Below are 72,089 nucleotides of genomic sequence, written 5' to 3'. Positions count from 1 at the left end.
ATACAAAATATTAAGACTAGCTCAACTCGGCTTCAAAATCACAGTTCCAAAAGGTGATTTCCTGTAAGGAAAACAAAGGCAACGGAGTGAGCTTTCGCCCAATGAGGTACCATCAGGCAAATCAGCAAAGTTCACATAAGTACAAAGTTACTCAATCCAAATACATTCAACAAGTAAGCCGAACTAACACCACATTTCAATAACAATAAAAGGATACGGACGGCTCTCAAGAGCCATTTTCCTCACTTGCCGTACTTGATCTCGCCTCGTTGACTTTCCGTCAACGCTTAAAGAGGAACCACAACCGTAGACCCCACTTTTCTCCACTTTCCATCCACCTCACATACCCCTACCGGGACCGAACTCCATCCAGTTCAGAAATGGTAATACTCGAGTATACTGGAATTAAGAGTCTCATACCCAATGATTCCACAAAACAGTCCCCATGGCTTGTCAATTTCCCCGATCATGCCCTTACTGGCTCGATTCAATTGACCACCAAAGGGTGTTAAGCTCATAATTAACAGTAAAAAGTCGTTGGATGCACGTCCAAATGACATCAGTTCAAGTATAATCAAGAGAGTTTCAAATGATTACAGTAAATAGTCATAAAACCGTAGAGTACGAGATTGATAAAGTACACCCTCGTCTCAACCAAGATCATCAGTAAAGTACAAGCATTTCAATCATAGATTTCAAGTATAACAAAGCCATGAAGTAACAATCATGTGAGTAGTACACTCACCAATCAAACAAAGAGAGTTTTCACAAAGTTCCACCCAACAAGCGCCTTAAGTCACCGGCACGCCCTAAAACATTCAAGAAAATTAATGAGACTCGAATACGAGTCATAAACCCAAACCACATATCACTAATGTACAGCCAAAATAACTTGAAAGTAATATAAGGAACACTTGGTGCTAAAGGTTTAGATAACCCCAAAGTCACTAACTAACACTCTAAGCAACCCAATTCCAAGAAAACACGTGGACCTAAAATTTGGACAGCATTTCCCCTTAAAATTTCAGATTTCCATCCTACAATTCATCCTTCATTTTCAACCAACACAACCACAACTACAAGTACAAGTTCTATGCCATTCAATACACCTTATTAGGGTTACAATACCCTTTAAACAAAGCCAATTCAAGGGTTCCATAATAACCCTAGAAAAGCCCCAATTCAAAATCCTAAATCTGAAATTTTCCGCACAAACCAGAAATTTTCCGCAAACGATCGTATCCAACATATACAAGCTACATTTTACACTATAACAAGCCATCAATTCATGAGTAACCAATGTTTATCATATAAAATAGAAAAGTCATGAATAAAATCAGAAATTTATCAATCTCTACTAAAAGTCATGAAATCTTCCACCAAATCACCTCTTTAACTATCACAAGTCACTAATTTAACATTATCAAGAACAAAGGAAGAATTTCTTGGCCACTCACCTTGTAAATTCAAGAAAAGAAGAAACTTAGCACCTCCTCTTTCCAAACCACTCCTCCAACTACCTTAATCCTACCTTACAAATGATTTTTATGGAGAAAGTTGGAGTTTTATCGGTTAGATTATAAGATTGAGCAAGATTGGGATGAAGAAAGTTGAAGGTTTTTCCTCTCTTTTCTTGCTATGGAGCTCGGCCAAATGGATGAAGAAAGTGATGAATTTTGGGTCAATTTTTGGTATTTAGTAAAGTTGGGTAAGATGGTCAAAGTTCAAGATCTAATTACAAAGTGACACTTGTCACCATTTTGGTTTAAAGCTATCCCTTTGTCTCTCCAACATCAATCCATTTAAATAACTTCTAATTACCTCTTAACACCTAGTAAATTAGTCCATGTATACAAAACTTAACCTAATTGGCCGAATTTTATCGCACTTACCGCACTAGCGGGTCCCACGTCCAATATCTACTCCTAAAATCTCAAGAACTAACTTGTACTAGAAAAATGATTTTAAAACTATATTTACTCATAAAAATTATCTAAAAAATTTTCCTAATAAAGAAAATATAAAAAAAACGTGCAATTAAATAAAATAAAGCCTAGAAAATAAGAAAATTTTCGGGTTCTCACAAATTGACACATTTCTGGGCATCACCCGACATAAGTGGCAGCAATGAAGTGAAACGCACTCCATACGAATCGCATGAATTTGTGTAAGTTGGAGTTGGTAAAGTAAGCTCGTGGTGATTAGTTTTTGGACATGTAAAGAAGCACGAACATGCACCACTTTTAGCAGGAATAAGCACGAAATCGGGTTGCAAGTCTTTAATCATAGTTGGGAAATTTTGGACAGCATTACAACCTACAAAAACAAAATAACCTTTAACTCGGAACAATTCAGAAATCAGGTAAAGAACTAATGGGACATTATTAGCTAGATGGTAAGAAGGTGTAGAACAAGATTTAAATGAGAAAACTCCATTTGACACTTCAATATTCCTTCCACCAATTGATTCAACTTGAGATTCCAGTGCTAGTCCTTTACACTTCTCATCAACACCTATACGAGAGCAACAAGAGTTAGTGCTAGTAACATGCTCAAAATAAGGCAAAGGCGAGGAATGAACCATAGGTAGAGAACAAGCAGTAGAATCTCGAATTTCCCTTTTAAGATGAGCTCGAATCAATCCTCCAATGGTGTGGACAGGTTTCAGTTGACATGGTTCCGTGAATTGAGGCCAAAGAGATTTAGCTCCTAGAAGACGAACTCCATGGAAACTCGCAAAGTGTCCAAGTGACTTGGGAATGGAACATGCCATGACCAACTCTACTTGACTTTATTTAATCTGCACAAAAGAAGAGGTACTAAACAAAACACATGTTAGCTTGTTAGCAAACAGAGCGTCCACACTTTCAACTTTTGCGAACATGGCCAACTCCTCCTCTTTACTCATCAATAAGGCCAAATTATTCTTGCCTTTTCCCACTTCATTTTTCTTGGACATTTGTTCATTCATTGCACTTGAGTTCGGATTTTCATTGTCTAACTCATGTGCATGGTGCGGCTGCAACTCATTCATATATGGCTCTTCAATCAACGAGGGACTAGGATGAATTTTCCCTTTATTACCACCGGTCGACACATGATTAAATTGCTCCAAGTGGGAATCCCACACTTGGCTAAGTCTTTCCATCATAGAATCAACCAATGCTTTAGTCCAACTTCGGAATTCATCCTTTGCTTCACGAAGCTTTGACTCAATTCGAGAATTCTCGAACTTCTTGTCTTGATTGTCAAGGTACTTCTTTGATGAATCTCGTTTGCTTGAGGTTGACCTCGATTTAGATGTTCTGCGCAAACTTCTTTGCTTCTTCTCATACTCATCACAATCTCGTTTATACCTTTCATATACACACGAAGCACGGTAACGTTCCATCTCCTCCCGGAGTGAACGAAACTCATGTTGTGAACTAGATTCCATGGAACTAGAGTGCTTGGGAGTAGGCCGCTTGGAACCCCTCCTCTTGAGAGGCTCATTCTCTAAGAATTCTTGGTTGTATGAGTAAGAGGCAACTTCCCTAGGCATGATTACGTGACCTGCCAAAATGGTTAGCAAAGAAAAAGAGATTCCTCACGACACACAAGCTCACGTGTATGTGCTCATCACTCGTGTATCACTCAAAGCACTCAAATAAGCTTACCAAAATTCCTTACCTTGCCGATTTGAGTAGTTGAGAAATGCCGCGCAAAAATCCAAAAATTGTTCACCCAACTTCAGCACAAGAGTAACCGAGAACAAAGACACAATTTGGAAACAATTCGGACACGACGGTGTAAGGTTTTGGCAATTTCCTAAGGCGGACAAATTTGGAATACGCGAGAATGGAAAAGGAAATAAGCAAATGCGGGATTTGGAAGTTTCCTAATTTAAATGGACTTAGTCAAGTGGAAATTGGAGAGTTATCCAAGCTGTCCACTTAGTTTCCTAATTGAATTTGGAAACAAGTTAGTTTTTGGTAACCCTTTGGAAAACCTTTTCTTCTTGTAACAACGTTTAGAAACTTCCAAATTCTACTCAAAGAAGGATTGCACAAATCAAATTTGGTTTAGGAAACCTTTTGGGAAACCCCTTTCCTTCTCGTAACAACTTTAGAAGGTTCCAAATTCTACTCCAAGAAGGATTGCACAAATCAGAAATTTCCTTCCCACAATTCGGTTGCCTTCCCTTTTTTTTCTCTCTCTTGTTGTGTTTTTCCAACCGATCCTTCCTTCTCTCTTTTTTTTTTCGTTTCTGTTTTGTTCCCTTTTTTTTTACTTGTAACAAACCAACACAACACAAAGATTTGACCGAATGGACTATTGTTTTTCCAGATTTGTGTTCGGCCAATTCAATCACACAAGAAACCTTCAAGATCCTTAAGATCCTTCAAGAACTCCCAAGTAAGTTATCAAGAACTTCAAGATTGTGGTCAAGAAATTCAAGAAACTCAAGATTCTTGTAGGTTCACTTCAAGATTCACAAATACCAACAAGTTTTACCAAAATTCAGATTTGAAAAATAAGTAAACAACTTGGATGAAGCAAGCAATACTTGGACAGATTTGAAACAAAGAAACAAAGAAACCCTAGCCGCCGCCCCACTTGTTTTCTTGTTGCTCAAGTGATGACTAACAACCAAGAACCTTACGGCAAATTTTGGACAGAAATTATCAACAAACTAGACACAAACACAAAAGAGATAACACACCAACAGATTTTGTGTTCGGATGAACAGTAACGTAAACAGTATCGGTGAACAATACGGTGAACAGTAATGATGAACAGTGACATTTTTTTTTTAAAACAAGGCAGCGGACAAAACACAAAAACCTACGACACAACTACAAAAAATAAGGATATAACGAAAGATACCTCTACTAAACCTCTGAAGCCAACTGATACGGTTCTCGATCAACACGTTTCGAGACACGTAGCACGTTTGCCCAAGGATCTAGCGAAGTTGTCCAACGCTTGGATTGCGGAACCTAGAACCAACACGAACGACACGAATTGGTAGAATGCGGTAGAACGACGACTCCAATCGAGGTGACTACTCAAGTGGATAGGTCGGTAGAACAATCAAGGACAACACGAGATTGCTCAAGAACCCTTGCCAAAAGCAAGTAAAGGAACGAAATTCTCACAAGAAGAAAATCGAAAGAAGACAACTTTTATTAATCATTCGAATCTACCCTTAATGCTTACAAACCAAGCCTTTATATAGGCAAACTAACGAAACCCTAATGCTAGTAAAAAGGAAATAAAGGTTCGGCCAGGCTTTGGACAAGCCCTACAACTAGTAACTAATCCAAACAATAACTTGACGGCTCAAGACTAAAAAGGCCCAATAGTTGGCCAACTCCCTTTAATTGGAAAAACTACAAAGACTAACTTGTGGGCTAGAGCCCAAACTAACAACCATCACTTGGCTCCTCGTGGGTTTGGATCAATGTGTAGGTAACCTGATTAACATCCCTCAAGCCTAAAGTTTTGAGTCAAGGCCGCCATCCATCTCGCCATCCGTGCATACATCAGTCACATTTTACATTTACAGGGAATTCAAAATCAAGATCCTTTATAATAGAATTTGTAAAATTTAGGGGATAGTAAGGGTAAAAATTTAATTTCACTAGCTATCATTGAGCCCAATACCCACCACTTGTCATTCAACCTGACTAATCACACCTGCTCCAATATGGCTCAACCACACTTCCCTTTCTTCTCCTCTTCTTAGGCTTGTAGTCTTAGTCTTGGTCATCTTTAACGTATATATATATATAAAGGGGAATGCAATGCCTCAAGGGAGTGCTCGTGTTGCTGACGTGGCAACATGTGATTGGTTGGAGAGTGTTCGTCCAAGCCTTTCTTATATTCCCATTTCATTTCCTTTCTCATTTTTTTTAAATATAGACGTGATTGATTGAAGAAGGTTACCTGCTCTCTCAACTTTTCAGTGCTAGAGAAATATTGGAAGTGTTTGCTGTGACAGCCCCACCTCACCCTAAGGCGAACCAAAGGGTTCGGCGGACCACCTGCCCAACTCTCGCTAGGACTACGGAGTCGAATCACGCAAACCCGATACAGCGCACAAACGAATCCCCAAAAGAACAATCAATCGAAAACTACTAAGTTGAGAAGCATGAGTTCTACACCGTAAGGTACCATCTCAAATGAGTACACTTAATGTACATGATAAAACACTTATATACATACATCAAAAGCTTTATAATTAAAAGTGGGATACTTCATTAAAAGATAATTAGGGTTTTGATTACACAAGCGCTAACAAAAGAACGTTTATACCAACTCAACCCTTTTCTCAAAATCACGGTTCAAAGTGTGGTTCCCTGTAAGGAAAACAAAGATAACGGGAAGGGGGTGAGCTTACGCTCAATGAGGTACCAAAATAATAGCAAGTAAGAATTATGGAACTTCATATTCAATTAGTCACATATGCAAATCAAATAAAGAAATGAACAACACCATAAATAGGAAGGATACAGGTGGCTCTCAGGAGCCAAATTCCCATTTGCTTCACCGAAACTTGATCAAATAATAGTTGACACTCCGTCAATTTCCAAATAAAGTAACCAGTCCAGTCCAGTAGAGCACCACTTTACACTAAAATCCCATTCACTACACATACCCCTTACCGGCCCCGAACACCTCAACAAAAATAGAAGTGGTAATACCGAGTATACCGAAATCAAGGGTCTCAATACCCAAAGATTCCTAAAACAGACTACTGTGGTTCGTTATCTAATCGACCAGGCCCTTGTCGACTCAACTCGAGTAATTTAGCCACAGGATTTGAGTTCAGAGGTCACAGAAAGGTCGTTGGATACAAGCTTCCAAATGACGTCAGAATAGATACAGATACAGATAACAGATTCAAATTCGCACAGTAAATAGGCATACAGACAGACAAAAGAACGAGTGCGATGAAGTACACCCTCGTCTCAAATAGAATAAATAGATAATACAGTCATTCATATCACGGATTGCATGTACAGAAACCAAGTTAAGCAAAAATGAAGGAAGTGGTACACTCACCAGTTCAAGTAAAACAAATTCAAACGTTCCCCCCCGAAGTACTTCCTGGATCACCAGCACGTCTTAAAATGATCAAAGTAAAACAATTATGGTTCCTATGGGAACGACATTCACAAATGAAACTCAACTATGAGTCGTACGCCTAACCAAACGAACTACAAATGCAAGGGTGCAAAAGCGTGATTTTGGAACGAAAAGGTAACGAGAGGGCCTAGGGCTTGAACGACCCAAAAGTCCTTCATTTCTACCAAAAAGGCAACTCAAACTTAAAGGGACCAAACGGCTTATAAAATTGGACAGCATCTCCCCTAAATTTGTTTACTTTTACATCCTACAATCAAAACCAATTCATCTCAAATCAACCACATACAAGTCATAGACTATAAAAACACCTTTCGGTACAATAACCACAACTGAAGCCACACTTATCGGATTGAAATGAATCTTATGGCGTTTTGAAACCAAGACATATACCTACATTTATTATGAAGACCTCCAAAGCCAAATCATGCATTTTCATGGTCAAAAATGGAAATCTCCACGAAACAGAAATCTGTCTGCGAAACAGGGTTCATGGGCAGTCAAGGGTATTTCGGTCATTTCATGGGCTACAGTACTCCGATTGGTTGAAATTTTTTCAGGCCGCTAGTTAACAGCATTTGCTACAACTTTCATGTTTTAACCTAAACCTGATTCAGCCTCTAACATGCACTAATAAAGCCGGTCAGAACAGGGCAAATTGGAACCCTAAAACTGAAATTTTCCGCACAAGCTGAAATTTTTTGCAAATAACCGCAATTGAAGCACAAGGGATCCATTTAACACAATTTAGTGCCATCAATCCAAGGCCAACCATAATCATCATATGAAAACAGAAAAATCCCCAAATAAATCAGAAATTTAGCTAACTTCACTTTAATCCATGAAATCTTCCATAAAATAACCTATTTAGCCACCATAAATCACGAATTTACCATGATTAGAAACAAAGAGTGAGTTTCCAAGCAAAATACCTTAACTCCTCAAGAAAGGTAGTAGCTTAGGGGTTTCTCCCCCAAAACAACTCCACCAAGACCTTCAATCTTCCTTAGCAAGTCACTTTTGTGGGCAAATTCAAGATTTAATCGGTTGGATTTCAAGATATAAGCAAGAATTGGAAGCCAAAAGTTGAAGCTCACTCTCTTTACTTTCCTTGAGAGGTTCGGCCAAGAGGGGTACAAAATGAAGATGATTTGGGTCAAAATTGATCTATTACTAAAGGTAAGAAAATTAGGCAAGTCAACCATCCAATCGGGTCGCGACACATGGCACTGTTAATGGTTCAAGCTTATCCTTTTGTCTCTCCAAGATTAAACCATCTAAGTAACCTCTAATTATCTCTTAACACCTAGTAAATTAATCCCGGTATACAAAACGTAACCTAATTGGTCGAATTTATCGCACTTAACGCCACTAGCGAGTCCCACGTCCAATATACACTCTTTATTTCTTATGAACTAATTTATACTAGAAAAATATTTTGAAAAACTAGATTCACTTATAAAATCTCTGGAAAATCAATATAATAGGGTTAATGAAGAAAAATACACGTGAGGAAATGAAATAAATAATATAAAATGAGGAAAATTTACGGGTCCTCACATTTGCTTTCTAACATAGCTGGTAAGGATGGAACTAGCGCATGGCTTAATACATCACAATTCAGAAGGGTTCTCTTTCTCCCTTGTTCATCACCATTCTCCTCTCTCTCTAAGCCCATCTCTCTGTTTTCTTCTTCATTAGCCTCAACACCCCCAAAGCCCTTCTATCTCTCTTCTTCTCCATGACCGGCAACATCAGGACCAAAATAGATCGTATTTTTTTTCTTTCCCTCCCTAATTTTCTCTAGCCTTTGGTTTTTCTCTTTAGGTTTAGTTGTCTAATCTAATCTAATCTAATTGGTATATACTTGTGATATTACAGGGGAAAATTTTGAATCTCTTCCAGCATTCTTGTGAGACTCTGTGAGATTTTTTTCCTTTTGTATTAAATTGGGTTCTAAAAGATGTGGTTAGTTTTACTCTTTTTTCCCCTTTCTTTTGCCTCATATTCTTCCTTTTCTTGCAATATTTGTATCTTGATTTTGCTCTTGGCCAAAAAGCATTAAAAAGGATTTAACAAATTTGAGAAAGTTTTTTGGAACTTTTCTCGATCCAATGCCTTTATAAGAAATTGTATCTTGATTTTGCTCTTGCCCAAAAAGCATAAAAGAGGATTTAACAAATTTTAGAAAGTTTTTTGGACCCACATAGTAGTTCCAGAAACCCTATCACAACATCATCTCCTCCAAATCCCAAAGGGCCGCCGCCTGCTTCTCTTGCCGATCTCTTCTTGCTCTCCAAAACAAAGAGTACGGTTGAAAGAATTAAATTCAAAAACACGGAAGTTTGAAGAATCTAACCCCAGACTTCATGTTCTTTATTGCCTCGTAGTTTTATTTCCTTTTCAATGTTTCTTGATTTTTTTCTCAACGTTTTCTCTTGGTTACCATCAAAAATTTCACATATACTATGCCTGATTTTCTGTCCATGTTTTCTTAGGAGACAGAGGCTGTTAAGAGAAGATCATTACCAAGAAAAATTGTATGTGATTTTGGTTCTTTTTGTTTCATTCTTCCAGATCTCGGGTTTTTCACTATTATTTTTTTTTAGAAAAAATTGTTCAAGACGTCCCTCACATTTTACAAAATGACTTTTTTCGTCCCTCACTTTTAAAAGTGTACTTTTATGTCCCTTACAAATTCATATTGGTCAAATTTAATCCCTATCTATGTTTTTAACTAGTTTTTGATCGGAATCCACCACGTGCTTTACACGTGATCATTTTTTAAGGGCAACATTGTCAAATCAAAATTTACAGAATCCAATCTATAGTCTCTCACATTTCACAAAATGAATTTTTTCATTCCTCACATTTCTCAAAATAAATTTTTTCATCTCTCATTGATCGTGTATACGAATAACTTTTTTTTTAACTCATATATATATATATCTATTTGATTTTACCTAAACAATATGAATAGCATGTAATATATCTTTATTTGATTTCATCTGAACCTACTATTCAGGTAAAATTAAATAGATATATACAGTGGTTTTAAAAAATATTGTTAGTTTTTCACTCATGTTCATTTTCTTTTACTCGAAAATTGAAAAAAAAAACATTTAATCCTAAACATTATCAAGTATTTATATCAAATTAAATTTGGACAGAAAAATAAATAAAGGAAAAGTATGACAAAAAAAGTAAGTGATTGACACTTTCAAATTTTAAAACAATCACATGGCAAGAAATTCAACTGTTGGTCTTAAAGGTGGTAAGTAAAAATTTCAAATTTAAATTGCAATTTGTTAGCATAATTATAGAATTCGAATTAGAACCAATTAATTAGATGGCCTTATTATACAACTCAATAAATGAATTATTACCAAAAGAGAAAAGATTACAAATATTGAATAAATCCACATGTTAAAATCAAATAAATATATATATATCAAAGCCAGCAGGGTTTAAAACAAAATTGTTATATATATATTTGTTTAAACAAAATTGTTACATTTAAACTCATGTATATATCTATTGAACAGTATGTATACAACTACAATTAGTCTGTTTAGGTGAAATCAAATAGAGGTATATTACATGTTATTCGTATTGTTCAGTTGAAATCAAATATATATATATATATATGGATTTAAAAGAAAAATTATTCGTACACATGGTCAATGAGGGATAAAAAATTTATTTTGTGAAATGTGAGGAATGAAAAATTCATTTTGTGAAATATGAGGGACTATAGATCGGATTATATAAATTTTGATTTGACAAATTTGCCCCTAAAAAAATAATCACATGCAAGGTATGTGATGAATACCAACCAAAAACTAGTCGAAAACCTAGATAAAGACCAAATTTGACCAATGTAAATTTGTAAGGGACGTAAAATTATTATTTTAAAAGTGAGGGATGAAAAAATTTATTTTACAAAATGTGAGGGACGTTTTGAACGATTTTTCCTTTTTTTTTGCACGCATTTTTAATAGTTCTCATGTTACTTATTTGTCCTTTTTTTCCTGGCCTTCTACAACACCTATACAAATGTATGTGATTTTCTATTATGTGTGGGAAAATTGCTTGGTGTATTTTTTGGTTGTTTTGGATTCATGGGTTGTTCAAATTTTAGCACAATGTCTTTGGCTAAAAACTTGGTGATTATTTTTGTGTAACATTTTATAACCTTCTTTTTTTTTATTTGTTTCCATTTTGCATATGAACAATTTATTTTTGCTCCTATTTATTGCTGTTCACTCTTTGGGTTGAATTTTATAGGGGTAATGCTTCGTTTAGTACTCGTCAGTCTAAGCCCAAGCTTTGGGCTTTTAGCATAGTTCAGCTTTGGACCCGTAAGCTGTTACACTTTATTTACAAAAATATCTTAATCAAATGGATGCGCTTGTATACTAATAATTAATAGATATCTCTGTTGATTAAGGCCTTGTATGGACAGCAATTTTTCCCTTCTATTAAGAAAAATTGCTACATTTTTCATGAACACATTTCCCAATCACCTTTTTACCTCACATATATCAAATCGCTATAGTAATTTTCTACAAAAAAATCCAGAAAAATGCAATCCAAACAAGGTCTAAGTCTCTATTGATTATGAGAAAATGATTAAGTTTCTGTGGATTATCTTTTCTGCTATTTATCTTGCAAATGATTTCTTTGTGTCCTTATTTGGCATTAAATTATATGGATACTGGGCTCTTCGTGATGGAATTGGGTATTAAAATTATCGACATATAATAAAGCAAATAATGGCCTTATACTACTTTTAAGGCGCTGATTCTAACCTTTATTCTTTCATCTTTCATTTTAATATAACCATCTCTATGAATGGAATTTTTTTTACAATAGTGTCTATATTGTGTATATAATAATGTAATGGAAAATTGTTCATTTGTAGTTATTGCATGTTTTATATTGTAATTGAATATTGTTCATTTATTCTTTGGCTACAGTGGTGTATTATGCCTTGACCTATGAAATGTACAAAAACCTTTGCCCCATACTTTTGCCTATAGGGATAATTATATGGAAAAAGCTTGTCTAGCATATAGGTGCATAGATAGACACTAATGCTGATGTTCCTGTAAGTGAAAAAAGTTAGATTAAAATGGAAGGGGCAATGATAAAAGAAAAAAAATCTATGATATATTTTTGGAGAATATGGTAATTGTTGCTAATATTTAATCGTATGAAGTGGGTTTTTGCAGTACCACTCAAGAATGCTTCTGCCATTTTATTAACAAAACTACGTGTTTATTTATGTAGGAAACAGAATCGGCCATCCTTGAAGCATTATCAAGATCAAAGCCGGGAAGCGTATGACCCTGGATACTAGATTTTACACTAACAGTAGCTAGATGATCTCTGTATTACCTGCTATAAATGTATATCAGCTCTTGATGCATTATATCTCACGTGGATGGTGTTATCATGATATTTTTGTTTGGTTTAAAATCTTGTGTAACTTGCTAAGTTATTTTGTGCCAAGAGTTTGACCATCTCTTTTGCTACTGATGTATTGAGAGGATAGAATTATGGCCTATATTAATAATCCTTCTCCTTTTTTGGTCAAATGCAATTTATTCCACTAAGGTTGATATGTAAGCACAGTTTCTTTTCATTGGATTTCTTGAAGTTACAGGCTAATGAAAACCCTTTTGGTTATTGTACTACAAAGTAATGTGTTTTCGGTCTTTGGGTTAACTTTGAAGTGTAAGATTATAATGATGCAATACTACAGAGTGCATTTCTTTTTTCTTATTTTTTTTTTCCTTTTTGAGCTGGAACAGGTTTGATATGTAATGAGAACCTTTGGAATGCAGTCTATTGGTCTTAAGTTTCATAAATGTAGACTTTTACATTATCTAATGCACTTGTCTTTCTTTTTATGGGATTCTAGCTGTTGACATGCATCAAATGATCAAGGGTAGAATTGCATCAAGGCCAATGCAACTCCCCTTTTTCTTTTTTCTTTTTTTTGTGTGTGTGTTAAGTAGTTGACCATCCCCTATGCTATTGATGTAATGAGAGGATACACCCTGAATTAGTAATCCTCCTTCGTTATTAGTCAAATGCAGTTTATCTCACTAAGGTTGATATATAAGCATAGTTTCTTTTCCTCAGATTTCTTGAAGTTACAAGCTAATGAAGCCATTTTGGTTATTGTACTACAAAGTAATGGGTCTTTCTTTGCGGTCTTTGGGTTAGTTTGATGCAATTACGAAAACAGTGGATCGGTAGTATCAGATTCTAATAATAAGGCCAAGCCTTGATGCAATACTACATTGTGCTCTTTTTTACCTTTTTGAACGAGAAAGTCGTAGGTTTTGGTGTACATAAAAAATGTAAGGCAACATTACACGGCGATATATTATTTTCAAACTAATGACATTGCCATTGCTGTCCAATTAGTTAGTAAAACAAAAAAATGACTTTGTCATTTAGCAAGCAGAATGAAATTGTGGCTTCTTTTCATTACTTAATAAAATTACAAAAAATAATCAAAAAGATTTTGATGCACCTTTATATAACTCTTTATATTTAATATTGCAATTTGAATAATTAAGTATTTCTGGGTGAGTTTGAAAATTACATTGCACGCGGTGTACTCCTCCAAGCAAAATGAAAGAAAGGGAAAATGAAATAGGAATATAGCAAAGCTAAGTTGAAAACCAAATTCTACTAACACTCTCCAACTAATCACTTCTCGCCACATCACCAACATAACACCCCTTAAGCCATGGCATTCCCCCTTTAATATTTATGTCATTATTAACTAGGAGGTATAAACCGCACGGTGCACGGTGGTATAGAAAAAGAAGATGCCTAGACAAGCATATGACGTGAAAATTATGTGACAGCCCCACCTCCCCCTAAGGCGAACCAAAGGGTTCGGCGGACCACCTGCCCAGCTCTCGCCGGGACTCACTTACTCACTATAGTCCTCAAATAAATTACAATATAAATCTCAAATATTACATCAAATTCCCCAAGAATTACATATCATAAGCGAAGCGGAAACTAATTCCCAACTATACATAAAATGATTCCAAATCCAAACTGTACAAGGTATATGCCATCCAGTCACGTGAATAAGTACTACAAGCCTTCCTTCGCCACGAGCCCTGTGGAGGGGAATAAAATATGTTTGGGGTGAGCTAGAAGCTCAGTGAGTAACCAATAAAATCAGTAATCAAATATATTTCACAATAATGCATTTCGATGATGTCATGATTCCGAGATCAAATGTACGTATTTTTGCTCTGGTGAGCCAGTGAAATCATTGCACTTAAACACCCAACGCTCAAATAGATCACTTAACGTTAAACAATAAGGGGGAGCAACATTGGTGCTCCATATCATGTCATGAACAATAAACAGGGTGGAGACGTTGGTGTTCAGCACAAGACTCCCCAAGAACTCATTAAAGCCAAATCATGTCATGAACTCACATGCAAGCACGCATGATATGCAGTCGAGTAAATAATGCAAGAAACATTTCAAAAGTACTTGGGAAATAGTTGAGGGTCACTCACCTCCACGGCTCAGAAACCATCCATCATATCTCATTACCTTGCCCGAATCCAAGCCCTAAATCACAAACTCAAAGCAATCATACATTCTCAAAGTTCGGACAGCATTTCCCCATAAATGCTTCATTTCCAACCTACAATTAAAAGCCCATTCTCATTGCAATTTAACCACAATCATACATATAACTCATAAACAATAAAACACATCCAATTAGGCCACAAAATCCTTCAATCAAAGCTAATTAGAAGCTTAAGAGCCACCATTAGAAAAACCTCCAATTAAACCCTAGAAACCGGAATTCATTCCCTCAAGCGTAAATTTTCCGCAACGATCGCAATTAACGTATAAAAGTTCTGTTTAACACCACAATATCCATAACTGAAGCTACCCTTATCGGATTGAAACGAATCTTATGGAGTTTCGAAGCCAAGACATAAACCTACAATTCTTATGAAGACCTTAAAAGCCAAATCATGCATTTTCATGGTCAAAAATGGAAAACTCCACGAAAACAGAAATCTGGGCGCGGAACAGGGTTCATGGGCAGTCAAGGGTATTTCGGTCATTTCACATGTTACAGTGATCGGATCGAGCTGAAATTTTGTAGACAACTAGTTAACACCATTTTATACAACTTTCATGTTTTAACCTAAGCCTGATTCGGCCTCTAACATGCCCAAATAAATCCGGCCAAAACAGGGTAAATGTAAACCCTAAATCTGGAATTTCCGCACAAAACTGAAATTTTCCGCAATTAACCGCAATTAACGCACAAGAGAGCTATTTAACACCATTTAGAACCATCAATTCAAGGCTAACCATATCCATCATAGGAAAACAGAAAAATCCCAAAAAAAATAGAAATTTAACTAACTTCACTTTAATCCAAGAAATCTTCCATAAAATCACCTCTTAAGCCAACACAAGTCACTAATAAACCCATTGTTAAGAACAAATAATGGATTGCTAGACATGATACCTTGAAATCTTCAAGAAAGGTGATGGCTTAGTAGTTTCCCCAAATTAGCTCCACAAGCACCTTGAATCTCCTTAGTAAACAACTTTTATGGAGTAATTTGCAATTCTATCGGTTTAGAACTCAAGATTGGAGTAAGAAATTGGAGTGAAAGATGAAGATTTTTTCTCTCTCTCTGTTGCTTCTCAAAAGTTTCTGCCATAAAGAAGGAATGAAAATGGCTTGATTTTGGTTCAAATTTTGGTTTTAGTAAAGTTGAGGTTAAGATGGTCAAAAGTCCAACTTGAATCACAAAGTGACACTTGTCACCTCTTTAATGCATTAGCTATCCTTTTGTCTCTCCAACACCCATCCATATGGGTAACTCTAATTATCTCTTAACACCTAGTATAAATTAATCCCGGTATACAAAAACAACCTAATTGGTCGAATTTATCGAACTTAACGCCACTAGCGCGGTTCCCACATCCAATATACACTCTTTATTCTCATGAACTAATTTATACTAGAAAAATGATTGGAAAAACTATATTCATTTATAAAAGTCTCTGGAAAATTTTGATAATAAAAATAAAGTAAGAAAAATGCACACGGAAAATAAATTAAATAAATAATAAATTTCCCTTTTCTTTTCTTCGGGCGTCACAAATTAAATACCGGAGAAGGATATGGTTGGTTAGAGCAATGGTTAATTTTTTTTTTTTTGTTATATGAGTTACAAACACAGTATAAGCATGAAGTGGCATAGAGCTTTAAGAATAAGATATAGGAAAGATAGGAACCAAACAGAATACGATATGCAATTGAAATACTTTTCATATAAAGAAAGCTCTTAAGAATAGAGCAAGATACATAATGGGAAGTGGAATAGAGCTTAGTTCTAGTACTCATCAACTACAAATCGTTCTCAAAGATTAGTGTAATATTCATCAATTTAATACAGGCTAAGTTAGAGGAATAGTGAAATTAAAATGCCATGGATATTGTTTTTCAATGCCAGTTTCGTTTTATACGATAACACCAAAAGAGGTGGCTGATTGTGAAATAAAAAGTAATATGTCTCAGGGCAAAGAGCATGTTCGACTGCGAAAGTGGCCCAATTCTTGTCGAAGGATCTCTGTTTCATGCCAATGCAATATGCTTTATAGCCGCTTGTAAAAATTACTATTGGTGTTGTGCCGTCATGTAGTCGAAGATCGGCGTATTGTGGAAGGGTCTATTTATAAAAAAAAAATTGTTTGTTAGACAACTAAAGAATACATTTGTGAACAAAATTGTATAAAGAAAAGCACCTACCAGGCTGTGTTGTGCGCGACTTGTATAAAACTGATAGAAAGAAACAAATGATGAACATGCCCAGTTTAGTAAATGATTTGTACTTAATCCAAAATGGATATGTTCTCAAAATAGTGAAAACAATTATATTAATATAATTTTTGGACTTTTAATACAAAAAGTAGATCATATCTCAAATCTTCTTAATTCGTATGAGAACTCAAATATACCAAAAGTAGGAAAATCACAAAGAGATGGATACAAATTTCAGCTAACAATATAAAAATCAATAATCACCATGCGGTGGTACACTTCCCTAGTTTACATAAACTGACTAAAGATAAATTCTGAAGCTAAAACACCAGGAGCAAAATTTTCTATGCCTTTCCTCTTGAAAATTTGTATGACCACTAGTTTTCTCGGTGATTTCCTCAGAGCGGCTACCGGTACAGAAGACGAGCCCGTCCTTTTCATAATAGTGCAAATGTATGCAAGCTAATATTTGTCCTTTTTATAATATCTGTCCTTATACCATCTAATATTTGTCCTTTTTATAAAATACAAATATATACAAGCTACGCTTCAGTCTTGGTGATCCCATTATGATAAAGAACCAGTAAATCAGAAGTTACTGTTAGACATACACAATAGTGTGCTCTACAATGGTAGTGAAAAGGGAGAAAAAAATAGAAAAAATTTCCGGGTACAAAAGTCTGCCAACAGCAGTCTCATTATCTACTCCTATGCCTTGCTAACTTTAGCTGTGCTTTGCTTTGGGAAAGGTTGCATTCTCACAAATCGGTTTCTAATCAACGTTTCCCCTCTCAGAGCAGCAACATACCTGTCGTTTGTATCCTCTTTCCTCTGCAACTCCCCAAGGAATTCTCCCAGCCTCTCTTTATTCCCTTTCCCCATTATCTCATTTGACAAGTACAAGCAAACAAAAGTTTGATCAGTAATCCTCACCCTAAGGATAAGTGACTTGAAAACATTCATGCAAATAGATCCACAATCCAACAAGAAATCCAAGGAAACTGCCCAGTAGCAATTTAGCAAGTGTTAATACCTTAAGGACCATAAAATCCTAATAAGACAGCATTTTCATTTCTTCGGTGGTTGAAATCAGCCAACAAAAAGTATCAACAAACATTCTCATAGTTTTATTTATGCTTAGAATAACTAACGTTGTTAGGATGATCTTCACTTCACACACAGCTGAAATGTTGGTACATCTGTTTAAAGATGTACTTAACTTCATAGTTTTATACTTAGAATTTATATATATATATATATATATACATGGATGGTTTCTGGTTTTTTCTTTTCTTTTTTTCAATTGAGCTCCTAACTTGGGAAGACTGTGGAAAGAGAAAAAGGAAAATGCTGATATATCAGGATCGGTTTAGTAGTGACTTACAGAAATATTAGCAAGTAAAGCAATAAGTTCCATGTACATAAATGGACATCCAAGATTTTTTGATTTCTAATTTATTGATGCAATGGAGATACATCTAATAATCATGACCCAGAATTGGTTTCTCTAATGAGAATTCTTAGAAACAAAAAAAAAGGATCTTGTGATTAAAAGACTGCAATTAGAACTAAGACATGACAATAACCTACCTAGATTTCTCGAGAGAATTAAAACCAATGTTCCTAATTAAATTTGATTATCATTTTCAATTTCATTCATTTCAAATGCATCCTAGAATTGGTTATACCATCTTGATTGATTGGACAAGTCCATCAATATATCTAGGAGCAGTACAGTTGATTCCAACAGCAACAACTCGATCACATAAATCAGCAATTGCAGTACAATTTGATATAGGATCCCCACTAACTACATTGATCCCATCCTTAGAATTGAAAGAAAACCAGGTCGGAACTTTTATGTTTTCTTCCTCAAGAATCTTAGTATATTCCTATATCAAGAAGCAATCAGGCAAAATAGACAGTAAAACATCTAAATTGCTCTAGCAAAAGAAATGTTTGAGGTACACTGAGATAGTCACAACTCAAAAACAATACCATAGCATCCAATTTGTTTGGAATTGTCTCAAATGCAATCAGGTCAGCACCAGAGTCGGCAAGAACTTGAACTCTTCTTCTATGGAAATCTTTCAAAGTCTCCAGAGTCACTGCGTCCCCATATATGCCACTGCAATGCATGAGAAGATCACAAGTGCTCGAGAGGAAAAGTTTCTAGCACAAGTTCAAATATTTCAAGTCAGTATTTGGGCACTGAAATACTACTCTGCTTCCAATGTAAGAAAATAATTAAAAGATTCACCTATATTCAGAGCCATCAGCAACATAAGCTCCATAGCTTCCAACAGAAGCAGCAACAAGGAGTGGACGTTTAAAGCTTTTGGATCTCCAATAACATCCCAAGAACCTTTGCTGGCTTTATCATAATATATATCCCGTACCTCGCATGCTATTTCAACAATTTTCCTGAGTAAAGCTACACCTTCTTCTCTTGATGTCCTTTTAGCTACAAATCCTTGAAGAGTGGCCTGTTTTCCAAACAAGAAAAATCAAGAGTCCTCAACTTCATGATAAATTCTTTTAATAATAATTAAACGAGATCCTTAGGAAGGATTGGAAAAATTAAAAAAGCCAGCCATATAACCTGATATGATGCAGATATTATGATATTAGAACCAACTTCATGGTAATCAAGGTGTACCTGTCACGTGAAACAAACAATAAAGAATAAAACAAGAAAACCACATGGCCAAGGTGCTAATATTTAATCGCAGTTACAAGAATAAGGCCAAATTCATACAACTTTTTAAGCTGGCTACTTTGGCCATCCTTAAAATTATGCTGAATAGTTTCTTTGTCATCACTGGTAGCAATTCTGGGTTAGTAATAGACCACAGAGCCCAAAAAAAGAATTAAAACCACATGAGAAGCAAATTAAAAACTAACCTGTCTCTTAATCGTAGCCTTCAGTGCTATCATAACCTGAAATAATCCATTGTAGATAGACCTTTCGGTAAGGGAAAAATCGAAATAGAAGAAAGAATTAAAGAAATAGTGAGGGTTAGTTATAGACTACTGAGGAAAAAAAAAACCACATAAGAAGCAAATTAATAACTAACCTGTTTCTTAATTGTAGCCTTCAGTGCTATCACAACTTGAAATAATCCATTGTAGATTTTAACCAATATAGAAAAATTTTAAAAAAAAATTGATCTTTTGCCCCTTAAGATATCACAGCACAATTCTTCGTCGGGATATCTTAAGGTGAAGTAAATTTCTAATCTTCATAAGTAATATGGATTGGATTTTAACAACCTCATGGATTATTCAACACTTTTACCAAAATATAGTTTAACGTAAATCTATCAAACTTGTTAACATGGATTACACTTATGGACCAAAAAATACAAGCCGGCTAACCAATAACATTACCTTCTTCAGTGTTCACAAACTTAGCAAGGCTTCTACAGATTGTGCACCTTCATACCTGAGAATAAAAATAAATTCATGAGGAATACAATTGTATGAACTCAAGGCAGTGCAAGCGAGAGTTTCATGAGTATCTGGTTAATTAAAAAAGAACAAGCAATAATACCAAGTTGCCAATTACATAATGAAGAAGCATATTAATCACTGATGTAGAGATACCCTTATTGCATCCTATAATCACCGAAAAATTTTGGAGGGTCTGCTTTACAAATGCAGGTAGATACATGGCTAACAAAAAAGAAACACACCAAAAATAACCAAAAAAAGTACAATGCTATCAACATGGCTAACAAAGAAAAATAACCAAACCAGAAAAACAATGGCAGAAAGAAATGCACACAAAAAGCAAAAGCAGAAAAATAAACCAGTGACCACAAGCATGAGCATTCAACAACTTTGCAAATCAAAAAATCAAAAGCATACAGGAATTGCAAGAGACACAGACCAAAAAAAAAAAAATTCTTTACAGATCAAGAGGGAAAAAACAGATCTAACCCAAAAAAAAATCCACCACCACCAAGTGAATGAAAATAAAAAGTCATAATTTGTCTCATAAGACCTGATATTCTCTATGTTGACAGAAAGCTATAAGCAAAATTAGATAAATAAGATTAATGGACTACAAAAGTTTCCAATTTTTAAGGAAAATTGTAGAGGGACAAAACTTCTTTCTTCTTGTAACTAAATTACAAAGATACTTACAGAACGAAAAGCTTCAAAGTTAAATAAAGAAAAGCAAAACCCACAAAAATACAAAAAACAGAACATAAAAGATGTTTGCTCCAAGGAATGAAACTTCAAGCATCATTTGCACTTGGTATGAAAAATTATTATTCTAATCTTTACAAATTGTAGCCTCACATATGATCTGATACAAAACTTATTCTTTCCAAAATTGACTTATGATCTGAATGCAAAACTTATTACTCTAAATATGATCTGAATGCAAAACTTACAAATTGTATAGTACAACGGCATTAGTAATGCAACCACAAACTGATTAGTAAAAGGCATAACAGAAGGGAAAAAAATTTCCAACAGCACTAATGAAAAAGCATCACAAGCCTGATAACAACGCAGAAAAGATGATCAAACATGACACAAGAATAAGGTGCAATAGCTGCAACACAAAAAAACTGTTAATGGAAAACAACCACCAAAGAAATCACAAACCAGTTTCCTAAAAGCAATGATAAAAATGCTTGCACAACAAAATACGACAACCATTAGCATCAAACAAGTTTTTACAGAGGAGGAGAAAAACATGAATACAGAGCAAATCTAAGGTAGGAAGACAAAATATGTATTCCAGCAGGAAATCCAAGTCACGGGTATTTCTTTATTTTTTTTGCCTTTTTTTGGGTGGAATCCTAGAATTAAAAATTAACCCAAATAGCACATGAAACAAGCCAAAAAAGCTTAAAAGAAAGGAAAACAAAAAAAAATTCTAGGAGGGAAAAAATGCCATAACAGAAAGGATTTTACTGGGTAAAAATCCAAAAAAAAATTCCAACGAGTAAAAATCAATACAAACAGCCATGAAACAAGCACAAAGAACAATTGAGAAGTGCAAAAAACAGCAACACCACAATAGCTCAAACATGGAAGGAAAATAAACAAAAATAGAGAGAAAATAACAAAATAATGAGGGTAGTACCTTAATGGATAGAAGATGCTTTAGTGCTTGTAGCTCTTTCTCAAACGAAAAATAAGAGTGTATAAATTGAAAGCTCCACAGATCTATACTCTAGTTGCATTCTAGATAAAGACAAAACATCAATGTAACCAAAGTTTTAATAGAAAAGAGATAGAAAAAAAATCACCAATGAAGGGAAAGTAGCGGAAAAACCAAGGTAGTATCTGAAACAATAGAGAGGAAGCGGCGGTTGACGCTTGACTTCTAGTTCTATCTGAGACTGAAAAATAAAAGTCAAGAAATCAAAAGTAATCCACATTAGTTCTCCAGTTGCAACCAGAAAAGCAAGACAAAAAAATGCAGTCTCCCAGCCAAGGAGCCAAGGAACAGGAAAAAAAAGATCAGTGGAAAAGGGCACCGTCGAGTTACATATTTTGTGTATGGCTGACTATGGTAGCCGCGATTTCGTTTACCAGGTTTGAAGCTACAAATAATTTTTGAAAGGAAATATGCAGCTCTCATGGTATCAGTCGATTAATCGGGCAAAAAAATTAAAGAAAAAAGAAAAACAATAAAAAGGTGAAAGTAATATTTAAGAATGAAATCAAAGAATGAGAAGGAAAGGAGGAGGAGAGATAATAAAGATTTTGAGAGCAAGAGGCAGAGGGAAAGATCTGACCAGCGGTGGAGAGAAGAAGGAGGAAAATGGAGGAGAAAATAGCTTAAATCCATCTACAATAGAAGAAAAGAAAGAAGAGAGGAAGACGAGATAGAAAAGAAGAAAAGACAAATGCAGGAGAAAGGAGAAGAGAAAACAAAATAGAGGAGACGGAGTTTCTGAGAATAAGGTGAGGCGAAGAGAGAAGGGGAGAAGAGAAAGCGGCGGTAGCGGAGGAAATTTAAGAAAACCCTAGAGACGAAATATATACAGACGTCTGGCGTATCGCGGGGAAAAAAAAGGCTGATAACTCACAAGTGCGGCACGTGAGAGGACGACGAAAACCATCCAGGTCACAAGAGCTCTTCGGCTCTTATACTATATACTAGGTGAGCCATCCCGCGCAATGCACGGGCGCCAGGTTGCTGTGTTTAAAAATCGGTGGAATATGGTTCTGTTAGCATTATTTTATTTTTTAAATTTTTTAATAAATTTTTTAAAGTTTTTTTATGCATTTATTATTTTCAAAATTTTAGGTATTTTTTTATCTGTAATTATATTTTCTTTAGCATTCTGTGTCATGGAAATATAGCTGCAAATAAAGGCCAGAACCTCCAGATGGAATGAGATCTTTAATGAAGTGATAAGTCTGTCCTTGAACTTTGAATGTGTAAATGCCATTAGTTCTTTTGCAGAGGGATTTATCATAATGCACTCCAAAAGAGGTGAAGCCAAACATGTTGTTGTACGTCCTGACATATGTTCTGAAAGAGGCAGCTTCATCAGAACGTCCAGTATACAATTCTATCAGAATATCTGGAAGTTTGTTTTGCTGGAGAACTACTTCACCCTCAGAACAACAGAAATTTGGTGTTTCAGAATGGAACTTTTTTGCTTCACAGTAACTGCAATGTGGTTTTGAAGGCAATATGTCTGGTTCATCGTTAATGAACTTCAATGCTCCAATTCCATCTGGATTTTTTGTCCCTACAATACATTCAATGTAATTGTAATTATTGAACAGAAGAGTAGAAGTTTAGAACAAAACTCTGGGTCTACAGTAAACTATGTTCAGAATACCTGTTGGTCTCTTAGTTCTCTTATGAACGGTCTGAGTTTTTTGCAGCATTGATTTTCTGTTGGCTGTACATTTGTTAAGAACACCTTGTGAACATCGAGAGGTAGATTGGTGGTATAGTGAATATTACAATAATAAAAGCTAGTAACAGAGGATGAGTCATACCTCCACTTTTGTTAGCAGTAGATCCTGAGAACTGTCGAGTAGTCTGATATCGTGTAACAAGTGATGAAAGTTCTATAAAGAGGTAGCCGTTGTCTCAGTTATAGTAAACAAACTTAATGTAATTTAATAGGAAACAACATGTATGACGATACTGAAATATCAAATACCTGCAACTTGTTCAATACTTTCTGGAAAGAAGGTGTAGCAACTCATACAAATAAATGAGTCAGCTGTTAATTTAAGATAAACAATAACTGGATGAGTATGAAGAAAGTGGTAGAGAGTCACATGTTGGAAAATAGATTTCTATGGTCAATACAACGCAGAAATATTCAATACAGAGTTAGTTAAAGTAGTTGCAGACCTGCAGTATATGGAATAGCATAATCTGAGCAGGTATGCTTCTGGTGGGTGCCTGAAGAACTACCTGCGAGTGAAGAAATTTAGAACAATACAATAGTATTCTGAAGCAACAGTTATGTTAATGATACTAATACTTGTTTAAAAATAACAGGGATCAAGACCTTGTTCATAAGTGGAAAAGCAGGAGACACCATTCTTCAATTTTGATGCACTGTCAGGTATAGAAACCTCATTGTTTACTAAGTAGACAGAAACACAGAGTTCAGGACACCAATCAAAAACGAACAAACAATTGTGACAGTTCCTCGTAGTAGTAAGTATAACCATTAGGCATGTACCATAATCATGCATGGTGGCATCTACCATTAGGCATCTATCAATTAATTGAGAGCCGTTATCAAGATATTGCAAGACAAATAGTCAGATAACTGTTGGAAAGCGTAGAAAAGAAATCTGTATGGAAATAGCTGAGGGTTAGAAGAGGTAGCTATGTTGACACAGCCATCAGCTCTCTGACCAAGTGTATTTGCATGAAGTTTTGCAGCTGCAATACACGGTAGACAAAAAGTCAGGGTTCATACAACAATATCAAAAAAAAGGATGAATAAATGAAAAAGCTTACGGATAAATGAGAAACCGAAAATTGTGCACTGGATACGTACCATCAGCACAATTGTTGGAGGTAGCTGGTATAACAGAGCCTGAAGTATCTGATGGTTTGGAAATCTGCTGAGATTGTTCAGCAAGTGGCTTGGACAAGAGTTTGGTTAACTTTCTTCTGTGATACGCATCTCTATTTTTCCTTCAATGAGCCTCTTTTTGTTCTACCGAAAGAGCAGCAAATTTTTCTCTCTTTTTTCTATTCCTCTCTTTTTTTTTCTCACGAACATTCAGAGGATTATCAGGTCGATGTAACCTAGAGGAACTCATGTTGTCCGTATAACAATCGAGGAGATTCTTTTTAATATAATTACACAGTGAATGAAACAAACGCTTCTTAAGCGTAATAAGCAAAGAACACTGATAACAACAACAGGGAAGACGGTACAAACAAACTATGAACTAACAGGCATGTTAATAAACCTAGGAAAACAATACCTCCATTGATGGCTAAGGCAGAAAGCAGTGCAGCAAATTTGTTGAAGACCTGAATAAAAAGCAGTGCAGCAAATTTTTTGATAAACAAAGAAACCAGGGAGACCGAAGTTCAGAATATAAGATGATAACAGAGTAAGGAAAAGATTTCAATCGAATATCAAATATGAGATAATATAAAAATACCTTGTGTGTGGGTTTCTGCCTTCACAACAACTGAGAAGAAGGTTTACGTGCAACTGAGAAGTGAAGTGCGCAGCCGATTTTGCATAAACACTGTTTGCATCTTAGAAGTCAATGAAAGAAACGCGAAATTACAAATATAACCAAGCGGTGGCATGCAGTGGTGTAGAAAAGAGATAGCTTCCGGAACATATTGGTAAACAACAAAGGTTAATGGCCGACAATTAATAAAACCTGGCCATCAATTGTAAGCAAGGGTTGACCGATAAATGACACGTATGTTTTCCGAGGATGACAAGGAACATGTAATTGGATTGCTTTGCCTTACATATATATCCCCATATTTTATATATCTACGTACTTATTTAATTTTTAGTTAAACAGTAATTAAATTTTAGTTAAATTGTAGTTAAATTTGAGTTAAATTTTATATATAAAGAAAATAATATAAAGGATTAGGGGAACATGTGATTGAATTGTTTCATCTTACATATATCTCTATTTTATATGTATCTGTATATATATATCCATTTTATATACCTACGTACCTACTTAAATTTTAATTAAACAGCAATTGAATTTTAGTCAAATAGAGGATTAGGGGAACATGTGATTGAATTGTTTCATCTTACATATATCTCTATATATATGAATAGTTTCATCTTGCATATATCTCTATTTTATATATCTCTATATATCCTTACATATATATATATATGTAGATATACATATTATATTTTACACATATATAATAAAAGATATATACATATATATATATCTGAATTTTGCACATAGCCTTTAAATTTTGCAGGGCATAATACCAGAAAAAAAGATATATTTACATATTATATTTTACACATATATAATAAAAGATATAGACATATATATTTGAATTTTGCACATAACCTTTAAATTTTGCAGGGCATAATATCAGAAAAAAAAAGAAGAAGATATGTAGCATATATACAGAATAGCTTCAGCATACACAATGGCTCTGTATACGTGTCTCTCAATTTCTTAAGAGTCGGGGCCCATAAGTGCCAGGAGCACAAAATACAATTGATTGGCAGCAATTAATGTCCACTGCAGTTGAACGCCGACCTCAAACTATGAACTAACAGGCATGTTAATAAACCTAGGAAAACAATACCTCCATTGATGGCTAAGGCAGAAAGCAGTGCAGCAAATTTGTTGAAGACCTGAATAAAAAGCAGTGCAGCAAATTTTTTGATAAACAAAGAAACCAGGGAGACCGAAGTTCAGAATATAGGATGATAACAGAGTAAGGAAAAGATTTCAATCGAATATCAAATATGAGATAATATAAAAATACCTTGTGTGTGGGTTTCTGCCTTCACAACAACTGAGAAGAAGGTTTACGTGCAACTGAGAAGTGAAGTGCGCAGCCGATTTTGCATGAACACTGTTTGCATCTTAGAAGTCAATGAAAGAAACGCGAAATTACAAATATAACCAAGCGGTGGCATGCAGTGGTGTAGAAAAGAGATAGCTTCCGGAACATATTGGTAAACAACAAAGGTTAATGGCCGACAATTAATAAAACCTGGCCATCAATTGTAAGCAAGGGTTGACCGATAAATGACACGTATGTTTTCCGAGGATGACAAGGAACATGTAATTGGATTGCTTTGCCTTACATATATATCCCCATATTTTATATATCTACGTACTTATTTAATTTTTAGTTAAACAGTAATTAAATTTTAGTTAAATTGTAGTTAAATTTGAGTTAAATTTTATATATAAAGAAAATAATATAAAGGATTAGGGGAACATGTGATTGAATTGTTTCATCTTACATATATCTCTATTTTATATGTATCTGTATATATATATCCATTTTATATACCTACGTACCTACTTAAATTTTAATTAAACAGTAATTGAATTTTAGTCAAATAGAGGATTAGGGGAACATGTGATTGAATTGTTTCATCTTACATATATCTCTATATATATGAATAGTTTCATCTTGCATATATCTCTATTTTATATATCTCTATATATCCTTACATATATATATATATGTAGATATACATATTATATTTTACCCATATATAATAAAAGATATATACATATATATATATATCTGAATTTTGCACATAGCCTTTAAATTTTGCAGGGCATAATACCAGAAAAAAAGATATATTTACATATTATATTTTACACATATATAATAAAAGATATAGACATATATATTTGAATTTTGCACATAACCTTTAAATTTTGCAGGGCATAATATCAGAAAAAAAAAGAAGAAGATGTGTAGCATATATACAGAATAGCTTCAGCATACACAATGGCTCTGTATACGTGTCTCTCAATTTCTTAAGAGTCGGGGCCCATAAGTGCCAGGAGCACAAAATACAATTGATTGGCAGCAATTAATGTCCACTGCAGTTGAACGCCGACCTCAAGGTACAAGAACTTTAGCAAGAGTTTCAGCACTCAAAAGTACAACACATGGAAGCAAAGTTGCACTTGAAAATAGCTCCACCGTAGAAACAGAGAGTGCCTTACATATACATAAGAAGCACTCTCTGTTTCTACGGTGGAGCTATTTTCAAGTGCAACTTTGCTTCCATGTGTTGTACTTTTGAGTGCTGAAACTCTTGCTAAAGTTCTTGTACCTTGAGGTCGGCGTTCAACTGCAGTGGACATTAATTGCTGCCAATCAATTGTATTTTGTGCTCCTGGCACTTATGGGCCCCGACTCTTAAGAAATTGAGAGACACGTATACAGAGCCAATTGTATTTTGTGCTCCTGGCACTTATGGGCCCCGACTCTTAAGAAATTGAGAGACACGTATACAGAGCCATTGTGTATGCTGAAGCTATTCTGTATATATGCTACACATCTTCTTCTTTTTTTTTCTGATATTATGCCCTGCAAAATTTAAAGGTTATGTGCAAAATTCAAAATATATATGTCTATATCTTTTATTATATATGTGTAAAATATAATATGTAAATATATCTTTTTTTCTGGTATTATGCCCTGCAAAATTTAAAGGCTATGTGTGACAGCCCCACCTTCCCCTAAGGCGAACCAAAGAGGTTAGCGGACTGCCTGCCCAAGCTCTCGCCAGGACTAACGGTGCAGTATAGAGCGATCTTTCACGTTCCGGAACTTATAACGCGCGCAAATAAGGCAAAAGGGCAAATAACCCAAAATAAAAGAAACCAAAATCCGGAGTCGGCATGAATAGTAACCGACTCGTCCGAACCCAACCAAACATCGAATTACATAAACCACATAAATTTAGCCTTTACAAACCAAAAATGACATTTAAAAGTGATACAAAAGTCGCTACATATATGGTTTGCCAAAACAAAAGTGAAAACGGCCCTAATGATACATTTAGGGTCCCATTTTATATACAATACAAAAGAGTCATTCATCTAGTTCATTCGGCAACCATTTATCAAAATTCATTCCAAAAGTGTCATATTCCTGTAAGGAAAACAAAAGGAACGGGGTGAGCTAATTGCCCAGTGAAAATACAACTCAAGCAACCAAATTCATGGATACATCAAGTTTAACAGTCCAATTTACCAAAATAAATAAAGCCACACATTAATAATGAGGATAAAAGGATACGGGTGGCTCTCAAGAGCCCTTTTCCTCGTTTGAATTCTTGATCAGGTCTCATTGACTCTCCGTCAATGTCTGAAAGGTAACCAACCGTAGACTCCTCTTAACTTCCATTCCCTTCCTCCTAACATTCCTCAACCGGGCCCGAAATCCAAACACTTGCATTGTGGTATTACTCGAGTAAACCGGAATCAAGAGTCTCTCATACTACAAGATTCCCTATGATGTTGCCCCAAGGCACATTAATTGGCACGACCAAGCCCTCGCCGGCTCGATTCAATCAATAACCAATGGGGTTGAGCTCATGGATAATAGTTGAAGTCATGTATTTCATTTCATATAACATTTCATATAACATTTCATATAACTTTCCAATAACATGCGAAACAATAAATGAAAGTGATAAAGTACACTCTCACTTGGATCAATCAACATTCAACATCTCGAGTACTAAGATCAAAGCCATGTAATAGCACATAAGTGAGTAGTACACTCACCAAGCTAGCACAATGCGGTTTCAAACACTTTAGTCAAAAGAACGTTGTGCACCACCGTCACGCCCTAAAATCACGCAACAAATGCAATGAGACTCGATAACGAGTCATATAGCAATGCTAAACATAACCCCAATAGGGTTTCATATGCATAAATGAGCATAATAGCAAACCAGAAATTAGAAAATGGCCTTAGTCTTGGCCCCAAATAGAAAACTGTTTTGCCCTTATTATGCGGTAATGGTGTAAAATTCTCTACGGTTATCGGATGGGGGTGTAAGACCCACCGTTTCGAAGCTATGAAACAGGGCTACAACAATGTAGAAGGTCACTCAATCCAGTTCCTAGCTTAACTAGGTCAAAAGTGCCAAATACCAAACCAGAATTACCAAAACAGGTTTGCAAAACACACAAAACTGTAATACGTCAATCTCAGCCTACACAGGTCCAAATGCCGAAATTCAAAAGGCATAACTTAGCTAAGACATCCACCTACATTTCCTCAGAAGACACCAACTTCAAAATCCAAACCAATTCCAGTCAAAACAGGAAATTACTATCGCAGTTCGGACATTCTGTGCACCAAAAATAGCAACAGTAAAAATGGCATAACTCACTCTACACTAGTCCAATTGCCCTGAAATTTTGCAGGCACACTAAAATCATCAATACCTACAACTTTCATGTTTTGAGCAAAGTCCAATTCGGCCTCTATATATGACCTAAATTTCGGACAGAATGTTCAACCAAGAACCCTAATTTTCCAGAAATTCTTCCAAATTCAAAATTGATTGCAATTTCCTATCATATGCACCTACTAGAGCTAAAGCCCCTTATTACCAACCATCAAAAACAACCACACCATCAAGATCATATGAAACCAGAAAATTCATCATAAAATTGAAAACTCCACCAAAACACTTCAAATCAAGAAACAAGTCACATAATCCATCACTTTAGCCACTTCTAAGCCAAACATAAGCATCATTAGATGTAGTAGGGTGTTCAAGCATCACTTACCAAGAAATTAAGAGATGTAGAGAGGTGTTGGCCACCTTAGAGCTTCAAACAAACTTCACTAATACCCTTACTATCACTAGAAGGTAGGATTTTATGGAGTGGAATCTTGTTTATTTGGTTGCTTTAGATGATTTGCTAGTAGAAAGCTTGAAGATTGAAGAGTTCTTCTTCTTGCAAGAGAGTGAGAGAGAGCCGGCCAAGGAGAAAGAAAAATGAGGAAATTTTGTGAATTTTTTATATTTAATCCTTTGGTCAAAAAAGTCAAGAAAGTGAATAGTAATTCTTAAAGTCCAACCAATGAGATTGTGACACTTGTCATTATCATAAATGCATTCCTATCCTTTCTTTTCTCTCTCTCATCAATCAAATCTCACTCTCTACTTATCTCTTACCACCCGATAAATTTTTCACAGTATTCGAAACTTAACCTTATTGGCCGAATTTTTCCGAACTTTTTGTACTAGTGGGTCCCACATCCAATATATCTTCTTAATTTTCTAAAAACTCTCCAATACTAGAAAAATTATCTAAAAACTATAATTGCTCATAAAATTTTCCCCAAGAAAATATTTCTAGCCAGAAAATGCAGAAAACATGCCATTAAAGGGGATAAACCCTAGGAAAATTATTAAGAGGAATTTACGGGTTCTCACACTATGTGCAAAATTCAGATATATATATATGTATATATCTTTTATTATATATGGGTAAAATATAATATGTATATCTACATATATATATATATTACACATAACCTTTAAATTTTGCAGGGCATAATATCAGAAAAAAAAAGAAGAAGATATGTAGCATATATACAGAATAGCTTCAGCATACACAATGGCTCTGTATACGTGTCTCTCAATTTCTTAAGAGTCGGGGCCCATAAGTGCCAGGAGCACAAAATACAATTGATTGGCAGCAATTAATGTCCACTGCAGTTGAACGCCGACCTCAAGGTACAAGAACTTTAGCAAGAGTTTCAGCACTCAAAAGTACAACACATGGAAGCAAAGTTGCACTTGAAAATAGCTCCACCGTAGAAACAGAGAGTGCTTCTTATGTATATGTAAGGATGTTGATAATACATAGAATAAAATTTCTTTTTTTATAACGGATCACTAATCATTAATTACTTACCGTACGATCTGAACGGCCCGACGGTCCAAAACATCCGGATGTATTTCACGAAAAATCCAACTGGTCTTCACTCCCTCCCCAAAACCCCTTCCCCCATGTCTGATCGACCATCGAAAATCGTTCTCCGTGTTTTGGAGACTTTCGTCTCCGGCTGACTTCATCGTCTCCGGCGCCTGTAATCACCTCAGCGCAGGTTCTTCCGTAACTCCCCTCTGTATCGCTCCTGCTTAAATTCTGCTACAACCCTAATTTTTCTGTTTTGTCTTGCGTTTGCAGCCCTAGCAGTCCTTTTCTTCTAATTCGATTGTTAAAACTTCCATTTTCGAGTATAATTTTTTCCTGCAATTGATTTGCTTATATATGTATGTTTCGTGTTCTGGAAACATATATTTAGCGCTGGTGCTCTTGCTCATAAAAATTCTGGGTTCAAATTTGCAGAGGTTTAATTTCTTATTTATAAAATGACTGGGTTGGATGAAGACAATCCGCTGATTGGTTTAATTAGTGAAGAACAGTACCTTGAGGAGAATAATGTTGAAAATGGGGATTTGCTCTGTAATTCGAAAGACAGCAGCTCAAGCCTGGAAACTGAAACCGCTTCACCTAAAGAAGAGGATGATCTAAATGAAGATGACCGCTTGCAGTCCTCATCCAGTGTAATTGCACCTTTGTCTAGGTTCATTTGAACTTCCATCAACATCTTTTCACAGAAGAGTGTTTTGAGTATATGAATATTTGTGCAGTATGAATCTGTTGGTGCTGCTTCTGATGCGGATGAAAGTGTTACTGAGACATCTTCGCCAGATTCGTCGACTAGGATGGGTGAGGATGGTACATTCTGTTGTATTTTGTAGTTTGTACAATTTATCTAGTGTAACTTGACCTTCTGACAAGACTTTTGTATTTGTTTCAGCTTTGGTTGGAGGAGTGTCATCAGACCAGTGCTACAATGGATGGATGGTAACTGCTGGTGCAATGTTTCTTTTTCCCTTTTCCCTCCAGTTGTTAGTTTTGCGGAACGATAAGTCGTTCAAATGATTTTTGTCTTTAGAGAAGAGTGAGACTGTTATATGGTGGTTGAATTTCTGTTCCAGTAATTATTGTTGTCTTAATAAAGGTAATTATTCGTTATTGGTGAAAGATTAATTGGAAAGGATGTTAATGATTAGAGGTATCTGCTTATTTTTGGTTTTACCATTTCCCAAAGCCTTTTTCTGTCTTTTGACTATTCTTTCTGTTTACTTTCAGGCTGCTGGAGTACAGGAGATTTTATTTGAACCAGATTTTGTAGCTTATCAGAAAGTTTATTCTACAGTTTGTGAGTTGATATTTTCAGCCAGTTGCATTGAAGCGAAAGGTGTAGCTGCACATGGTGACAGAGAAAATTTCCACATTTACTTGAAAATAGATGATATCGTTGAAATTGAATCTCAATGGCTTGGAAGGGTAATATTGCATTTTGTGTATTTTAACTTTGAATTGTACCCAGTTGTGTAATTTTCAAATTTTCTAAGTTTTCCACTCACAATTTGAGACTATATTTTACACTTCTGTTCAGTTTCAGACAGCTAGGGTGAAAGTTCGTGCAGTTTCAGAACGTTTAGGGGCTGAAAATAATAATATTTATTCAGGTTAGCTAGACATATTTGCACTCGTATCCCAGGCTTTTCTGATGCCTTTGTGTTTCAATGCTAATCGCAATACTTGTTGTCTGCTATAGCTATATATCTCTGATACCTGTTTATTTTAATTCCTTTATTTTTTTTTCTATTTCGTGGTTTTATTTTGCTGTCAAATACATTGGAAGCAAATACTAAGAAGATCCATGAAGTAATCTACCATGCCAGTGTAAAGAACTTTTAAAAGGTTTAAAAGCTTATAGAAACGATTGTGTTTGTTAAAGTCAAACTTAATCCACAGGGTGGAGGAAGTTGGTGTGAGCTTAGACAGTTTTGGCTTTAGAAACTAACTTATGTTGTTTCAGATTCAATTAGATTAAGTTTATCGGGCATTCAGTTGTACTCCAATTAATACATCTTAGATCTTGTGTATTATTTTTATATTAGCTAGATGCTTTTTAAGGATATATGTTTATCTTTGAATTAATTAGAATTTAGGGATATATGTTTATCTTTGAATTAATTAGAATTTAGGGATATATGTTTTTGTTTGAATTTGAATTTGGAACATTGGATGATCCAAAAGTCACATACTATAGAAGTATGACATCGGAAGGAAAATTTTGGACCAGTTGATACCTTATGCATTAGAGTAGATTTATGTCCCAAGGGAACATAAAATTAAGCAGATTCAGAAGTTAAAATGAGCTTAAATTTCAGCTTGTGGAAAAAGAGGATGCATAGGTTTCCCAGGCAAGAAAACTGCAATTCTAAGAGCTTGTTCAAGGACTTATTTTCCTTTGTTAGGCAAAACAATTTATGTTTTGCACCATTGTGCTTTGATTGGTATGATTGATGGTCAAAGTCCAAAGTTCACCTGAGTCAACAGATAATGATGAGTTAATCCTTTGACCTACATTGTAAGCATTGTCGTTACTTAGTCTATGTCTTTTAATTTGTTATTCCTTTTTTTCTTCTCTTTATTTTTTCCTCTCCTCCCATGTCTGTTACCCCCTCAACCTACAGTATTCTCAACAGTCCTGTACCATTTGTCTCCACAAGTATCAAATGGCACTTACGTCTGTCTACTTTCTTGAATCTTGCCTGCTTTCTTCCAGCACCCATTCCCAACCCCAGCCCATATTCTAGCATGTTGCATGAGCCACTACTTTCTTCGCTCTGCACTTCTTTACTGTTCTACTGCCCTGTTACACTTGTCTCCATTTCTTGTCTCAATCACTACCAACCAATTGTCCAATAGTTCTCCTTATCCAATTATGGCATATTCAATGAACCACTTGGCTGCACTACCAAATTTAAGGTGTTATTATTTTTATGTTATGGACCAATATTTTGGAGATTGGAAATTTCACGGCATAAGGAACATTTTGGGGTGAAAAAGTTGTGTTCTGGTATACTTTTGTCCATATGTAGCTAGATGAATTTCTTAATTGTCTGGGTCCAGCCCTTATGCCTACCACAACTTCTGGTTTTTAAGAGAAATTTGGCATCAAATATGTGAAGTTTGCTTTGACATGGAGGTGCTTCGAGGTTTTTTGTTTACTTTTTTGGTGAACTTGACTCTACAAATAGCATGTACAACTTAAATGGAGTATTTTGATATATAAAGCCAGGATTGCCTCGTAGCTAACATCATCTCTTCCCCTCCCCCTCTCCCCCCCTCTAAAAAGTAAAAAAAAGAGAAGAAGAGTGGCCTTCTAGCTGACATTGATGGGAAGCATTTGATACTTGGCCAGAAGTCATTGCAGCATGCTCCTTGTGTAACTGTCTAATAAGGTTCTGGAAAGAGTGAAGAAGGGGAATGTAATTGGAAAAAGGAAATTTAATAAATGGAAAACAATAGAAAATCTTGTTCCAAAGTTAATGTTGTTGCTTTATCAAGGAAATCTTAATGTCTTTACCTTTTGGTAAAAGCACAAGTGGAAGGGTACATATTTAGATGGTAAGGAGGCTATGAGCCAGAAAGCTAAACTGTGGTCTAAAAATCCCACAAATCAACTGCAGACTTCAAAAATAATGATTATTTAACTTATCATGCTGCTCAAATGAATATCGTCTACCATCTGGATGCAATTGAAAACAATGTTGCCACAACTTATGTATATAGAAAACTTACATAGGTTTGAAGAAGCATTCTTTAGTACTTGTAGGGGTCAAAATTTTGATATAGCTTGCATTATCATAAGCCTGATGAATTTTATTACGAAAATGTTATTGTTGATGCCTAAGGACACATTTGTAATGCTACATGATGAAAACCATTAGGTTTGATGGTGAAATACCTAAGTACCTTCTAGCCCACAAATATAGTTGGGCATGAAGGTTAGATTGAATACCATCTGGAAGGCTATTAGTAAATTGTTAAATCACAAGGTTCTAATTGATTTTTACACTATATTAGATGCCATTCATTGTGCGTTGCAATAGAGAGAGAAAAATAGTCAAGGAGCATCAGATGTCTCTGCAAGTGTAAAAACGAAATCTTTGTGGAATTATTTTGGTGAAAACTAATTTTAGAAATTCAGATTGTCCCCAAGATACCAGCGTAGCTGCTGAAGACATTAACCAGGTGATCTTGAGGTCCCTGGTTCAACTCTCAAGCCGTTTCGTTTCCCCTATCCTGCCTGTTTTAAGGCTTGGAGTCTCCCCTGAACTGGAAAAAAAAACGTAGTTTTAGAACATTAAAGCTAGGTAACCAAACACGGTCTATCCAAACATACTCTACAGAAATTATTATGAATTGGTACCCAGAAGGTTATGTATATGTGATTTGTTTTTCTTCAAAATATATGAATAGATGGGTGATTATTTTGGTAATTACAAACAGAATTTAGTGTTTGGAAGTTTAAGAACAAAGATAAAAGGGGAGAGACATCATTGACCAACTGGTGTTCTTCCTTTAAAGGTAACTTTTCTTTCTCTAATATATGGATAGCTCATCATTAATCAATTCTGTGAGCAAGATTTTGAATGTGTATACTTTTTCTTTTTTGTTTAAATGAAGGTTTTCCTCCTCTGTCTTTTTGATAGTGTTATATTTTTTGACTTTTAACAACATTGGAAATAAAGTTGTGGTGCTTAGCTGCATTGGATATAACCAGTTGGACCACTTGACTTATGCCCCAACCCTTTGTGGATGAATTTGAAAACATTTTATCAGCTGCTTACTTCCTGATTCTTAGTTCTCTTGCTGTCACTAAGAGTTATTAATTGTTTCAACATAAGTATTCTTTCATTTTTCTGTTGCTTCCTAAAGCTCCTCGGTCACAATCAGTTTCTTTCGATCGTTACGGCATTATTTCTTAATTTGATCTCGTTCAGTTAGAGAAGAGGTTTGGTAGAAAGTCTTACAATGTAATTACTTCCTTGATGCATTTGCCAATTCAACATGATTGAATCTGATGGGCTTGGATGTATATCAAGTTGGGGTGTAGATAAACACTTGAGAAATTTAGTTTCTTCAATGTAGGATACATGAAGTTAAGGACAGCCTAATCATTAACACATCTAGTGAAAGTAGATAGTATTTGGACAGATTGAAGGAAATATAAGTAGGGTGAAGGAAATATAAATTTTCACCTTGATTGAGTGGATGTAACAATTGGTTTTGCTTGAACTTAAGAGCAGCTAATTGGTGACATACTTCAATTGCAGAAAGTAGATTTCATATGGACTGCTGAAGGAAATATAAATGTTCACCCCGGGTGAGAGGGAGGAAACCATAACTGGTTTTGGGAGGGAAGCACAGAAACAGTATCTTCATGAATGCATATATTGCTGTACGCAGTGGATTAATCACTGAAGTGGAGGTAGTACACAATCGTAGATTTTGTAGTGATGATAAAAATGGGCAATAGTACTACATGGCCTAGTCTGGACCTTTTGCAGCAAGGGGAACAGTAGATCTATTAGTGGTGCTTTGTTGATTGTTATGAGGAGCTAGAAGGGTTATTTTTTCCCCCTCGTTGGCAGATTTCAATCAGCAACTATAACTAAAAATAAAATCCTATTGTGATTAGGACTTCTATTTGCTATCCTAAACTTGATATCAGATTACATTTATGACTTTCTAAATCAACTATGACTAGTTTTGTAGCATAATGATGTTAGTTAAGGAATGTGGCTGCTGGGAGATTGTTGCCAATGAGGAAAAGATCAAAGTTTTTTTGACTCCTCAAAGTCTAGAAAGTACTGAACTAAAACTCTGAGAATTTAATTCGTGATATGTTTATACTTGGATATAGAGACTTAGTCAACACATTCCACCTCCTGACAGGCTGCTTGTTTCGGAACTGTGCACTTGAAGCTTGGGAAAAATTATGGAATCTTGAATTGTATGTTTCGTTAGCTCTCTGATGACTATGTCATCGCTGATGTAGGACAAGATAGTGATAAACTCGCAGGGCACAAGTGGGAGGGTGCAAGGATTTTGGGGTTGTTTCAGGGGCTGTGAAAAGGACCCTTGAACAGTATTAAGATGAAAATTTCAATAAAAATAAGTTTAAAGTACTCTTGACTCCTAAAGAATCTAAAAGAACTATGCGAATTAAATTCCAAACTAAGGTGCCACTTGAATAAAGATGCTTAGTTGTCACACCTCCTGATACGCAGCTTATTGTTATGTATTGCCTACTTGAGCAATATTATAGGAACTTTTTGTTCTAAATTTTTGTGACCCTTTGATGACTGCATCAAACTGGCTTTTTGCTCTATACGTTCACTTGGAGTAGGCAAATTATTTCAACATGCACAGCTCACCTTCAGCTGTGACTTTATACCTCTTGTACATGGTGAAGACCCTTGTCGAGTAATACCCAAATGGGATTTAATAAAAAATAAGTACTTGTCTTTTTGATTCTCCTTATCTGATGTACACCAATTAATCTTGTTACAACTGGTGTAATGCCCTAATGGGTTTTTAATAAAAAAATAACAACTTGTCTTTTAGATTCTCGTTGTCTGGTGTACACCAATTAATCTACAGGAAGAATCCTACTAAATGACAGCGGAGAAAGCATTAGTTAATTTTGCTCAAAGTCTACGAATGAGAAGTAATAGTTCGACATTAAAACCTTGATTAAATGAGGATGTGAAGAAGGATTCTTTTTTTTCTTTTTGCAAGCAACAATTATGAAATCAATATGTTAAAGTGTTTTGTGCTACGAGTGATCTACTGAAGCATGGTTTTCTTTTCTTCCTTGGTCAACCTTTTTGATGTTAGAATTTTCTGGGCGGACAGACCAATTAAAGAATTATAGCAATTGAAGTTTGTTTTTGAGAAGAGTATTAAGATTTTATGATGCCATTTTTCTCATGCAGCAGCCTTCTTCCATGCATGATGAAAGAAAATCTCTTTTATGTTTTCCATTAATTTGGTTGAGGTATGTTTTAATCTTTGTATCTCGCTTGAATAGCTAATAGTTTGATCTTTCCTACCTGCATTGATGACATTCAGGAATTAAGAAGTTGGAGTTTGCAGTTACTGACGTTTGCTGGTATCAGAAATGTGAGGCAATTCGATCTTTGGATCTGAGATATAATGCTTTATGGAAGGTCGTAGTCGAGTGAGTGATTGCTGTCTGTCTTATTTGCAACAAATACTTTGTATTCATAGTGTTGTGTCTGATCCACGAGAATTGATGGGTTGCTATTTTACTTATCTGAATAGAGCTGATTATGAATTTTACATGTGGGTGCCATTGATTGTTACATGCCTTATTTATTTGTTTGTTTATTTTCGAGGCTTCTTTCTACTGGTTAGTTCCCTAATTTTCTCTGTCGGATTTGTTCATTATTGGATGTGAATTTGAACAGCTGGTGAGCTGCCTATTGTTAATAAAATCAGAGTAATATACTTGGCAAACAATATGGTTAATTGTGGTAATTGCTTGTCCAACGGTTACAAATTCTATAAGGTACCAGAAGGCTTACATAATGATGGTGGATTAATGAAGATAACCCCGTGCTGCTTATGAAGCCAGAGGGTGAAGGAATCATTTTACTCAATTTCATGACAATGACCATGTCAAGTATCGCTTACCTATGATTCGCAGAATCTCCATTATGATAAAAAAAATGGAATGCACACCTACTGCTGGTTCTGAGGTTTTCTTGTAGTATGAATGCAAGCTGGGTTTTATGCATTCATCTATATTTGATCTTGTTGATTGCAATACAATCTTATTGACATCTTATTGTTGCTTTACAAACTTACAGAATTACATTATATCTCGACCTTTCCTCTTTTGCTTTGGCTAGAGCCATCCTGATTTATACACTATCATGGATTTTCATAATTCATTTCAGGGACATCCCTTGTTTTTATCCTTTTGCATTGCCAATTCCTTTGCGAACAATCAGAAATACTGCTTTCTATTTGTCTCTACTTAGTGCTATATCTTATTCAAACCTATCGACTGTTGTGGAGGTGGGTGCCAACTCCCCTGAATCTTGTTTCCTTCTTGATTAAACGTCCTTTCATTTATTGACAACCTCATTGTAATCTGACCATTCTTCTACAGCTTGGTGAATCGGTGTGTTCACATCTTTTTGTTTTGAGTTGTAATTTCATTCATTCCTTGCCTTGCATATTTTCTGGCATGGTGATAGGGCGATATATTCTTTTCCATTTTTCTTCTTGCTGCTTCTTGGATATTCTACTGTTGTTACCAAAATGTCTGGACTTCTGGATTCCTCCTTACTGGAGTAGTTAGTATTTTCATACAGCTTCAGCTCTTTTACAAAAGAAGAATGCATGTTCTAGAATTTTAATTTCTTCTGCTTCACAACTTTTGCACAATGGATCATATCCCCTAGATCATAAACTTATCATGCCATTTATTAAGAGTATTTTATGTAAAATTTCAAAATGAAATGGGTTTAGATTGAGTTTAATATTCAGACCTGCATAGATTTTCCTAGTATCAGATGTGTAAATATGTCTGCTTGTTTCTCCTCCTCTCACCATGAGCTTCCCACAATATGGGAATTAATCTGGCCCTGGCATAACGTGATTTTACCATCTAACATCACTTAGAATGTATCTCATGCCATTTCTCAATACCCCTGCAAAGACTCCTTGTTCAATGTAATTTACTACCTCTTGGGAAAAGGTGCTGTTAGTCAACTCCAGGTTCCATTTACAAGTTAGAAGTCATGTAACTAACTTTCACAAACCTGTCTTGAGTTCTGCTAGTTCTTGAATGCAGAGATTAGACTTGAACTGCTTAAGGCAATAATTAAAGATTGTGTTCTCCTTGGTGCACATACATTATGCTTTTGATGACTTGACCTGTTTTTACTTTGAAACCGATCCCCCTGTTCATTTTTGGTTACTTAAATAGACCTCGAGTAATCTATGACTCCAGTCATTTTCTTGATATTTGCAATGATGTAACTTGGTTGTTTTCTTTCAGTACTGAGTTGGAAGAATATGGGGAGACATTGGGACAATTAACTCTGCCATTCCGAAGTAGCTACTTTCCAGAGTGAGTTTCAGACTGCTTCCCAGGAGGCATATTTGCAGCTTATTTCTAACTTTTTCTTTCATATGCATCATTCCTTTGCATTTATCAACAATTAAGAGAATAATTAGTTTCATTGTAGGTGCTGTTTTTAAGGTCAATATTCAAATTAGATTGGAAAAATTCTTAAGTAGCCTTCAGACCATGTGCAGAGTAGATGGTGTTGAGAAAATATTCAACTTAATTGGTTTTAGTTTTTGATTTGTTAATGGCTAGTGTTGGATGCATAATGTTTGAGTTAATTTGAAATGCTATTTTGTTCTTTCAGTTCTTGATATAGATAAGTGGTCTAAGGGAAATTAATTACCTTTAAGCATATACTTTTAGCAGAGGAGAGAGAAGTCAACTCTACTTGATTAACTAAATTATTTCTGTGCAAGCAAATATGTTGGGATTAATCTACAGGATCTGTACATAGTGGTATTTATATACTTCAGTTTTGTTTGTAATTTGATGATGGGTAAATGGAATCATCATTCTTCCATCAGTAGCTATGATGAACTTTATTTAAAATGTTTACTTCTAAGCTCGACACATTTCATGCTAAACCCTCTTTACTTCCAAACCAAAAGTACAAGAATCAACTCAAAACTCTGCAAAAAACAGCAGGTCACATTCTTAAGATTGATGATGTAGCAATTAGTGCAAAAACAGCCAATTGGAAAGCTAGTGTCATACTTCTAATCCTCCAGTCTACCAACAAATGAACGGTTCTCCCAGAAAACAATCTTCTTTTTTTGAGCCCGCTGTTAAGGAGCTGGAAACAATAATTATAAAATTGAAAAGGGCATATGAAGCCAAAAATGAGCAGATATCAAACTTGTAAACAACTTGTACAGCAAGATAAACTTTTGTTACTTTGGTGTAGCACATTTATAACATTTTTACATCTTCAGCAACCATCAAACCACCACCATGTCCTTCCATTTCTCTGTCTATACAGATAACCAAAACTGCTGTGATTTACCAATCAACTGCTGCATAGCTATCTAATTTTGGTGCTGGAATCCAAGTCATGTGCTTCCTCCCAAATTTAGGAGACTGGTTTAAGGGAGAAACTGTTATTGTTTTCTGCTTGTAGTATGCTGTAGAAATCTTTTAGTTTGTGGTTAATTAGGTGAACTAGAATTGATGTCATCCGAGAAAGCATAAACATTCTTGGTGGTCTTCTATGGTGAATGCTAAGGTTGAAGGGTAAATATTTTACCTGCATGTGAATTTATTTAATTTTTTAAGTGCTGTAATGAGGTATACATGTTCATTTCCTTGGCTGTGGGCTATTAGGACATTCTAACTGGTTATTCATTGGAAAGGGTTGCCCATTTTTTTTAGTTCTTCCATTGTTTACAAGTATTCAGGAATGTGTGCAGTATTGCTTAACTCATCCATGGCTCAACAAGGGTCCTTTTATTTATTTATTTTTATTGTAAACATGCAGTTTCAAGCCTTTTGAAGATTTTATCTACCCAGAAGGGGATGTTGATGCTGTCTCCGTTAGTAAAAGGGATGTTGACCTACTACAACCTGATACATTTGTCAACGACACTATAATTGATTTCTACATTAAGTGAGTTTGCATCAAATTCCTTTTTTTCACTTATATGGATCATGATTCTTTTTCTTTCCAAATGGTCCAGGTCACATGATTCTACCCAGAGTGAGTTCTTTCATTATTATGAATTTAGAAGGCACAAGTAGGTCACTGCAACAGCTATTGTTCACATAGTTTCCTGCTCCTGTCCACCCCTAAAGATTTTTCCTTTTTTTTTTGTTGGGGGGGGGGGGGGCGTGCAAGATTCCATTTTTTTCTATACGTGGAAGAACTGAAGTAGGGAAAATGGGGGAACTTTTTGGGACAAAATAGCCCTGTTTTTAAGATTCTTCTTTCCAAATTTATCGAGTGAGATAATGCTTAAATGTTGTTATTTGGATTCCTTGGGTAATATGGCAGCCATAGTCTTGATGCCTATGCCTTCAGCATTCTCATTGTCCATTTTCTGACTGAACATTGTTGCTTATAGTAATATGTTGCACAATTGCTCGTCATAGTTCTATGTTGCACAATTACTTATCTGGAATTTTTCACCATGACAGATACTTGAAGGACAAAATGCCGCCTGAGAAGAGGCAAAGATTTCACTTCTTTAATAGCTTCTTCTTTCGGAAACTGGCTGACTTGGACAAATATCCTTCTGGGTCTTTTGACGGCAGGGCTGCTTTTCTCCGTGTCCGCAAGTGGACAAGAAAAGTAAACCTATTTGAAAAGGACTTTATATTCATTCCTGTTAATCACAGGTAAGATATATCAATGAACAATTAGGATCTTTTGTAATTTGCTTTCTTAAAGGCTGGGAACTGTGAAGTAGCCTGCCTCTTGTTTGTTAACAGTTATCATTGGAGTCTACTGGTAATATGTCATCCTGGTGAAGTGGCTAGCTTCAGAGGTAAGTTTCACTGCTGTTGTCTGTTGTAGTTGCTTGCTGTATCATGAGCAGATTTTCCTTTCTTGTTGAGCATTGTGTATGGCCTGATATCTTATGAGATTTTGTTCTGAATTTGTCCTAATTCATTTTTGCTGTCTTTAAGATGAAGATGCTCAGAAATTAGCCAGAGTTCCATGCATATTACACATGGATTCGATTAGAGGAACTCACGTGGACCTTAAGGACCGAGTTCAAAGGTACCATCTTCTATTAAGAATCATGCAGTGCTTTCTTAGATTCATTTTGGAAGTATTACATTGTTCATTATCAGACAGCTATGGTTTTCTATCTGGGGTAACACATGCTATGTTGGCAAGTACGTCTCTGATGGAATTTTGCTGCAATTTCTATCCATTGCTTGCATAGGTTCTTAGCTCCCTCCCCCGCCCCTCCCACCCCAAAAGGCAGTGTGTTTTTCTCTTTTGGATTTTTTCGGGTTAGGGTGTTGGTTAGTGGAGGAGTTGGTTTTTGCAGTTCCAGTGACATAATTGTTGTCATCAATTCAGATGAGATAAAGCATCTTTAATTTATCCATTCACATCAAGTAACCAGTCAAGAGAGTTGTGAGGGATATTACAATGTAATTATTCGTCTAATTGTGGATTAACGATTTATGACAGACCTACCTTTTAGAGTGTAGCTAAACACCCATGTGCTGTATCCATACTGAATCTTGAAGAAATGAATGATATACCATAGTTTGGACCTCTTCTGAATGTTGTATCCGAGCAAAAGGTTTTAACATTTTGTCTTCCTCCTTTATTTCTTATGTGCGTGTGCAGCATTGAAAATTTTACCTTCCATACTATTTTAAAAATTACTGAATGTTGAATGATTGATGTAGTACTTGTTGACAAAAAAATTACAGCTACTTATGGGAGGAGTGGAAGGAGAGACAAATGGAAACATCTGAAGATATCTCCTCAAAGTTTTCAAATATGAGATTTGTCTCGCTTGAGGTATTGATCGTACTCTTATTTGAATTTAATGTTTCATTTGATGATACATCACCTAAGAATGATTTAAAGAAACACTTTATGAGCATTTTGAGTTGCAACAAATAGTGTCTGAAAGATTTTTATTTTTTAAATGAAGTATATCTGTTCTTAGACCCCTTTTGGATTGCATGTTTTGAGATTGTTTGTAGGAAGATATACTATAGTGATGTTATGTATGTGGGGTAAAAAGGTGATTGGGAAATGTGTGAGGGAATATTTCATAAAATTTTCTTCTAAAAGTGGCAGTCCCAACAAGCTCAGCTTTCTCATCTTTTTTCTTATGTTAAACTTTTATCATTCCTGGCTTGGTTCAGTGTGTTACCACGATGGGTACACTATGGTGAATTGGTAACTTGGCATGTGAAATTGCAAGATGATAATCAGTTATTCTTCTCTCATAGCTTTGGAAAAATCTTTGACTCAAAACACCTCTCTATCAATCTAGCTGAGAGGAAGGTCTACAAAAAAGTGATGGGATCCAACAAAAATTAGTACCTCTATGAGAATCTGAGACAATAGGAGATTGCCAAAGAGGGGTCCTTCATTCAAAATATGAGAGCAACATTTTAGTATCACAATCCATTAGCAGCATTTAATTTTGGTTTTTTCTTTTAAAAGTATTCAGTGCCACATTTATCTGGGTTCTGTGCATCTAAATAGATTTGAAGAATTAAATTTCCTGTAACATTGGAGAACATGTTTGACTCTGGAAAAATTGTTGAGTAAGATGAGCAAATTGTTTTTGTGGGCACAGAAAAAATTACTTTTAACTGTTTGTGATATTTAATTCGACTGATCTGGGTTTAGGAGATCTGTGAGGAAGATTTTGTGTTTCTTGGCTGCATTGTAGCATAGTGTAGGAGGATGTTTGTAGATAAGTTAACACCAAGTTTGGTTTGTGGTAGGCTGAATTACCAAGGACCTGGTTCTAATAAAGCTAACCTACCAATAAATGCCCAAAAGTTCCCCCCCCCCCCCCCCCCCCCCAAACCCACCAAAAAGCTGACCATCTTTTGTCATCTTCTTTTTTTTTTTTTCAGTGCAGCTTCTTTTACCTTTTTTTCTCACCCTGTGCATGACCTTGTAGCCAAATGTTGGCTCCCATCCCCCCAGTTTTGTTAGCTCATGTTGTCCCAACCCATCCTTGTGTCCTGCAACCACCTGACCCTGGTTCACCAAAAAAATTGATAAAGCAACAAATACTAAATGTGAGCAAGAGGATTGACAAATTACCACAAGATTTGAAGTTGCACTTTGAGATACATTCTGAATGAAGACACCACCCTAACAATTTCTCCTTAGCGATTCTATGACCACCAGGGGATGTCATTTTGGTGGTTTTAGTTTTGAATGAAGTCAAGAGTGGTTCCAATCATCTTGGGAACCAGGGGAATGGTTCAACATGATCAATTTCAGTTTGAGCTGGGCTAATTTTTAGATCCAACATCTATTTCTTTTGTTTGTTCCTAGGCTTGGTGAGTGCAATTTCTAACCAATAATGAAGCCATGCCGTCAATGATTAAAAGCCCAAAGGAGGATTTCTACAATGTGGTGGATTCAGCCAGTAATAACAGATCAATCCATCTTTTTGTTAACTTCTCTCACTTTCTATTAGAAACCAAATGTGAATTTTCACTGGCTAAAGTCAAAACTTGTGACAGATTTGAATAATTAACTATTGACTGCTGATAGAGTCTTATAATAATTTTTCATACCAAATTGGAGTTCCATCAATCGGCTTGAGGCAATATGATAGCAATCCTTTTAACCTAGTGGTAGATGAAGGGGTAATAGACTGGGGAAAAAAGGTTGGTATATGATCTACTCTAAAAATGTACTTTTTAGTGTCCATTTATTACTGTGGACCTATGACATGGACTCATCACTTTGCCCTAGCATAGCTATGTCGCATGACACTACAAGGATAGAAATGCGGGTGGTATTGCATGGCTGAAGTTGTCAAAGGTGGTGAAACTGAAGAAGTTGATCTATGGCGAGTAAACGAAGAGAACTCCTCATTTTTTGGGCAGACCACACAAAAAGAATGGTGATAAAATGGTTTTTGGGGGAAGGAATAGGTCATTGGAGCTCTAAGATTGCTCTGCGTTTTTCTTCTGCAAGTTTGGATAATAGACTAAGAATGATCGATGGACATGGAAGTACTATACTGATGTACCCTCAAGAATGGTGATAAAATGGTTTTTGTGGGAGGAATAGGTCATTGGAGCTCTCAGATTGTTCTGCATTTTTCTTCTGGTAGTATGGATAATAGACTAAGAATGATCGATGGACATGGAAGTACTATACTGATGTACCCTCAAAACACTTTTGCAAATACATCCTCAAAAAATGCCCAAACATGTCATCTAAGACACTGATCTGCCCAATATTTAGTACTTTCATTCTACTTTTACCCACATAAGTCTATATCCTAACTCATCATAGTTTCTAAACTTGAAAACAATAATCACGCTTATTTCATCTTTTTCAGAGACATTTAAATCATTTTATTCTTACATTCTAACTGATTTGCTTGAATTTTCATGCATATCCACTATCAAATATTTAAGTACAATAGCTAGGGGTGGCCACAGTTCCAAAACTGCCAGTTGCGATTCCTTTGAAAGGTGGAACTGAATTGGACTTTGAAGGGATGGTTACTGATACAGTTCTGAAACCTCCAGTTCCTTCTAATAATGGTTCCGGTTCCTTCCGGATATGGTTCCACTTGCTTCTAATTACACTTAAATCGCTTGTGGTTATAAAATTGATTCAAATATGACAATGAATTTAGAATAAGGTGAAACTAAAGAAAATGAATGTAGAAGAAATATAAGACTTCCAATGTAGTATTAGCTGACAAGGAAAATGAAAAATGAACAAATTCTATGGAAAAGTACCTCACCATTATTGAACGTTTTAAATAAAACAAAAATATAATTTTCTCAATTATCTCAGTGAGAAAATTATATAACTTGAGCCGGAACTGTCAGCCACTGTTTTGACCCCGGTTCTGGTTCCTCGAAGCCTGTTTCGCTTCTGGTTCAACTAAACCACAGCTCGGATCCCGGTCTGGTTTTGGTTTGAACCTGAACCTTGGCCATGTCTAAGTATAGCTATGTCCCCATATTCTGAATTTCAGAGCATTAGATATCCGATTCTTGGACACATGCCTATGCTCGAAACCCTCTAAATTTCAGAGCATTAGATATCCAACACTTGGACGCATGCCTATGCTCGAAATCCAAACCTGAGTCCATGTAATATGGGTATATAGAAAATTAGGTGATTTCAGTTTAGTCAAAAAGATAAGGGAAGAGAGGTAAAAGTGCATTGTGAAAGCATCGTTCAGGAGCAGGTTAACTATAAAAGGGGTTTTCTAGTAATTTGCCCTTTATGATATCGTAGCCTTTACTGGAAAGCACTGTTACTGTAACTTCTATTTGTCCCAATATGAGGTTACTTTTGGTCTAATAATTTCATTCTTGCATCATAAGCAGTTCTCTTTTTCTTCGACTTAAATGGAAGGCTGTGCAAATCGAATCAAATGGTATATATCCATGACAATGTCAACTAAGTTGTCAACTACTAGACTATGCTAACTTTTGGGAGGATGATCCAATTTGAGAACAGCTGTACATCCCATATGTGATACAAGTTGAGGAATTAGAGATCAGTCATAAGAATAGAAAATTACAAATTATAGTATGAATATTATCAGAAGGTTCATTGTTATGATGTGCATTGTGGTGTAGGTCATTTAATGAAGCGGAGGACATTGATATTTTCGTTTCTTACTCACTAATAGTATTTATGACTTTCAGTCATTTTATCAACCAGAATAATATGGTCTCGAATAATGTATATGGTCTCGAATCATTTTTCAATCCTAATTCAAACAGTGCAAAAAAGCAGCTTTATGTATATTTCTGACACTTAAATCAGGAATGAGCAAGAAATACTTGGATATTGTTTTGGTCATTTGAAGTGGGCAAAAAGGAATACTTTTCTGGTACTTTGCATGATATTCTTGTTTGCTTACTCATATGAAGCCATGATGAAGAGCAGAGAAATGCCGATGTCCCTCTTCAATTTCCTGAAACTCCAACCATAACAGTTTTTTTCGCTACATTTGAATCCAAAAAAATTTAGGAGAGGTGGATTAGGTATATTGTTTTGAGTGAATGTTACGCTACGGAGTTTTCATTGTTTTTGGGATCCTGTTTGGCTGATAAAGTAATCGGTCTTCTTGGTCGTTCTGCTGTTGCTGGTGCTTTGATACCTGGTAGATTGAAGGAAAACTTCCTCCTTGTGTGATGCTTTTACCATTTCTTCTTTAACAAAGTCTTAAATGTTTTTTATCTTTTCACATGTTTTTGGACATTACTTGTTCATGGAGAATTCTTGAACATTTACTTGTTTTCCCTGTTTTTCGCAGCTTCCACAGCAGCAAAATTCATACGATTGTGGTCTCTTCTTGCTCCACTATGTCGAGCAGTTTTTGGAGGAAGACCCAGCTAATATCAGCCCATTCAAGATAACAACACTTTCAGTGTTTGTAAGTTGGCTGCTCATCTCTGTTGCTCATGCTGTTCTTCCCATAATTAGAATTGAGTCATGTTTAACATGGACATCCTCAAACTTTTTAGTCACTGATTATTGTGTTTTCTCAGTATATTATCTGTTTCTTCTCATATTTCTGTTGGTTTATGATCTTTATGTGGCAACAAACTTGATTTCATGCTTCTAATTGGTTTTGGTCAAAATCACCTCAAGCAAGAAACTGTCACTAACACATTTCTATGGCAAGTGTTAGTTTGTGTGGTTTTGCTGTGGATACAAAAGCTTTTTATTGCTTAATTGCATATTGATTACAGTTTGTAGTTTCTGAGTATGCAGTGCTTACAAACCTTTCTGTCTAATTATAGTCTTTTAAAGGTTAAATGATATGATAATGCAATCTTTTGCTTTTTCTGTTGTAATTTCTGACGGATCATTTTGTGGAATGATCTCAGTAGCTACTTCTTGGGTGATACTGTCAGATTACACCTTACTTAATGGCGTACGTGGCATTTTTTCTGCATAATGGCTTTTCACATTTCAAAGTTCGCTGCTTTTGTGCAATTTGATATGCTTCAACATTTGATGTAAGCCAACATATTTGCGTCTCTTGATGCCTCTATAGAGTTAGGCATATGGAATTACAACTTCAAATATCTGTTAGTTACTTTTTAGTGGTTGAGATTTCTCCACTAGAGAAGTTACATGTTTTTATGCTGCTTTATTTGTCTAAATAGCACTCAGCTTTTCAATTTTTAGTGAGGGAATGGGGGAATTCAAGGGAAGTATCAAATAAAAAATGCCCACGGCTTAGTTTTGTTTGGGAATGAAAGAAAAAAGGTTTCTTATGCTTTTGATTTAAAAATTAATGGTACATCATTGTGGAATTGAGGTTGCAATTGTCCTAAATAAACTTGTCGTATTATTTCTCTGTCAACAACCATTTCGAATGAAGTGAAGCTGAATATTCATCTATTCCTGCTTGGTACTAGAATTTTCATCAAGGCATTGAAACATCTGCATGGCATGAGTCCATGTAACTTATTGCCTTGGTTTGTTACTTCATAGGAGCGTATTATATTCTTACACTTGTAGTCTCATATGAGCTGTTATTTAGCTCTGTGAAAAATATCTGAACTTGTTTTGCTGCAACCATTTCCTGAATGAAGTGAAGCTGAGCATCGATATCTAGTCCTGCTTGGCAGTAGAAATTATTCAATCAAAGCGCATGGAGGTATCTCTGTGGGAATGCATCATTATAGCATGTCACCTCAGTTTCTTATTTCATTAGAGCCTGCTATGTAGTGTCTGAGTTGCTGTTATCTAAAGCATATGGTAGTGCTATTTTGTGTTGTACGTCTATTGGTGCTAATTATTGGATTCTCTGTTCTTCTTGCTCTGAATTTGGATATAGAATGGGACTAAATATTTTCTTGCAAACTCTCTTTTTGGCCTCTCTCCAGCTTGGTGCATATTGGTTCCCATCATCTGAGCCTTCCCTCAAGCGACGCGATATCCAAAAGTTGATTTATGACCTCCTTGAGAATCACTCTGAAGAAAGTTCTCCAGCTAGTAGCACTGACAAGTGCTATCCTCGTAAAAGTCCCAAGGCTGGAAATGCCAGAGAGTTTCTTCCAGAGAGCTCTGGCACTTCAAAGGGTTATAGTGTTAATTTACTCTGTACTCAAGCTCAAAAGGGTGTAGAGATGGCTCTATTCCCAGCTTCTTCTTTAAGGGCTTCTTGTGCAGATGATTCTGGCATGGCTTCAAGGGATGCTTACAACTCTGGATCTGCTGCAGGATCCTTAATTGAGTTGCAGTATCAAGCTTTCGACAGGATGGCATCCTTCAATGAGCTTAAGAGTGCTATGGCTTCGTTACAGGTATTTCAACCATATTCACTCTTGTAACACAGACTAGTATCAAAATATGCATTGCTGCAGATATGAAATGAAGTTGACAATTGTAACTTGTTTTATCTGTGTTCAGTTACTTTCTAAAGTATGGGCAGGATGACTTTGCTTTTCAATGTTTCTTTAAGTTAAATTTATGATACTCCTCGATCTTTTTGTGAAGTTTAACTGTTTAAACTGTTGCTAGTTTAACATGTATCTTTTCCCTTTGCCTTGAGTTAAAATTTTCTTTTTTCATTGTGATCCTATTCAAACTAGTTGACTTTGTTTAGTGTTGCCAGGAAGATGGCCTTCAGCATCTTGGGGGAATATCAACTGAAGCTTGCAATTACCCATGTCCATCTAGAGACTTCAAAAATGAGGTTTCTTGGGACCAAGAGATCCCTATGCATCAAACTCTGCAGGGGAACCATGATTCAGTGCCAGTAGCATCTATTTGTGGCACTGAGAAATCATTAGATGGAAGAGTTGATGAAAATTTTCAAGTTACCAGAGAACTCAGTTTTGATAAGGAAGGGAACCTAACTAATAAATCAACAGAAAATGTTCAGGACTTGACAGATGGGTTAGCATCTGCTCACAGCAATATGCTGGAAATTGCTGACCCTCGTTCTTCTTTTCAGAGCTTTGATCAACATGATAATTCTGATGCTCTCAAAGCTTGCGCAAAGATTCTTTATGAATCTTTCAATGGAGGAAATGGTGTAGATAGAAATGGGGGCACAACAAGTAATGATGTTGATGATTTGGCATTTGAATCACATGTGGAGCATGCTGCAAAAAAACTGCGTCTTACACCCATTTCCGAAGAAGTTACAAAAGGCCTGCCTGAGGATTTTTGTCTGTAAATTCCCCTTAGCAACTGGAGTTCTCATCTTTTGCAGTTTCTTCACTTTCTTCGTAACCAAGAACCCTCAAAAAATTCTGGATTAGTTAGCAATGTGAATAGATTAGTGATGCTGGCATTTTGTGAGTGATGCTTCGGATGGATGTCAAAACTTTTGGAGAGAAATGATACATTTCATAATGATTCGAAGGGCATTTCAATGCTTTTTTTTGGGGTGCTTATTTCGCTACTAATGTTAGTATCAAAAACTGCAGTTGTATAGGTGATTTTGTTTTGAAAGGATAGAAGCATCATGAGGTATGCAAAAAATGTCAAACTTTTAAGGAAGTGGGGATAATCTTGAGGTTTTTATTTGTCCTTTATTTCTTAGGTACATGAGGATTTCCAGTCGTCCTTAGAAGAATTTCAACCGTTTTCTTTCCTCAGGAAAAGTTAATAAAACGGTGGTAACAATTAGTGCTCTTGAAAGCAAACATCGACAAGGCTATAGACACTGGCAATGGGAGTACAACTTTTAATTGGGATAAATGGGTCACCTACAAGTTCCAAAACTCTCGAAGGATATGAACTATCATGGCCTCTGAATTGTGTACAAAGTATATGTGCATGTTGTTTCGAACGTATTATACTCATAGGAAATGGATACACTGGCATTTATCTACTAGAAGTATCTGGTTCTGTTGTCGTTTGTCTCGTTATTGAGGATAATATGTTTTAGAACGAAACTAAATTAGAGCAAATGGTGAAAAGTGATGAACTGTAACTTTCTAAAAATTGAGTGACAAAGAAAAGATTCTTTTTATTAGTTAAATGACTATTTTGGCTAACTAAAATGTTTAGTAATTAATAAAAGGGATAATTTCAAAAAGCTCCCTTGAAGTTTCTGACAATTTCACTCAGCTCCCTTCAAATTTAGAAAATTACACTGACCTTTCTATCAAGCTAGAATTATACTTAAGCATCCTAAAATACCTTTATGCAATATCATACATCAAAAGAAAATAAAAAAAGGTTTAGTGATCAATTTAATCGAAAAAAAGGTAACAAACACTTTTCATCCAGACTTGTTATATTTCCCAAATAATTGTAAATCCAAAATCTTATCAACTTGTTTAAGCAAATTTCAACTTAATCGCCAAATTCTATCAATTTTGGCATCACTAAAATCCCAAATTTAACTAGAATTACACTCCTAACTTAATCCCCAAATTATATCAATTTTGGCATCACTAAAATCCCAAATTTTACCAGAATTTCTTCTACAAATTGACCATAACCACCACCACCAACTAAAATAGGGCTACGATTCAATCGAGTAACTTGACTCGAGCTCGCAAGCAGCTCGGTCAACTGCTTGATTCGAACTCAATTAATGTTGAGTTCGAGTCGAGCTCGAACCACTCGATTGAGGTTTTGAGTCAAGCTCGAGTATATATATCATATACTCGAGAGCTCGCCGAGTATTCAGTGTAATATTTAATTAATATATTATAAATATTTAATTACCTTTTTAGGTTAATTATTTACAATAATTACGATCCTAACCATTTGTCGAGCTCGAGGCTCGCCAACTTCTCGAGCTCTATCGAGTCGAGTTCGAGCTTGAGCCATACTCGAGATCGATTCGATTCGATATCACCCATAAACTAAAATACCCTCAAAAGTTTCCTGCCCCAAATTAACATTATATTTTGTCTATTGACTAATCTCACACGTTAAATTATGAACCCAACATCTATCGCCTATCACCTTCCTTGAACAAAAAAAGACATGGCCAACTACTATTGATGCCTATGCCAAGAGCAAACCCCTACTCCAATGGCGTTAGGAATGAAGAAACAAATCTTTGTGACAAACCACCACCAATACTTGTAAATCAAACAAAAACAAAACCAAATGAAGATATTAGTTTCTAGTCCGAACAGACATAATAGTATAACCCAGATTCATCCCTTTTCGTTTTCCGACCATAGCCCATTAATTTCATTTTTTCCCCTCTATCACAACCATCTTCATCATCTCCATCTAATTTGACCATGAAATTTTCATTTGCTCCCTCAATTTGTGATTTTGGAAATTTTGATTCTTTAATGTATGCAAATTATAATACAAGAAGAAATAAACAAGAGGGGTTGATAGTTAAGTATCACAGAAAGAGAGAAGTAGACAAGAAATAAACACTTCGGGTAGGTTTGCATGGTGGTGTAGTTGGTGGGTGGAAGAGACTATAGGATTATGGGCAGGAAGGAGAGAATCAAAAGAGGTAGAAATGAAGGGAGGGAAAGAGAAAAGAAGCGACTGTTAATTAAAGTAGGATTGGAGATAATGACGAGTTCTTGTAGGTTTTTATTTTTTCTTTTACTTTTGGTTTGGTTTTTTTGTCCCACATATGTGGTAAATTATCTATTAAGTAGAAGGCATTGAAGTCATTTTATTGAACCGAGGGAGGTCAGTGTAATTTTCTAAATTTGGGGGGCTGAGTGCAATTGTCAGAAACCTCAAGGGAGGTTTCTGAAATTATCCCTTAATAAAAAGACCACTAGTGTGGTAAAAATAGTTCTTGTTGCAGTGGTTTTTGCTTTGTCATCTTTTATTCGTGTCCACCATACATATGGTAGCTTTGCAAGCAAATTGTGCCTGCTCACGATTCGCACACAACCAAATTGTTCAAACTGGATTTGAGTTCCATAAGCCTTGAGTTAAAGCAGAGTTTGAGTGGGACTCCATAAACATTGAGTTAAAGCAAAGTTTGAGTGGGACTTAGTGAAGCTATTGAGTTGAGTCCGAATATAGAGACACTCGACTTGTTCGTCATACTAGGTCAATCCTGTATGTTTAATTAAAATTTAATTTTGGTTTTGAAATTACACTATGTTCCATGTACTTATAATTATGTGTTTTTTGTAATGTAACCTCAATTGGATTCAAACTCAAGCCGATTAGGCTTGAACTTTAATTCAAAATTGAGCTCGTCGTTTTACATTTAGAGTTAGAGATCAATTGATTTAGGCTTGAGCTTAAGCATGATTTTTTTTTTTTTAGAAACAAAAGCGAAATAAAATTCATTACTAAACTTCACTTACAGCATTCTAGTGGCATATGCCAAATTATGGGCTTTAACTACTGAAGATCTCCTAACCTTTACAACATGGAGTACAAAAAAGAACCTACATGGCTACACATATATATGATATCTTCTATTATAAAGTGAATATGTGGAGGACAACTCTCTGGTTCAGCTAGGGTATGAATTAGTAGAAGAGAATCAGTTCTGATTTGAGCTGAGTGGCAAGAGATGGTGCAAAGGTGCTTGAGAGCCCATAAACATGCTAAAGCCTCAGTCTGCAAAGCTATGAGAGCCGGAACTTTTTAGTGTTGAAATATCAAATTGCCAATGTTATCCTCAATAACCCATGCTATGGCTGCGTTATGCCTATGTTCACTTATTTGAAAGGATCCATCAATGGTGATTGCGAGCTGACAATGTTGATGGTCCGTCTCTAGCTCTTCAAAAGATAGCTTAAGATTACCTCTGTTGACTGGCTTCTTGTGAGCATTGAGATTTGAAGAGTGTTGGTCTTGAATATCTTCTGGCCATGGCAAATTCCTCTGGTTCATTGCCTGCACTGCGAGCAATATATGTTCCGGGCTTGTTTGTTTTCCTTGCCACACAAATTTATTCCGCTCTAGCTAGATGTCCCATAAGATGTATATCGATAATATTAAATCCTCATCCTCAGGAGCTTCTGTGATCCATTGCTGAAGCCATATGGATAAAGGAATTGGTGCACCTATTTCAAAGTTAAATCCCAGCCGTGATGCTCTCCAGATTCGGACTGATGTTGGACATTGCAGAAATAAATAGGTAGCCGAATCTTCATGTGTACCGCATCGAAGACAAACTGGAGTTCCTTTTGAACAAAGCTAAATTGGTGGGACAAGCGTTATGTAGAAGTCGCCAGACAAAGAACTGGATGCGCGATGGAATTTTTAGGCACCATAACCGTTTCCAAACATGATGTGGAATTGTTGATCCGTTGGATGGTGAAGATGATGAAGGATTCTGACTCTGTCGAACAGCCACAGCCAAATGGTATCCCAACTTGATAGAATAAATCCCGCTTCTTTCAAACTCCATATGATGTGATCCTCTCTTCCATAGTGCGGAATATAAATTGTAAGGATTCTACGGGCTATCATGGTAGGAAAAAACACTTTAATCAATGACTCCCTCCAGTGCCCAGTAGAATCAAGCAAGTCCGCAACTCTCATGTTTAGCAATTGAGGTAGATTGTAAATGCCGCAAAGAGGATTTTCACATTCAGGAATCTAGTTATCCTCTTAACTTTATTTTTGCTCCATTTACTACTCACCACTTGAGTCCCAACTTCAGTAGATCTCTTCCCCACAAGATGCTTCGCCATCCCCAAGTAGCATTAGATGCACAGCGCACACTTAGAAAATCTGTTTTCCTGCAATACTTAGCTAAGAAGAAACGGCTAAACATAGTTTCTGGCTGAGAAAGTATTCACCAAGCTGATTTAGCGACTAAGGCTCTGTTCAATTCTTCTGTAGATCGCGTTCCCAGGCCCTCTCTAAAAATGGACATAGTTAGAGTGGACCACGCTTTCCAATGGATCCCACGTCCTTCCACATCCCCAATCCAAATGAATCGCGCAATGTACTTGTCAATTGTTTTGGTTATGGTGCGCGGGATACGAAACATTGAAAGGGTCTGTTGTGATAGAGCACTCAGCACATGCTGTTAATATAATCCGTCCCATGACTGAAAGATTAGATTACCTCCATTTCCTAATACGCCGAAAAATTCGTGACTTGAGTTCAGCAAACAATTGGGATTTATTTTGAGAAAAATCAAGATAAAGCCCCAGGTATCTTCCCACTCCTACCACAGATTGAATATTAAATACTCTTGCGATGGCCATTCTTATGTTAGTGGGAGTGTTTGGGCTAACCTCAAAGCTTGATCTAGCAAAATTAATTTCCTACCCCAAAACATCTCGATACGATCTTTTAGCTTCCTGGCTGCCACTATGGTACATTTGAAAAACACCATGGTGTCATCCACAAACATCAAGTGGGATTAAGGAGGACCACCTCGACAAACTCGTAAAGGTGGGGATGAATTCGTTTCTGCCAAATGTGTTAAGAGGGAGGATAGAGTTTGTTGACATAGGATGAATAACTAAGGGGATAACGGACAACCTTGACGGAGGCCTCGAGTGGGGCGAAATGTAGGTGAAGATACCCCATTGATAATGATTGAGTAAGAAATTGAGGATATGCACCGAGAAATAATCCTGATCCAAGGATCTGGAAAGCCCATTTTACAAAGTACGGCTACTAAAAATTGCCAAGAAACCCTATCATAAGCTTTGCTGATATCAAGCTTTAAGGCAGTTAGATAGGTCTTTCCCTTATTCATCTTCCTTAAAAACTCTAGCGCCTCATGTGCTATGAGCACATTGTCCGAAATTAACCTTCATGGAACAAAAGCATTTTGATAAGGGGAAACCAGCTTTGAAATCTTATGCCTTAGCCGATTGACCAATATTTTAGCAATGATTTTTGTAGAAAACATTGCAAAGACTTATGGGGCGAAAGTCAGAGATCTTGCCAGGACTAGGAGTTTTTGGAATGAGGATAATATTTGTGTGGTTCCAACCATCTGACACGGAACCAAAATGGAGAAATTGTAAAACTGCTTTGGTAACTTCCAGGCCAACTAAATCCCAATAATGCTAGAAAAATCCCGCAGGAAACCCATCTGGTCCTGACGCCTTCCATTTGCCCATTTGAAAGACTGCTGTTTGATCTACAGTAAACTCCTGTTGTAAGTAACATCTATCTTCATCATTTAAATGAGTATTAACACAAGCTAAGATGTTTGTCAAAATCAACTGGTCCATCCTGGTTTGGAGAGAGATCTACATAAACTCTGGATCTGTGGCCTTGGCATAGGTTCAAAAAATATTGCAAGATATGATTGCTGATATCATTGGGGTCAGAGATCCAATTACCTTCATCATTCAGTAAGTTAGAGATATGAGTTTTAGCTCTCTTTTTATTTTCCTATTGATGATAAAATTTTGTGTTATGATCCCCTTGTGACACCCAACAAATAGAAGATCTTTGGGCCCAATAATCTTATTTACAATCCAATAAGTAATCCAGATAACCCCTCAGTTGGCTGTCATACTTAATTGCCTTTGCATTATTGATTTGACCCTGAAGCCATTGTAAATGAAGTTGGGTTTATGATAGCATCATGGCCGTTCAAGGTTCGGATATAGCTTCAAGTCAAGTTCATGTTCCAATCGGACCAATTACAAGAGCTCGAGCTAAGCGTCTCAAAGAACAACTTAATACCCTTGTCCAAGCTGTCCATGAGTTGTTCAAGGGGTAGATCGTTCCATGAATTTTATACTTGGATTACCTAGATCTAGGCATGGCCATGATTCCATCTATGTTGTAGTGGACCGATTTTCTAAAATGGCACATTTCATTGCATGCCATAAAACTGATGATGCATCTCACATTGCTAACTTGTTCTTTAAGGAGATAGTGAGATTGTATGGTATTCCTAGGACCATAGTTTTTGACTGTGATGTTAAATTTCTTAGCTATTTTTGGAAGACCCTATGGGCTAAACTAGGTACAAGGTTGTTGTTTTCTACTTCTAGTCACCCACAGACGGATGGTCAAACGGAGGTAGTTAACCGCACCTTGTCCATTTTGTTGCGTGCACTAATCAAAAAGAATCTTCGAACATGGGAAGAATATTTACCTCATGTTGAATTTGCTTACAATAGGGTTGTTCATTCTACTACTTGCTTTTCACCGTTTGAGATTGTCTATGGTTTTAACTCACTAACACCTCTTGATCTAGTACCTTTACCTAGTCATGAGCGTGTTAACTTAGATGGCAAGACACGTGCAGACTTTGTCAAGCAATTGCATGAAAAGGTCTGTGCTAATATAGAGAAGCGTACTGCTTAGTACGCTAAGCATGCTAACAAGGGATGTCGCAAGATGGCGTTCGAGCCTGGTGAGTGGGTATGGTTACATATGTGCAAGGAGCGATTTCCAGCTCAGCATCGCAATAAGCTATCTCCCCGAGGTGATGGTCCGTTCTGCGTTCTAGAGCGTACAAGCTTATGTTGCCAGGTGAGTATGGGATTAGTGCTACTCGTGCATTGCATTCAAGTCGTGGATGCTCAAGAGTAAAGATGCGATCTTGGAAGCCTAGCTTCTATGGCGCGATAGCTGTCTTATTCTATTATGTTTAGTTAGTTTCTATTATGTTTAGTTAGTAGTTGAGTCAAATAAGGAAACTTGCATTGTTTCCAACACCAATTAAGTTAAGTCGTATGGGTAGTTTCCTAATATTGCTTGGCGTCAAAGTATCATAGATTTGGTTGGTTTTGAGGGTCTTGTAAACTCTATATAAGACTCCTTTTCATTCATTAATAACAACAAGAAATTTTCCAGCAAACTTGAGTGAGTTTTCTCATAGCTTTCGAGCTTCCTTTGAGCAACTTAGAGTCTCCCTAAGTGTTCAAGCTTTGCCTTATCAATCAAGAACCGCACTTGATTGTGTGGTGCCTTCTATCAACACCTGTGGTTCGCTAATCCGTTAGTTTGTAGGTTGAGATAATATTAAGATTGTTCGCAATCTCGGGGATTAGAGTGTCATAAGGTTCCGCTGCCAATTCCAAACTTGAATTCCACCATCAAGATCCGGGCTTGTGAGTTGTGATCACAGTCTCCGTCATACCAACGGGATTCGTATCAATTTAACTGATCTTGTTATCCAGGTTACCGTAGGACAATTGGTGCCATTGGGTTAGATGTAGAATAGTGTTCTGGATTCCTCCATATCTTGCTAACAATGGCTTTGCATGCTGAATCTCTTACCTAAAAGGATTCAAATTTTAAGATTCTGGGCTTTTGCTTGGGTACATGTTTCGTATCTAGAATTAACGGGCCATGATCCGAGCGTATAATTGGAAGGTTTTGAAACATTGCATTTGGAAACAATTTCAACCATGACTGAGTGACAAAAGCCCTATCTAGTCGTTCAAAGGTGGCATGGGAACCAGACCTTGAATTGTCCAAGTGAACCAAACCCCCTGATGTTGCAATTCTGGAAGTCCCAAGTCAGATAGAAAGGAACGAAATTGGTGAGAGCCTGTTGGGGGTCTATTACAAAAGCTAAGTCTATCTTGATCATTTCAAATCTGATTGAAATCCCTCACAATGGCAAATGGTTGATTATAAGGGGAAAGTTTGGACTTCACATCTTGCCAGGTATGCTGCCTTTTTGGCAAGTTTGGATGGCCATAAAAAAGAAAGAGGACCCATTGAAGGCCAGATAATTCAATAACTCGCACACAGAAGTAAGTAACATGCTTTGAAATAACTTGGAACTTAACTGATTCATATCAAGCTAAGCACAGACCACCTCCATTTGGACAGCTCAAGACCACCTCAACTAAGAACCAAGAGTTGTCCAATGGTCCCGGTTAGTAAGTAGGCTGTATGGTCCCTCTATTGATGGTTGTGATGTTGCCGCTGACTAGATCCAGGGATTGATAAATTCATGAGAGCTTTCTCAATGGTCCTCGTTATGTTGCTTTGTTGCTGACCATGTTCCACGTATGGAAGTTCAAAGGCCAGGGCCGAATGAGAATTAGTTTTACACAAAGCCCCAACACACGATCCTTGAAAGGAGAGAAGACCCACACTTGTGTCATTACAGAAAAGACTATCAAAACAATCCGTAAGAGGCCTACCACTAGAAACTCAACTCCACTTGACTTATTTGAAACCTTAATTTATGGCAAGATCTTTATTTCTTTACTCTTCAATTTTTACAACATTGATTTCTTTAGAGGTAATAAATAAGCTTCACTAGTGATAGGCTCAAACTCCTCTTCTTGATGTTTCCCATAATTTGGATTGAAAATTCTTCATCCACTGCCAATATAATGAGATAATATATAATGGATTAAGGCCCGTTTGAGGTTGCGGTATTTTTGATAAAAAAAAAACACTTTTAAGTGCTAAAAGGATTTTTAAAGTGTTTGGTGAACATCATTCCATAAAATTAGGAATAGGGCTTTTGATGTTAAAAGTACTTTTAGCAAAAGCCAAATATGGTGCTTTTAAAGTAGCTTTTGTGATTTATAAAATAAAATATCAAATTTAATCATTTATCCTATATTATGAATCAAATAAAGAGATAAATACTTTTAAAAAATTTCAAATCACATATTATCCAATACAATAAGCACTTATTGAACTATGTCTCCAAATAATATATTTAAAAGTATTTAAGCAGTTAATAAATACTTTTATTAAAAACTCTACTAGGGAAGTACTTTTAAATAAACTACCGCAACCCCAAACGGGCCCTAAATTGCATTTGAACACACTTTCAAATCCTACTACAATCATTTCACGAATTTGTCCCATGTTGTTTTTGTTGTCGTCGTTGTTGTTGGTGTTATCATCTTCTCTTATGGGACCAAGTATTATTTTGAAAAAAGACCCTTTACCCTTCCACTTCAGACAAACAACAATAACAACAACATTGCGACAGCGATGGCAATGATGATGATAAAAAAAAAAAAAAAAAAGAAATTTAGTTCAGCTAAAATCTACTGATGCAATCGCATTCAAATTTTTGTATTATATCATTTTTAGTCACTGACTCTTAAAATAACATCCATCTTTTATTGTCTGATAATGTGCTAAATTGTTATATAATTTGTTTCAATTCTCCCTTGTTTTAGTTAATTATTCCGTTATTGTGTGGATTCTATTTAAGTTTTGCGTTTTGTTGGTATCTTTTAGGAATTTGAAATTAAAAAAAAAAAGCTCAAAAGAATGCTGTAAAGCATGGGTGCGTCTTAAAGAGCTTGCATAATTTAAGGCTGCAAGACCTAGATCTAATGTCAGAAGATTGATTATTCTCTGCAGCTATTGGAAAAAAAGACTAGTCCTATTCCTTCGTGAAGCTTATGGAAGATAATTAATTAGGATTTTTATTCCAACTTTGGTCCGTTTGGATTCCTTGTTTTTGCCTCTGTTTTTTAAAAACTGTTTTTCACATTTCAAATGCTACAGTAAATGTGTATTTCAAAAACAATTCCAAAAACACCATATCTAAACATTATATCAAAAACAACTCCAAATATATATATTTAATATGTATATTTCAATTATGTATATTATATATACATATATTATATTAATATAAATTGAAATATACAAATTGAAAATTATATATTTATATATTATATATTATATAAATATTTATATACATTAATATTATACATAATATTGTATATTATACATAATATAATATAATATGCATAATATATTATACATAATATGTAATATTGTATACATAAATGTATAAATATTGTATACATAATATATTATGTACATTACATTATAATATATACATTATTATGTACATTATTGTGTATAATAATGTATAATAATGTTATGTATAATATATAATATACATAATATGTAATAATGTATAAATGTATATTATGTATAATATATTATATTATGTATATTACATTATAATATAAATTGAAATATACAAATTGAAAATTATATATTTATATATTATATATTATATAAATATTTATATACATTAATATTATACATAATATTGTATATTATACATAATATAATATAATATGCATAATATAATATAAATAATATGTAATATTGTATACATAAATGTATAAATATTGTATACATAATATATTATGTACATTACATTATAATATATACATTATTAATGTACTTTCATTATTATGTACATTCTTGTGTATAATAATGTATAATAATGTTATGTATAATATATAATATACATAATATGTAATAATGTATAAATGTATAATATGCATAATATTGTATATGCAACCTAGTAATCAACCTAGTATCAACCTAAATGTCTTAACTTATTCCTCAATAAATGTCTTAACTAAGAATCAACCTAGTATCAAACCTATAACTGATAAAAATGTTCAAACAAAAATTGATTTCTTCAAATCAATTATTAAACAAGAAACTGCTGAAATTCCCTCTCAACCTTTTTCCAAGACAATGGTTATTAATCCACAAACGAATATTATTTCTTTTAAACAAGAAAACCTGTTAGTTGAAACCCAGTCAACTAAAAATATAATTCAAAATTCTTTACAAAAATTCATTTTAAACTTATTCCGTGATTTTAATATCCCTTCCAATAATAAACATATTTCTCGGAAAAATTCAAAAGAAATTCCTAAATCATTTATATATTCTTTTATAACTTATAAACAGTTGCAGCTTGATAAGTTAGAGGTACTAAATATTGAGTACCCAAGTCTCAAGGTGGAGTCTTATACAAAAGAAACATGGTTATCCAGTAAATACAAGGGACAAACAGAGGAGACATGGATCTTCAACAAATTAAAGGAACAACCTCAAATACAAGGAGTATCTAAAAAATCAGATCTGACAAATCTGGCTAGATCTCGAATCAATATTCCAAGATTCATCAGACCCAGCAAGGGGAGTCACAAAATCCAGAAATTCAAATACCTCCAGCATTTATATTCTTGGAAGAATAGAATTGATCATTCTTCTATTCAAACAAGAAATGAATGTCAAGCTATCAGACACATCCGGTGGAAAACTAGACGCATCGGGCAAAAACCTCAAACAAGATCTTCTCTGAACAAATCAGTCACCAAACAAGAGATTCAGGCAGAATCTGTTTCAACAAAATTGGTCATTCATGAAATTGAAATCAGGATTGACCAAGAGGCAGCCTATACCCATGCCAAGAAGATTCTTACAATCTATCCACAAAAATACCTTTTCAATCTTTTTACCCAATTCATCCCAAAAACTCCTCTTCCAAAAACCTATTTCTCAAACTTACTTTTCAAACGTTAAAAAGACCAAAAGCTTTGGATTGAACAATACTTTCCAATTCCTTTACCCAAACAAGAGTTCGAAATTCGAAGAACTTCTTTGACCAATACCATACAAAACTTTCAAGGGTCTTTTACCCTGAATAAATCATATTCAAACTCTTTTTTACAAAATAATACTCCCAACCAAAGTCTATACCTCCTCCAAATGTTTTATTCTGATATTTTCAGGATAAAACTCAATATCCTTCAACACTCATACAATAAGGAAAACATCTATGAATGGAGCATAGATGAAATGTTCAGATACAATCTTCCTATGATATCTCAACAGAAGACAACCGCAGTTATGTTGCATGGCTGCAATCAACTGATTGTTCATGTCCTATTCATAGGATTTATGGGACAATTCAAAGGATGGTGGGAGGAACATCTCATCATTGAAGACAAAAATATTATTCATGAGGAACATCTCATCATTGAAGACAAAAATATTATTCACAATATTCTAGTCACAACCAACAGGGATGAATCTGATCTACAAGATGGGAACATCCTGCCAGGAACAATGTTATTCAATATCACATCTGATGATGATTCTGGAGTCATCCAAGAAGATTCATCAAAACTATTCCCAAGCTCCAGAAGATATCATTACATACTCCTGGTGAAATCAGACAGAAACAAAGTTCACAACAAAGATTTCTTCAAAGGCCTTCTTGAAACCCAATACAAGAAGGTTAAGTCTTGGAAAGAAACAACTGGTGAACAGAACCAACAAGCTGACTGGTTTCCCAATCCGACGGAAGATCAGTCCCAAGGAAGAAATCTTGGACCTTTTTACAAACAGTTTGGGCCATTGAATTACCATACAAGGCCCAATAAACAACCCCAACCTATGGGTTTCAAAACCCTTTTTCCTTCTACAAAACAGCTAGCCTTATCCATTTTCAAAACCCATCTATTCAAATACACAAGCCAACATTTCCAAAAATTCAATATTTTAAGACTAGCAGCCCAATTGTCAAATCCTCTAATCGAATCAGATAGTTTCAAATCTGAACGAAAGGAAGATTATGACAAATACATTTCAACATCTTCTTTCCCAAACAGTGATGAAGATGAAAAAGAAGGATATATGATAACCAAAAATCATAACCTTCTTTTCAGCATCATTGAAGATATTCTTGAAATAAGACAACCATACTCGAACCAAATTTCGAATCTTTTCCTTGACATTCCAGAAAAAATTCCTAGACAAAATTCTTGTAAACCAAAAACTTATGGTTTCCAGGAAATTCTTGACAGATTTCTTATTCAACCTATGTCCCTACAAAAAACAATTAAACCTTGGAACCTGAATAACAATTCTCAGTTATTTCAGGAAGACTTGATTTGTATACGATTACTAATTATTGATAATTATGTAATCGAAACAAAAGCCTTAGTTGATACAGGGTTAGACCAAAACTATATTCCTAAAAACCTTATCCCAACCCAATTTTTAGAATTCCTTAGAAAGACCAAAAATCCTATACTTGATATTGAATTCAAATTTTTAAAAATACAAAACCAATTCTCAGATACTTTCTTCTTGACTGAGTATTTGACTAACCATATCATCTTAGGCGCATCATTTCTCAATCAACTAAACCTAGGGTTTAGCGGACTGCCTGCTTGGCTCTTGCCAGGGCTCACTCACTCACATTAACTTCAGAGATAACAATTCATTAACTAAAACCATTAACAATCCATCTTACTTAAGTACATCCCAAAACAAGTAAAGTTATTCAATCAATTCACTAAGTACAAATAGGATGGCTATTTTACTTAAAGCAAGGCTTCAACTCTCGAATTCACTTTCCAACCCCTGTTAAGAAAAACAAACTAAAGGAGTGAGCTTACGCTCAGTGGGGTTCTAAGAAAATAGGTGATCATAAACACACAATTTCACTCGTTCAGTAATATTAGAGGAATAACCAATCAATTAATAACAGAATAATTCATGAAATAATTCTCAACAAATAGCACAATCAATATCAAAGGATACGATACTGATATGGACTTTAGAGGTGGCTCCTGTCCGTTTTCAAACGTAGCACTTAGTTCCGTTCAGTAATTCATTGTACAATTTCTTGCAATCACTTCACACTCCACCAATCTTCTCCTTATATCTTCCAGAACAATAAACAATTCACTACAATCATTAATCATTAATCACTTCATCACTAAAAAAAAAAAAATCATTAATCACTTCATCACTCCAATAGGCGCCTCAGTAGGGGGTAATATTCGAGTACATCAAACATTTTAGTGCCCAAAGTCTTCCAGCCTACTCGACCAAGCCCGCTACTGGCTCGAATAGATTGTCCAACAGTGGGGTTTGGGCCCAGTTCAGCCGTTGTGATAGAGTATACAATCGGCTTACATTCATGCACAATTTCAGTAACAATTAGGCATTTATCATTTCCACAATTCACTTAGGTCGAGTGCAATAAAGTATGCGCTCGCCTTTCAGTAAAATAGTAGCAATTGTCAATTTTCACTCTAAACAATTCAAACATCAATAATCCAACAAGTATCAGTCAACTAGGCACTTAACATTTATCATTAATCAAATACTCAATCATTACAAACAAATGTAGAACACTCATCCAAAGTAATTTGAGTTCACTACTCGGTGCTTGGACCCTCCTCCAGTTCTTTCTCGGTTCCTGAAATAGTTATGGACTCATTAGTTTATTTGTTATTTTCCCCAATGATGAAGTTAAGGTTCATATGATGATTTTAGCTAAATGTATATAGGTGCATATAGGTATAGTTTGAGATGTTTAAATGCATACTTATATAGAGGATTTTAAGATGATCTTAATATTTATCTTATTCTACTACATCAAAGGTTTAAAGTCTAGGTAGCTTTAATCTTTCAAGCCTTAAAGTTCCATATTTTACCAAAATAAAGTAAGGTATAGTGGTTATATGGCAATTTACATTTCTAATGAAGGTTGGGATTTAGGTTCTAAGGATCATTTAAAAATCAAAAGGATCATTTTAGAAATCAAAGTTCAAAGTTGATAAATTTTCTAGAGATTGGCAGCTTAGTATTCCTATAACTTCCTTGATTTCGTCCTATATTTTGGATGAATTTTCACAAGTAAAACTGTTATAAGATGGTTTGAAGGGATTTTGGTCAATTTTGGGTTCAAGTTCCATTTTTGAATTCAAAATTAATCTCAAAACTTAACCTTTGGTTTAAAATGGTTAGAAACAGTTTTCCAACAGTGGGTAGTCAAGTTTCTTACTTTAGTTTGCTATTTCCTTGCTTAAATTTTCTCAAATTTAATGTATAATTTATGATCATTCTGTTATAGATCATTTTCGGTTAGGATTGAGTTAAAAGTTCTAAAGAAACTCAGCAATACAATCGGAATCATCCAATCAACCCAAATCTACCAAACAGTTTCGCATGCTCAACTAGCTCCCATTTCTTTTCTAGGATTTAGTCATTTCCTCCCAAATCAGGGCAATCGCAATATACAGAGTAAAACAGGGGAGCAGGGATGTTTTTGATCAGTATATGCATAAATTTCAGGTTACAAGATGAAATCTAAGCTTGGGAAAACATAACAGCATTCTCAGGTTCAAAGTTGAAGTTTCTAGTCGTATATCTTCACCAATATTTCATTTAATGCATCAAACATCAACCAAATTCGACATGTACTCACATAAACATTGCAATAAGATTGTGTAGTGTGAGGACCCGAAAATTTCCTTATTTTATTTTATTTTATTTTATTTCTTTGAATACATTTTCTTTACTTTACTTTATTGCCTTAATCATTTTCTTTGTATAAGTTAGTACATGTTAAGTTCGTAATGCATTATGGAAGTGGGACCCACTAGTGAGGTGTGTGCGTTAAATTTTTGAAGATTAGGAGGAGTTTTGTGCAAAGAGATATTATTTTATAAGGTGTTAAGGGATAATTAGAGATTGACTAGATATTTTAGCATTTGGAAGACAATAGGATGAGGATTAACCATTGGAGGACATTTGTCAACAAAGCTTTGGATCTTTGACTTTGACTCCAACCTTTCTTATCCTTTAATAAACCAAAATTTTGACCAAAACCTATCATTTTTTTCTTCATTTGGCCGACCTGTGAGGACTCGTAAAAACTATTATTTTATGCCTAATTTATGGCTTAATAAATTATTTAATTGGATTTTCGCTTCGAGGAATATTTTCTAGTCTTATTAGACCTAAATACATGGTAATATAACTTCGTTATATTTTTAAAATGATTCGTTTCAAAAATTAATTTCCTGGAGTACGTCTAGTAAAAAAAAATAGTGAATAGTACTTGGAGATTTTATCCGCGTAGTAACACAATAAGCTTGGAATATTGGAGACTTGTACTATGGTCCTAAAATAGGTAATCTTATGAGTAAATACTCAAGTGATAGTTAGTAGCGCAATCGTTATAAGAATTTATTGGAAGTTTCGCGTTATAGCGTTAAAATTGACGGTACGCGTTTTCACACGCGCGACGTTATTTGAGGGACTTTAGACCCTTATATCGGGACAATTAAGAGTGAATAACACTTACATGAATATAAATGCATTGGAGGTTCAGTGCACTAGTGAACCAAACGCGCGAGAAAATCGAACCTAATCGCGCCAAACGCGCCCTAATGAGAGTTGACTTTTGGGTGAATTTACACCACTTATTTCACCTTCTCTTGGAAGCTAAAGGAAATCAGATTTCTCTCCATCTTCTCTCTCCTCATAGCCGACCAAACACCCTCCTCTCTCTAACTCCATTGCTTCAAAATTTCTGCTCACTAATCTCACTCAAAACCACCCCAAATCATCTCCAAATTCAACCAAACTTGCACCACACCTAGCTTGACACTTGAGGAGCATTTTGAGCTGCAAACAAGGGCTGGAAATCACGGTTTTTCTGGGGTAATAGAGGGCCGAAAATTCTGCTGAACATCAACCCAAAGTAAGTGATGATCCACTCTTGGAAACTTGAAGTTTGGAAGCTATCTTACCTTGTTAAGTTCATGCATGCATTTGGTTAGCTTGATATGGATGTAAAATGTGATAGTGGGCTCTTTGTATTCCCACACTTGGGTTGTTGTTGCTGATTTGAGGATCAATGTTGGATTTAATGGTAGTTTAATGGTTATAATGATGAATTTATGGAGTGTTATTGTTGGGAACTCAAGTAGAGGTCATGACCAGAAATTGCCGAATCTGCCCCTGTTTTGTTCGGCCATGATAAGGCCCATTTTTGGTGATTTATTGGCATGATCCTGATGTGTATATGTTATATTATGTGTGTAGAAATTTTCGTTGGAAAACATTAACGATTGGATGGGCAAATGAATTTATTCATGAACTAGGCATGCTGGAAAATTATTTTCGGGTAAAACTGTCCAGTGGTCGTATTTTGGCCATAACTCTGTCCTCGGGTGTCGAAATCAAGTGCCGTCGGTGGCGTTTGAAACTAGACATTCCTAGCTTTAATTTGAGATAAAATGCACGTTCTGATTCTTTGTGAGTGATCCGAACCAAACGTTTTAAGTTAGCTGTCCTGTCTCTCGGATTTGCTGGAATGGCTTGTTGAGGCAGCAACTTGAGGCTCAATTTTGAGCTGGTTGCTTGCCGAATTTCAGAACATTTCCTTCTGTGAACTTTTATTCCCGTGAATGTATTTTCTAACGCCATAAACCATGCCTCATTCCGAGTTAAATTGATTGAGTTGTGACTAAAACAAGAGGACTGCCCTGTTTTGGAAAAACGTAGTATTTGGACTGATTTGGGGCAAAACTTGGGAATGATTTTATTAATTGAAGTTCTTGATGCTCATCACTTACCAAAGGTATCATGGATGTGTCTTAGACCTTTGTTTCACAAATGAACCATGTTCGGATAGTTTTCTTGGTTAAACGATTTGAAATTGTGAAATGAAAGTCACAAGGCAGATTGCCTTAGAATTTTTCCTGAACTTTGGTTGACTAATTAACTACCTTCCCGAGGGTATTTTTCCCTGAAATTTGATAGAGGAATACCTTGCATATAGGAGTAAAATACTGCCAATTTTGGCACCAATTCAAGTTCGTTTCGATACCGAATTAAATTGCTAGTGTTGGAGGTTCAAAACTGGAAATTCTTCTTCAGTCTTGAATCTTCCTCAACTTTGAGCTACCGTATCTCGGTACTCGAAACTCCGATTCTTGATCCGCTTGTTTTGTTATAAACCTCACTTGTAACACTAATTGAGCTGTAAATTTCAGAGGCCGGTTTGCAACATGTGAATCGTGCCGAATTTCCAAAGTTGGCCGAAATCCAACTTAATTCTGCCTTGTACGCCGAACCTGTACCTTCAAGCTCATTTTTGAATACCTTCCACTTAGATTCATGGAAAAGTGTCTTTTAAGAACTTTTAGTACTTTCTAAGAGGTTTCCAACGGTACCAAGTTTTATAATTTTGGACCTACTGAGTGCAAGATCTGATTTTTCTAAATTTGACGCGCAAAGCTGAAATTTGCTGATTTCTTAGAAAATGAAAATTTGAAAACTTGTTACTCCTTCTTGATGATAATTGATCGCTTTAAACTTGATTTCATGAAGGAAATCAGTTTTTCTTGTGTTAATAAAACCTCACTTTTGAACCTTTATTTTGAGTGGCTAAGGTTCTTGGTTTGAGGTATTGACTAGTCCAAATAAGCGTAACTCCTTTCTTGATTAATACGTGATTGTGAGTGAAAAATACTTGTTAATTGCTTCAGGTGCTCAAGCGAGTCTTGAAAAGAATCCCGGAGGGGACAACTAAAGATTTTCTCGCTCAATTACTTTTGAATTGGTGAGTGTCAAGTGCATGACTTGTCGTGTTTACTTGATTTACCTGCTTATATACGTGAATATCACTTGATGAGACGAGTGTGTACTTTATCGCACTCGCTCTCCTTTACTTGAACTTTACTTGTATTAACTTGGTTTTCAAAGTCGATTGAGTGAATCTCGTCGACTAAAATATACCCGTTTTCGTGTGCGTGTCGTGTTGCCATGCATGTCGTGTATGTCGTGCGTGTCTTGTTGTCGGGTGGAGTGAACCTCCTCGACTTATGGGGACGCCCAATTCTCTTAACCAATCTTACAACTCGAGCCGGCATGGGCTTGGTCGAGAAGTTTGATAAACCAAGAGAGTAACAAAACACAACTTGATCTTTTGAGATCTTGTTCGGCATACTCGTGGAGTATCGCCCTTTCCGTGCGTGTTCAAAAAAATCAAAACTTGATCTCTTGAGATCTCGTGTGGCATACTCGACGAGTATCGCCTTTTTCGTGCGTGTTTGGTTTCGAATCCGAGAGGGTGGAATGTTGGTCGGAGGAAGTAATAAGTGAAGTTTCTACGGATAAAATACCCACCAGGATAACGGAGTGTCATCACGAGGGGGTATCAGATCGAGCCGTGGCGAAGCAAGAGGAAAATAGCTCCTGAGAGCTCCTATATCCTTGAATTGTTTCTGTTTATTTTTCTTGTTCGAATTGTAAATTACTTGAATATTGGGATTGTTATTTGGACAACGTGCTTGCATGTGTGTTTTCTTGGCCTCACGAGCGTTTCGCTCACCCCGTAGATTTGTTTTCCTTAACAGGAATGGATGGAGTAAAACTCGTTGGAACCCTTTGGATGTACTTTTGTATTAGGGTTTCAATTGTAATTGACTAGACATTTTGGCTATTGTATATATTTGGGAATTGTTGTATCTTTTGGATCCTGACGTAAGAATTGGATAACGGATGTATTTTGAACACGTGGTACAAGACTTGGATATTCGTTTATGGAAGCGATTTTTTCCTTATTAGACTGGTATAAATTGTTATATATTGTTAAGTTTGAATTGATTTGTCTCGAGTCCTGGCGAGAGCTAGGCAGGCGTTCCGCGGATACCCTTGGGTTCGCCCTTGGGAGAAGTGGGGGCGTCACAGGACCCCTTGGAGAGAAAAAAAAAGGAAGAGAAAGTTCATCTTCAACCTCTAGTTCTTGCTTGAATCTTGAGTTTTCACCTTAATCTTGCAAATCACTCCAAAAAAGTTGACACTTAGGGTGGATTAAGGGCTTTGGTGGAAAGATTTTGGAGAAAGAATCACTTGGTTGCCATATATTCATAGGGTTTCAAGGTAACTATATCAAGAAGCTCTCTTTTCTTTTAATACTTGCATAAGAGTGGATTTAGGGCTTGATTTTGGTAGTTTTCATGAGAAATTTTATGGTTTGAGTG

General features: G+C 35.6%; 1 protein-coding gene and 1 pseudogene across 2 annotated transcripts; one reads left to right on the top strand and one right to left on the bottom strand.

The window, feature by feature from the left end:
- Positions 1–17,680: 17,680 nt before the first annotated feature.
- Positions 17,681–20,106, bottom strand: LOC113750572 (annotated as a pseudogene).
- An 11,777-nt stretch (positions 20,107–31,883) lies between these two features.
- LOC113749022 (probable ubiquitin-like-specific protease 2B) lies at positions 31,884–52,089 on the top strand. Of its 2 annotated transcripts, none has more exons than XM_027292649.1 (16): positions 31,884–32,057; positions 32,303–32,520; positions 32,608–32,686; positions 32,778–32,824; positions 33,113–33,310; positions 33,423–33,495; positions 38,960–39,068; positions 40,920–40,991; positions 42,466–42,594; positions 43,122–43,322; positions 43,416–43,471; positions 43,614–43,707; positions 44,379–44,469; positions 48,947–49,066; positions 50,532–50,951; positions 51,254–52,089. In XM_027292649.1, exons 2-16 carry the CDS (start codon positions 32,326–32,328, stop codon positions 51,827–51,829), a joined length of 2,460 nt encoding a protein of 819 aa, XP_027148450.1. In that variant the 5' UTR covers positions 31,884–32,057; positions 32,303–32,325; the 3' UTR covers positions 51,830–52,089. The 2 variants fall into 2 exon arrangements, with proteins under 2 accessions (XP_027148450.1, XP_027148451.1); XM_027292650.1 differs by having other exon boundaries at positions 31,886–32,057; positions 51,263–52,089.
- Positions 52,090–72,089: the final 20,000 nt, after the last annotated feature.

This window comes from Coffea eugenioides, chromosome 10 (assembly GCF_003713205.1).
Source record: "Coffea eugenioides isolate CCC68of chromosome 10, Ceug_1.0, whole genome shotgun sequence".
Classification (NCBI taxonomy): Eukaryota; Viridiplantae; Streptophyta; class Magnoliopsida; order Gentianales; family Rubiaceae; genus Coffea; species Coffea eugenioides.
Note: the sequence above shows the minus strand (reverse complement) of the source record. Positions and strands in the feature narration are given on the sequence as shown.

What these genes read in the sequence shown, in the direction of transcription:
- LOC113749022 (XM_027292649.1), top strand. Translation starts at nt 32,326, where the DNA reads ATGACTGGGTTGGATGAAGACAATCCGCTGATTGGTTTAATTAGTGAA. An exon ending in TGAAGTGGCTAGCTTCAGAG is followed by an intron (nt 43,472 to 43,613) that starts GTAAGTTTCACT and finishes GCTGTCTTTAAG; the next exon opens with ATGAAGATGCTCAGAAATTA. An exon ending in TGAGATTTGTCTCGCTTGAG is followed by an intron (nt 44,470 to 48,946) that starts GTATTGATCGTA and finishes TGTTTTTCGCAG; the next exon opens with CTTCCACAGCAGCAAAATTC.